The 72,089-nt window shown below is 45.8% G+C and overlaps 2 non-coding genes across 2 annotated transcripts; one reads left to right on the forward strand and one right to left on the reverse strand.

The window, feature by feature from the left end:
• Positions 1-32,813: 32,813 nt before the first annotated feature.
• Positions 32,814-32,887, forward strand: trnat-agu (transfer RNA threonine (anticodon AGU)). The gene has a single exon. It is a non-coding gene; the product is annotated as a tRNA-Thr (tRNA).
• Positions 32,888-45,054: 12,167 nt separating this feature from the next.
• Positions 45,055-45,126, reverse strand: trnam-cau (transfer RNA methionine (anticodon CAU)). Its single transcript has one exon. It is a non-coding gene; the product is annotated as a tRNA-Met (tRNA).
• Positions 45,127-72,089: the final 26,963 nt, after the last annotated feature.

Raw genomic sequence — 72,089 nt, forward strand, 5'->3', positions numbered from 1 at the left:
GGGGAAACTGGGACTGTATTCTCTAGAGTTTCGAAGAATGAGAGGTGATCTCATTGAAACTTACCATATATTTAAAGGGATAGACAGGTAGATGAAGCTATTTCCTCCGGTTGAGGAATCTAGAACCAGGGGACACAATTTCAACATAAGGGGAAAGCCACTTAGGACAGAGACGAGGAGAAATTTCTTTACTCAGAGGGTTGTGAATCTTTGGAATTCTCTACCCCAGAGGGCTGTGGAAGCTCAGTCATTGAGTATGTTTAAAGCAGAGATTGACAGATTTCTAAATACAAATGACATAGGGGATATGGACATAGTGTGGGAAAAAGGCATTGAAGTGGATGATCAGTCATCATCATATTGAATGGCGGGGTTGGCTCGACGGGCTGAATGGCCTACTCCTGCTCCTATGTTCCTATCAGTCTGCTAATTTCATATCCATGCTGTCATTGTCCCTTTTATTACATGGGCTTCAGTTTTACTGGCAGTCTAGTATGTGACATCATCAAGAAGGTTTTCAATAAGTTAAATAAGGATAAATAGTTTCCAGTGGCAAAAGGGTCAGTAACCAGAGGATGTATTTATCAGGTGATTGAGAAAAGAACCAGAGGCGAAATGAGGTCGGGATTTATATGGTGATGTGTTGTGATTTGGAATGCACTGTCTGATCAGGACTTGAAAGCAGATTCAGTAGTAACTTTGAAAAGCAATAGGGATAAATACTGGAAGGAAAATGTACAGATTACAGGAAAAAGCTGAGCATCAGAACTAATTGGATAACACAACCAAAGAGACAGCATTGACACAATGGACCAAATTGTCTCCTTCTTTGTGTATCATTCTATGGTTTTATGAACATAATGTTGGTACAATTGCCGAGTTGGAAGTGAAGTGAACCCAGATTCCGGGTATTCTAAACACCAGACCCAAACCAACTGAAACAAAAACAAGAAATGCTGGATTCACTCAGCAGGTCTGGCAGCATCTGTGGAAAGAGAAGCAGAGTTAACGTTTCGGGTCAGTGACCCTTCTTCGGAACTGACTGAACAAGCCTGTTGTTTAATCTCTGTTTTTCACACCAGCTTCTCCGCGCTCTTTCTGTGTTTCCTGCCTGGTCTGTTCCTCTGACCTTCATTCCTGACACTCTATTGAGAATGGCCAACTCACTGCGCCTCTCACTCCCACCGTCACTCCACCCCTTCACCCACTTCCAAACCTCTCTGTTGAACAGTACCTCCACTTCTGCTCCTCTGCTCCATTAATATAACAGGAAAACATTGTCAAACAGACATTTCCACACAGTGAACGTTTCAGTGAGACAAGGTAAAGAGCAGATTCATTCACTTTCAACACAGAGAGAGCAGCTCTCCCTGTTCAGTCTAAGGAGCAACTGTAGTTTCACTCCCATTAGTCTTAGAGACATGGGCCAGAATTTTAAGGGACCGTTGGAGACGGGAATGGAGGCTGGGGAGGGGGAGGGGGGGTGTATAAAATAGGGATGGAAGACGTTGGACCGGATATTTCTGTCGGCGGCTGACATGGAGGGCAGACTTCGCACATCCACACGGCAAGAAGGCATTTAAAGTATTTATGAGTCCAATTGTCAGCAATTTTATTCACTGGGTCCAATTGAATTAATAGCACACGGGAACCCTGGGGCTTCAGAGCCTCGCCTGGTTAAAGGAGGTGACTGGGAGGTGAGAGCTGAGTGTTGGCTTCACTGGGAAGCTGTCGGGTGAGGCAGCGTAACTTGGCAGCAAGGGTGGAGGGGGAAAGGGCATCGGGAAACACTGTCAGGAGTGGGGGCCAATGTGCCAGCTCTGCAGGGTGAGCCACACCAGGGTGTTATTGGGGCAGTGCCACCTCATTAAGGGTGACAAATGAGGTAAATGTGGCTGGGTGTTGTTTACTGTGAAGGCCTTGCACTCAGGGAGGGGCAACCTGTCATGGGCCTCATTCACCCTGGATTCGAAGCTCCCATTGAAGAGGAGGAGGAGTAGAGAGGGAGGGAGGGAGGCGCAGGCACCAGCAGGGGCACCACAGCTGCTTGGGGGCCCACAGGAGGGCCAGCCTCGAACAGGAGGCTGGAGAAGGAGGCAGAGGAACACGTCAGCCGAGGTTCAACTACCTGCAGATGTCCGAGTGACAGTGTCTCCGCAGACTGCGCCTCTCCACGGAGGTTGTCACTGATCTCTCTGCCATGATGCAGCTGTGCCCCATGGGACTTGGTGGGCACCTGATGCCAGTGTCACTGAAGGTCACCGTGCCACTGAACTTCTCCACCAGCAGATCATTGCGGGGATCCACTGGAGATATGTGTGGAATCTCACAGTCTGTGGTGAATCAGTGCATCAAGGAGGTCACCAATGTCCTGTTCAGGAGGGCCGGTGACTATGTGCACATCGATCCAAACAGTCACGCTGAGAGGGCTATAGGATTCGGGGCCATCGCTGGATTCCCCCAGATGTAGGGTGTCATCGACTGCACCCATGTGACCATCAAGGCTCCTGCAGACCAGCCAGCAGCCTTCAACAGGAAAGGCTTCCACTTGCTCAGTGTGTAACTGGTCTGTGGCCATCACAAATGGATCCTACAGGTGTGTGCACAAATCCCGGGAAGCAGCCACAACGCCTGCATACCAAGGCACTCCCAGGTGCCAGAACCTTTCCGTGGCCCCATGCGCTTTCTGAGATGGATCCTTGGAGACAAGGGCAACCCAGTGAGAACATGAGTACTGACGCCTGTGAGGAACCCACACGATTCAGAGGAGAGGTACAACACCTGCTGCGGGTCAATCCGAGCGACCATCAAAGAGGCCATTGGTCTCCTGAAGATGAGATTCAGGCACTTAGATTGTTCCTGTGGAGCCCTTCAGTATGTCCTGGCGAGGGTCTCGCGTATCATGGTGGCTTGCTGTGCTCTGCACAACTTGTCATGACAGAGGGGTGAGGTGTTGACTCGTGTGGATATCATGGAGTGTGATGTCTCCTCTGATGATGAGGATGTGGAGGAGGATGCTGCCCAAGCAGTGCCAGATGAAGGACCTCAGGCACAGCAGGAAAGCCTCCATGAGATACACACAAGGGAGACACGAGACACCCTTATACATTCACGTTTCCTTTGAGCCTTACCACCTTCTGGAACCACAGCAATAAAGTCTTAGCTTTAAACAGCCCTGTTGTCACCTCCTTCCTTCTACACTACAGCGCCCAGGTACACATCGCACAGTGACAAGGCCAAAGCTTTGTGAACTCAGGGCTTGGTCCCTCACTTCCAGCCCCTTGGGAGGAAGGGTTGAAATGAAGTCCCAAAGGGCATCAACAATAGGAAGGAGACATAGTGAGAGAACATCATTTCTTTATTCTGTGTGACACCAAACACAACCCTATCCATCTGGAATGTACATTCACCCGTGAACCCCTCAGTGAATCTAGGTGCTCTTCTTAAATCTCTTCCGGGTGTTCCTACCTGCTACTCCCCCTGCTCTGTCAGCTGAGGTGGAGACAGGCTGCTGACCTTGCTGCTCCATGGCTTGGGATGATATTGGCGGCCGTCCTCTGCTGCCTGAGGCCTGGAGGGCCCTGGCACACTGAGGGCCTCCTGCACAGGTACAGGGACCCCCTCTGTCATCGAGGATGATGGAGGTGCTGGCATCATTGGTGTCACTGGCAGAGGGACTTTGGAATTACCGTCCACACCAGGAGCACCCTGAGAGGGGCCCCCAGATGTAGCAGCCAGCTGCTCCTCCCCCTTATAAGACACACTTGTACCTCCCTGCTGACCTGAGAGGGACGTGGACCAAGTGGAGAGTTCAGGTGCCTCGTCCCCCCTCTCACCTTGTCACCACTGGATGGAGCTCCTGGACAAAGTGACGGAGTGCAGGTCTGTGCACATCTCCGGCAGCCACCGATTGATCGGCTGGATCTGGTTCTCCATGAGAGTCACCAATCTCTCAATGGAGGAAGCCAGACACACCCCCATCAGAGACAGTGCAGCACACAAGGCCTGGATGGACTCCTCCATCGTCCGTGCTTGGGTACACATAGCCTCTGGCAACTCTGCCAGATGTTGCCTGACCTCTCACTGCAGCTGCAGCATTTCCCGTGTTGCTGGTGACACAAGAGGCACGTCATCAGCCTGGGGCACAGCATGGGCCTGGCCTCCCACAAACCACCAACTCCCAGTGGCCTCGGCTGTCACAGCCTCCGCCAGCTGCCCGGGCCTGTCTGTGATGTGCTCACCAGTTTGTATGCCAGAATCTAACCGCGAACGGATACCCACCAACGTGAGAGTTCCTGTGCTGGTGAAGGGTGCAGGGGAATGAGGTGATGGTGCACCCTCTGAGGCTCCCTCCTCCTCCTCAGACATGTCCGGCTGTCCCCCAGTCTCTCCAGCTCTTTGCTGTTGTCGTTCATCCGGGCCTTCATGAGAAAACAGGGACATTGAAGGGTGAGGGTCTTCCCATCATGACATTCCAACCACCCCTAACGTGCAGCTCCATTGATGCAGTGGTGAACAGATGAGCAGTGTGGCTCCTTTGCAGCAGATGCTCCCTTGTGCCCCAGGAGATGTTCACTCACTCTCTTGGGTAGGTGTCCCTGTCTCTCCATCAGCTATGGAGCAGCTGCTTTGCTGCCCTGCCTGTTCCATGGCCTCCTCCTCCATCGGGATGAGGACATGGAGATAAGGCATCCACCGCTGGTCTTGACACACTCTTTCCAATTGTGGGATGTCTTCTCCTGCAGACACAATGATGAACAAAGTTAGTCTCCCAGCGGGGACAAGCCCAACATCTCTGATGGTGATAGTCCAGCAGTCCATGATGGGGACACACGTATTCCTCCTGCATGTGGCCCCTCTCGAGGGACTGTGTGAGTTTATACAATGACTGACGTGCACCTCTCACCGAGATGCAGCCAAGCCTCAGGCAGCATGTCCTGCTGCCCTTCCCCAATACACATGACTGGGTGGTCACTCCCTTTCCACCAAACACTCCCTCTCACTCTGCCACATGCAATGTCCAAAGGGTCCAAAGTGTTTTGAGTTTTCGCCTGAGCAGCCTGGATCCGGTCATTGACCCACTTCCTGTACTGGATCCATGTTCTGGGGGTGACACCACGTCTGCTGACCTCACCGACTATCTTCAGCCAGCTTTGCTTGGTCAGGTGGGCAGGTCTCCACCTCCCATCCCTGGGGAAGAGGATCTTCCACCTTTCTCTTGCCACCTGGAGGAGAACCTGCAGGGAGGCATCGCTAAACCGTGGGACCATGGTCACTGCAGGCTCGCATTCAGCTCCTTACTCAGCAGGCAGCAGAGGGAGCAGAACGGGTCCTGGGGCATCAGAGGCAGCAGAACGGGTCCTGGGGCATCAGAGGCAGCAGAACGTGTCCTGGGACAGCAGAGGCAGCAGAACGAGTTCTGGGGCAGCAGCGACAGCAGAACGGGTCCTGGGGCAGCAGAGACAGCAGAACGGATCCTGGGGCAGCAGAGGCAGCAGAACGGGTCCTGGGGCAGCAGAGGCAGCAGAACGGGTCCTGGGGCATCAGAGGGCTCTCAGGAAGACACTCCTTTAAACCAGGCAGCAGTGAATACAGGGTTGGCAGCCCTTTAAATATGGTGTCAGCACCTGCCGTTGTGTCAGATGTTGGTGCCATCGGTGCCTTGTTCCCTGCCTCTGGTCCTTGTTTACATGGGCCCCACGCCTCCCCTTCATTAATTGGTCGGCTGCTCCGTGTTCGGAGTCATCGGCCACATTTCACTCGTGTGGTGACGACACAAGCTTCCGGTGCCTCTGCCGAGAGCCGCACCGTTAGTTTAAAATTCAGTCCATGGGGTCAAGAGTGGAAAATCTCCCCTCTGATTCTCTCTACTTAAACTGATGGAGACACCAAATTAAAACTGATGAAACCAGGGATTGTATCCTGGTTCTTCAATCTAGTGTTCTCCCAACTGAGCTATTCAATCCTCACTGTGAACTCATCTTCATTGGAGACAAATATAACTCCAGGTGGAATTTCCCCACCCGTTCATTCCTCACTTCAGGGGAATGGGACCCGACCAGATCGCGGAACTCAGATTATGTTAATGTTCTGCTCTTGATATCTTAATATTATCTTGCGTTTGAGCCACTTTTAATCAGGTTTACAAACAAATTCTTCCATCATCCCTTCTCCCACATTCTCTCTCTCTCATTCATTCCTTATTCCTCACAATCCAGAAAGGGTTAGGAATCAGAGCTCACCTCCAAACCCTCTGCACACAGACCTCTATCTGTCACCCTGTTTGATCCAAGATCCAAGAGACCAGTCATTAAATTGCACTCTTTATAAACACAGAAAGCTGCCTCACAGTGTTGGACACAGAGTTAAATACACTGAAGTCTTTTGAAAAAAGTTCATCTTGTGGGTTGTATAATGATGGAAATATACCTTCTGTAAGTAAATGAAATAGGGAATGGAGCGGTGTGAAACATTTCCAGACCATGTCCAACACGTTTCCACTCAGTGTGAAAACCTACCACGGAAAGAGTGGAACATACAATCATTTGATCACATCATGATTAACATCACTCAGATGCCTGAATCATTAGGTCACTGCAGCTGGCTGCACAGCCAGGAGCTGTGCTGAAGGTGACAGCCGTGATCGTGCATCTGACAAGGTGGCTGCAAGGTTAAGGTGATGGACTGCTGATGCATTGTGTTCTTCATGTATGGATTCAAATCCCATCCTTGTTGTTAGTTTGTGAGCTGTATAGTTCCTTTATTTCTCTTGGGGGACTTTTTGCATAAAGTCAGACTGGAAACCTGTTCTTGTCAATTTCCAGACGGTGTTTCCAGAATTGTTTATATATTATTAAAATTGAGACAGACAATTGGGATTCTTCACCCAAATTGGACTGGAATGAAGATCAAATTGGGATCACAAAACGGAGCAAGATTTTCCCTCCCTCCCTTCCTTCCATCTTTATATTCTCTGGATTTCCACCAAGTGAAAGACGAATGGGAAAAGCAAACGGCGAGGGAGCAGAAGCAGAATATTATCCTTTGGCAAGAAATTTATTTTCAAATCTTCTTGATAGATTAAGTGAGTGAGCAATGCTTTGACAGATGGAGTTTAAAATGTGGTGTCATGTAATACTGAAGAAAGATAGATCAGAGTGTTTTTTTGTAAGAGGTGAGATGTTAGAAACTGTGGAGGAGCCGAGACCCGAATACAGAATTACTAAAAGCTAGTGGACTGGGAGAAAATAATGTGAAAAGCGAACGGAATATGAAGTTTGGAACTCATGTTGCAGTTATATAAAGCTCAGTGCTCCTGAAGCGAATGTCCAAGCCCAGATTGTGGGGAATCTGTGGAGAGTGATTTGTTTTTTATTCATTCTTGGATGTGAGTATCGCTGATAAGGTGAGCATTTATTACCCATCCCTAATTGCCCTTGAGAATGTAGTGGTGAGCTGCCGTCTTGAACTGCTGCAGTCCATGTGGTGCAGGAACACCCACACCGCCGTTGGGGAGGGAGTTCCAGGATTGTGACCCAACAATAGCGACGAAATGGCGATATAGTTCCAAGTCAGGATGGTGAGTGACTTGGAGGGGAACCTGCAGATGGTGAGTTCCCATGCATCTGCTGCCCTTGTCCTTCGAGGTGGTAGAGGTCACGGGTTTGAAAGGTGCTGTTGAAGGATACTTGGCGAGTTACTGCAGTGCATATAGAGATGGTACACACTGCAGACTCTGTGTACTGGTGGTGGAGAGAGTGAATGTTTAAGGTGGTGGGTTTGGTGGCGATTAAGTGGGCTGCTTTGTCCTGGATGGTATTGATCTTCTTGAGTGTTGTTGAGTGGGATGTATTCCATCACACTCCTGACTTGTGCCTTGCAGATGGTGGACAGGTTTTGGTGTATCAGGAGGTGAGATACTTAGTTTAGTTTAGAGATATAGCACTGAAACAGGCCCTTCGGCCCACCGAGTCTGTGCCGACCATCAACCACCCATTTCTATTAATCCCATATTCCTACCACATCCCCACCTGTCCCTATATTTCCCTCCCACCTACCTATACTATAGGACAATTTATAATGGCCAATTTACCTCCCAACCTGCAAGTCTTTTGGCTTGTGGGAGGAAACCGGAGCACCCGGAGAAAACCCACGCAGACACAGGGAGAACTTGCAAACTCCACACAGGCAGTACCCAGAATTGAACCCGGGTCGCTGGAGCTGTGAGGCTGCGGTGCTAACCACTGCGCCACTGACTGGTCCCGTTTAGTTTCTGGTCAATGGTAACCCCCAACATATTGATGGTGGGGGATTCAGCGATGATAATGCTCTGAATATCAAAAGGTAGATTTTTTTCTCTCTCTCATTGGAGATGTTCACTGCTTGGCACTTGTGTGGCCAGAAGGTTGCTTGTCACTTATCAGCTCAAGCCTGAATATTGTTCAGGTCTTGCTGCTTGTCGGCACAGACTGCTTCAACTGAGGAGTTGTGAATCATCACCTCACATTCCCACTTCTGACTTATTTTGAAGGGAAAGTCGTCAATGAAACAGCTGAGGATGTTTGGGTCTACGACACTACCCTGAGAAACTACTGAAGCAATGTCCTGGGCTGAGATGATTGGCCTCCACGAACAACAACCATCTTGTTTTGTGTGAGGTACAACTCCAGCAAGTGGAGAGTTTTCCCCCTGATTCCCATTGACTTCAATTTTGCTAGGGATCCTTGATGCCACACTCACTCAAGGGCAATCACTCTCACCTCTCCTCTGGAATTCCACTCTTCCATCTCTGTTTGGACCAAGCTGCAATGAGATCATAACAACATAAGATCAGAACAACTAGTAGCAGGAGTAGGCCATTTGGCCCCTCGAGCTTGCTCCGCCATTCAATAGGATCATGGCTGACCTGATCATGACCTCAACCCCACTTTCCTGCCTGCCCACATAACCCTTGGCTCTCTTGTAGATAAAAATCGTGAAGACATTCAATGACCCAGCCTCCACTGCTCTCTGCGGTAGAGAATTCCAAAGATTAATGACGCTCTGAGAGAAGAAATGCCTTCTTAAATGAAAAACCCCTAAATCTGAAACTGTGTCCCCTAGTTCTAGATTCCACCACGAAGGGACACTTCCTCTCAACATCTACCCTGTCAAGTCCCCTCAGAATCTTATATGTCTCAATGCGTTCACCTTTCATTTTTCTCAACTCCAATGAGTATCGGTCCAACCTGCTCAACTTTCCTCATACGACAACCCCTTCATCACTGGAATAAATCTAGTGAACCTTCTCTGAACTGCCTCCAATGCAAGTATATCCCTCCTTAAATAAGGAAACCAAAACTGTACACAGTACTCTAGGTGTGGTTTCACCAGCACCCTGTACATTTGCAGCAACACTTCTCTTCTTTTATACTCCATTCCCCTTGCAATAAAGGGTAACATTCCATTTGCCTTCCTAATTATTTGCTGTACCTGCATGGTAACTTTTTGTGATTCATGTACGAAGACAACCAGATCCTTCTACACCGCAGCATTCTGTAATCTCTCACAATTTAAATAATATTTTCCTGTTCTATTCTTCCTACCAAAGTGGATAACCTCACATTTTCCCACATTCTACTCTATCTGCCAAATTATTTCCTGGAGCTGAGAGACCCTGGCAGAACCTAAACTGAGCATCGATGAGCAGATTATTGTTAAGTGTGTGGTGCTTGATCGCACTGTTGGTGACATCTTTCATCACTTTGTTGATGATTGATAGTAGACTGATGGGGCGGCAATTGGTCAGATTGGATTTGTCCTGCTTTTTTACGGACAGGGCACACCTGGGCAATTTTCCACATTGTTGAGCAGACGCCTGTGTTGTCGCTCTACTGGAACAGCTTGGCTGAGGGCGCAGCCAGTTCTGGAACACAAGTCTTCAGTACTAGAGCTGGGATGTTTTTAGGGCCCATAGTCTTTGATGTACTGAGTGCCTTCAGCTGTTTCTTGCTATCATGTGGAGTGAAGCGAATTGGCTGAAAACTGGAAGCTGTGATGCTGGGGACCTCAAGAGGCCGAGATGAATCATCCACTGAGCAATTTCTGACTGAAGATGGTTTCAAATGCTTCAGCTTCATCTTTTGCACTGACGTGCTCGGCTCCACCAACATTGAGGATAGGGAAGTTTTTGGAGCCTCCTCATCTGGTTCGTTATTTAATTGTCCTCCACCTTTCATGACTGGATCCCTAGTTTCTCAGGGCAGTGCCCTAGGCCCAACCATCCTCAGCTGTTTCATTGATGGCTTTCTCTTCAACATAAGTCAGAAGTGGGCATGTTCGCTGATGATTCACAACTCCTCAGATACTGAAGCAGTCTGTGCCTGCAAGCAGCAAGACCTGAACAACATTCAGGCTTGAGCTGATAAGTGACAAGCAACATTCTTTGATCTGATCCTGAGGGAGATAACCGTGCGTGGAGCGGCGGGATGGATGGAGGGTGACTCTGAAGAGGGTGTCTGAGCCTGGAGGGAAGAATCTGTGGAGAGTGGTCCTCAAAGGATGTCCGTGTCTGGAGATTTAGGATCTCTGAAGAGGGTCTCCGAGCCCATAGTGCTGGGATGTATGGAGAGTGATCCTGAAGTGGGTGTCCGAACCTGGAATGGCGGGATCTGTGGAGAGTGATCCTGAAGTGGGTGTCCGAGCCTGGAGTGGCAGGATCTGTGGAGAGTGGTCCTCAAAGGATGTCCGTGTCTGGAGATTTAGGATCTCCGAAGAGGGTCTCCGAGCCTGTAGTGCTGGGATGTATGGGGAGTGATCCTGAAGTGGGTGTCCGAACCTGGAATGGCGGGATCTGTGGAGAGTGATCCTGAAGTTGGTGTCCGAGCCTGGAGTGGCAGGATCTGTGGAGAGTGATCCTGATGAGTGTGTGTAAACCTGGAATGGAAGCTTTCTGTGGAGGTACAGGAAGAGGCCATTCATTCCCAGCATTTTGTAAAGGTTTAGCATAACTTATATGCTTTTACTCTATGCCTATATTAATAAATCCAAGTGTCCTGTTTGCTCTTAGTTACCTTTTCAATCCTTCTAACATTGGTGTACATTGTCTCTCTGCTCCTGCACCCACTTTAGAATTGTCATGTTTCATTTATATGGCCTCTCCTCATACTTCCTTCCAAATTGTATCACTTCACACTTCTCTGTGCAAAATTTCATCTGTTATGTGAAAGCCGATTTTACCAGTTTTTTTTAAGTTCCCCTGAAGTGTGTTACTATCACTGGCATCGGACAAAATTCCTGAGCATTCTTTGATGCTATCTCCATAGACAGAGCAATCTTCCGCGAGCTCAAATGTAGGATTTTGTGTGTTTAGTATCTTATTTCACCCACCAATATAAGCACAAATATGTCACGTAAATCTTGTTCACTGCAGTCCCTGCTGCTGTTTGCTGCCTATATTTACAGACTTTTATCTCAACCTCATCACCATGTTCTCTAATATATTCAGGGGGCATCAGCAGAGAAAATGTACACCAAGCGTGGCAAGTGCAAGGAAGTGTTTATTTACATCATAATGTCATGAATATAATATACAAATACATTACATGTGTGAATCATCAAGATGTGTCTGAATAAATGGAACCCCGTTACTATAAACACTGTCACCTTTCAATGTTTAGCGGACAGGTTTGACGGCTTGATGTGTGTGATTCCCTCATTAATGTGTTTGCACAAAGTTCGGGGAAAGACGGAGATATGAATAATTTATAGGGAAATTTTTTAAGCATATCTCCACATCTCTCACTCACAAAGATCTGCAAACACATGGATTCCAAAAGAACCTGAGTACAAAATCACCTAAAATAAACACAGCCAGAAAGTCTTTCAATAACCTGTAGCTCAGGGAAAGTACATGATGCTATGGAAGTGATTCTGTTTCTTCTGTTAAAATATTTTTTGAAGAACTCATAATCAAACTGAATAAATGTAGGACCAGTTCTTTTTCAAGAGAGCACCAAAAGAGCCAATTTGGCAACTATGTTTATTGTTTTTCACGTAATTCAAGTTAAAAATAGAACAGAAACCATGGTAACAGGGAGATGTGGTTAGTGAAGTCATTTGCGCCCCTTGATTGGACAAGCTCGGCAGCAGCAACATACACCTAAGACAGCAGAAAACTCACAAGCTTTTGGTTGTAGAGTCAGTGTGTTTTACCTGCTGGAGTGAGCAGCTGATAAAGTTAGCCTGAAGCAGTGTCAAGGAAGGAGAGAAGACCACAACCCAGCTTGTTTTCCAGAAAATCTTTAAAAGATCCTGAGAAGTCCAGTGTGTTAATTCATCTTGTCGCATGTCTTTGAAGAAGGCCTGCTAAAATTAATTCTCAGTGCCTTCTGAAAAGAACTGTTCTAAAATACCCTCGTGACCTGTCTACGTATACTCAGAAGTTAGACTGTATTCCAGTTTTGGAGCAACGTATCTCATCTGATGTTTTCTTCAAAAATGAGCAAGTAAACAGCCCAAGAGTTTTTTTTTGTGCTTGTAACAAAATTTTAAAATTTTTTAAAAAAACATCCCTTTTATCTTTTCTGTTAACCGGTGTATGTGTGTGTGCGCATGTGGCTTGAAGATTTTTAAAAAAGACTTTAAAAGTAAAGGTGAAAAGGGAACTTTTAAAATTTCCACCTGTGTGTTTATGTTTTACTTCATGACTAGTTAAAACTTGTTCTACAATAAATGAATCATTTTGTTGTTCGTTAAAGAAATCTGGTCAGTGTCTTCTATTCTGGGAAAAATAGAGTATATGATTGACTGTTTCAGTAAGTGGGAAAAGTTGAAATAGATGTTGTGACCTGTGGAGAAGTGGGATGAGAATAAAGAGTGCCCTCCTCTGCCCTTAGTTGTCACAGCATTTGTGATCTGGCTCAGTAGCTTCGTTGGCTCGAGTGTTTGTCCAATAATCAGAAAATCGTGGATTCATATCCTTGCTTCAAAGGTTTAGCTATCAATCGTTTACATCTGTTTTCTTGTGAACTTTAACTTTTCTTATGAATTTTATTCACACAAGAAAACAGCTCAGTGGTTGCCTTTGTGAAGGATGTCAGTTTGGAATGGCTGTTCCTCCTTGTACAAATGTTCAGTGCTAATATTACAACGGCAACTCAATCCCCTACAATTTCTTAGAGAGCAATGTGTTTGCAGTTGCATTTAACCTGGAAAACAGCTCAGCGTTAATCTCACTGAAGGAAAGTGTGACCGTGTTGTATGTTTCAGACTGTTCGTGCCGTTTTGTGTCTTTTTTAACCAAGACTATAACACGACGCAAAGGGGAAGGTTGATCCGAGGTTTAGAATATATTATTCAGTCAGGAGCAAGAAAAATCAAAAGGAACAAAATAAGAAAACCCAGTCCACAGATTTGAGAATCTGTAGATCCGCTTTGGGAAAGTGAATCAGAGCAGAATGAAGGGTGAACTGTCCGGCTGCCCAGAAGAGATGAAGACACAGCTCAGTCGGCACGTTCCCCTGGTATATGATGCTGGAACATTCCTCACACAGAAATTATTCAATCAATACTCATCTGCCAAGTCTGTCTGAGGCTGTGCCTCTCTGATCATGTGGAATTAAAGCAATTCTTCCAGTCAGTTAGTTCAGTTGTCATTTCATGAGAAATTCGGTCATCATGACTTCGTCAGTGACCTCATGGTTCAGGTGTCTGAGTGATGTTAATCATGATGTGATGAAATGATTGTATGTTCCAGTCTTTCCATGGTGGATTTTCACACTGAGTCGAAACGTGTTGGACATGGTCTGGAAATGTTTCAGACCGCTCCATTCCCAACAGGCCATGACCTGATGTGATGGAAATTGCATTTACTTACAGAAGCTGCATTTCCATCATTGCACATCTGGCTGCACAGCCAGGATCTGGACTGTCCAAACAGCTGACAAGGTGGTCGAGAGGTTAAGACGGTGGCGTGCTAATACATTTTGATTTGCATGTGTGGGTTCGGATCCCAATTTTGTCATTAGTTTATGAAGTGTCTGGTACATTGTTGTGGGGGAGCTTTTGTGGAAAGTTGGCCTGGAAACATGTTCTTGTCAATATCTCACTGGTGATTCCAGAATTGTTCATACTTTATTTAAATTGAGACAGACAATCGGAATTCTTCACCCAAATTGGACTGGAATGAAGATCAAATAGGGATCACGAAAAGGAGGAAGATTTTTCCCTCCCTCCTTCCTTCCATCTTTACTTTCTCTGGATTTACACCAAATGAAAGACGAACGGGAAAAGCAAATGGCGAGAGAGCAGAAGCAGAACATTATCCTTTGGCAAGAAATTTATTTTCAAATCTTCTTGATAGATTAAGTGAGTGAGCAATGCTTTGGCAGATGGAGTTTAAAATGAGGGGTCATCCAGGACCTACGAAAGATAGATCAGAGTGTTTTTTATAAGTGGTGAGATGTTAGAAACTGGAGAAGCAGAGACCCGAGTGCTGAATCACTAAAAGCTAGTGGACTGGTAGAAAATAATGTGAAAGGCTAATGGAATCTGAAGATTGGAACTCATGTTGTAGTTATATAAAGCTCTGTGCTCCTGAAGTAAATGTCCAAGCCCGGATTGTGGGGAATCTGTGGAGAATAATTTGTTTTTTATTCATTCTTGGGTGTGAGTATCGCTGGCAAGGCTGGCATTTATTGCCCATCCCTAATTGCCCTTGAGAATGTGGTGGGGAGCTGCCTTCTTGAACTGCTGCAGTCAATGTGGTGTAGGAACGCCCACAGTGCTATTGCGGAGGGAGTTCCAGGATTTTGACCCAGCAACAGTGAAGAAATGGTGATATAGTTCCAAGTCATGATGGTGAGTGACTTGGAGGTGAACCTGCAGGTGGTGGTGTTCCCATGCATCTGCTGCCCTTGTCCTTCGAGGTGGTAGTGATCACGGGTTTGGATGGTGCTGTCGAACGTTACTTAGCGAGTTACTGCAGTGCATCTTGTAGGTGGTACACACCGCTGCCACTGTGCTCTGGTGGTGGAGGGAGTGAATGTTTAAGGTGGTGTGTGAGGTACCGATGAAGAGGACTGCTTTGTCCTGGGTGGTATTGAGCTTCTTATGTGTTGTTGGAGCTGCAGCTGTCCAGAAAAGTGGAGAGTATTCCATCACACTCCTGACTTGTGCCTTGTAGACAATGGACAGGCTTTGGATGTCAGGAGGTGAGATACTTGCTGCAGAATTCCCAATTTCTGACCTACGCTAAAAGCCGCAGCATAGATGTGACTGGTCCAGTTTAACTTATGGTCAATGGTAACCCCCAAGAGGTTGCTGGTGAGGGATTCAGTGATGATAATGCTGCTGAGTATTAAAAGGTAGATGGTTTGATTCTCTCTCATTGGAGATGTTCACTGCTTGGCACTTTTGTGGCAACCAAGTCGCTTGTCACTTATCAGCTCAAGCCTGAATGTTGTTCAGGTCTCGCTGCTTGTGGACACGGACTGCTTCAGAATCTGAGGAGTTGTGAATCATCACCTAACATTCCCACTTCTGACTTAAGTTGAGGGGAAACTCATTAATGAAAGAGCTGAGGATGGTTGAGCCTAGGACACTACCCTGAGAAACTCCTGAGGCAATGTCCTGGATTGAGATGATCGGCCTCCACCAACCATAATCATCTTGCTTTGTGCTAGGTATGACTCCAACAAGTGGACAATTTTCCCCTGATTCCCATTGATTTCAATTTTGCTAGGGATCCTTGATGCCACACTCACTCAAGGGTAATTACTCTCACCTCTCCTCTGGAATTCCACTCTTTTGTCTCTATTTGGAACAAGCTGCAATGAGATCATAACAACAGGAATAGTAGCAGGAGGAGGCCATTTGGCCCCTCGAGCCTTCTCTGCCATTCAATAGGCTCATGGCTGATCTGATCATGGCATCAACCCCACTTTCTTGCCTGCCCCCCATAACTCTTGACTTCCTTGTAGATAAAAATCCAAAGATGAACGACTGTCTGAGAGAAGAAATTCCTCCTCATTTCCTTCTTAGATGGAAAATCCCTAATTCTGAAACTGTGTCCCCAGTTCTAGATTCCACCACGAGGGGAAACATCCTCTCAGCATCTACCCTGTCAAGACCCTTCAGAATCTTATATGTCTCAATACGATCACCTCTCATGTTTCTAAACTCCAATCAGTATAGGTCCAACCTGCTCAATCCTCCTCATAAGACAACCCTTCATCACAGGAATAAAACCAGTGAACCTTCTCTGAACTTTATTTTTATTTCCAAAATATACTTTATTCGTTAAATAAACTATAAAAAGATACATTACAAAACAGTTCAAAAACAACACCAAGTCAACAATACAAAGATTGCAAAGGAGATCAGTTTCCTTCAGTACAGGAGTGAATTGCCTCACAACCCTTCCATTTCATTTTACCTGCCATGTACTTTTTGCAGCAAACAAATATTTTCTGGAATAAAAACAAGAAATACTGGAACCACTCAGCAGGTCTGGCAGCATCTGTGGAAAGAGAAGCAGAGTTAACGTTTCGGGTCACTGACCCTTCTTCGGAACTGACAAATATTAAAAATGTCACAGGTTAAAGCAAGTGAGGTGTGGGTGGGGCAAGAGATAACAAAGGAGAAGGTGCAGGTTGGACAAGGCCACATAGCTGACAAAAAGGTCATGGAGCAAAGGCAAACAATATGTTAATGGTGTGTTGAAAGACAAAGCATTAGTACAGAATAGGTGTTAACGGACTGAATATTGAACAGCAGCAAGTGCAAACCTGAAAAAAAACAGTGGGAAAGCAAACTGAATAAACTAAGATGAAATGAAATAAATGCAATATAAAAGGTTGTAAAAAATGTAAAAAAGCAAAAAAGAAGAAAAAAGAAAAAACAACTAAAAATGAAAGTAAAATGGTGGGCTGTCATGCTCTGAAATTATTGAACTCAATGTTCACTCCGGCAGGCTGTAGTGTGCCTAATCGGTAGATGAGATGCTGTTCCTCCAGCTTGCGTTGATGTTCACTGGAACACTGCAGCAATCCCAGGACAGAGATGTGAGCATGAGAGCAGGGGGGAGTGTTGAAATGGCAAGAAACCGGAAGCTCAGGGTCCTGCTTGCGGACCGAGTGGAGGTGTTCCGCAAAACGGTCACCCAATCTGCGCTTGGTCTCCCCAATATAGAGGAGACCACATTGTGAGCAGCGAATACAGTATACTACATCGAAAGAAGTACAAGTAAATCGCTGCTTCACCTGAAAGGAGTATTTGGGGCCTGGGATAGTGAGGAGAGAGGAGGTAAATGGGCAAGTATTACTCCTCCTGCGATTGCAGGGGAAAGTGCCATGGGATGGGGACGAGGTGGTGGGGGTAATGGAGGAGTGGACCAGGGTGTTGCGGAGGGAATGATCCCTTCGGAATGCTGACAGGGGAAGGGAGGGGAAGATGCGTTTGGTAGTGGCATCACGCTGGAGGTGACGGAAATGGCAGAGGATGATCCTTTGGATATGGAAGCTGATGGGGTGGAAAGTGAGGACAAGGGGAACCCTGTCACGGTTCTGGAAGGGAGGGGAAGGGTTGAGGGCAGAGGTACGGGAAATGGGCCGGACACGGTTGAGGGCCCTGTCAACAACAGTGGGGGGGATTCCTCGGTTGAGGAAAAAGGAGGTCATACCAGAAGCACCGTCATGGAATGTAGCATCATCAGAGCAGATGCATCGAAGACGGAGAAACTGGGAGAATGGAATGGAATCCTTACAGGAGGTAGGGTGTGAAGAAGTGTAGTCGAGGTAGCTGTGGGAGTCGGTGGGCTTCTAATGGATATTAGTAGACAACCTATCACCAGAGAAGGAGACAGAGAAGTCGAGGAAGGGAAGGGAAGTGTCAGTGATGGACCATGTAAGGGTGAGAGAAGAGTGGAAATTGGAAGCAAAGTTGATAAAGTTTTCCAGTTCGGGGCGGGAGCAGGAAACGGTACCGATACAGTCATCAATGTACCGGAAAAAGAGTTGGGGGAGGGGACCTGAGTAGGACTGGAACAAAGAATGCTCGACATATGCCACAAAAAGACAGGCAAAACTAGGACCCATGCGGGTACCCAAAGCGACACCTTTGACTTGAAGGAAGTGCGTGGAGTTGAAGGAGAAGTTGTTCAATGTGAGAACAAGTTCAGCCAGGCGGAGGAGGGTGGTGGTGGATGGGGACTGGTTGGGCCTCTGTTCCAGGAAGAAGCGGAGAGCCCTCAAACCATCCTGGCGGGGGATGGAGGTGCAGAGCGATTGGACGTCCATAGTAAAGAGGAGGCGGTTGGGACCAGGAAACTGGAAATTGTCAAAATGATGGAAGGCATCAGAAGAGTCACGGATGTAGGTGGGAAGAGGCTGGACCAGCGGAGAAAAGATAGAGTCAAGATAGGAAGAAATAAGTTCAGTGGGGCAGGAGCAGGCTGACACAATGGGTCTGCCGGGACATTCCCGTTTGTGGATTTTGGGAAGGAGGTAGAAGCGGGCTGTCTGGGGTTGCGGGACTATGAGGTTGGAAGCTGTAGAGGGAAGATCTCCAGAGGAGATGAGGTCAGTGCCAGTCCTTTGGATGGTGGCTTGATTTTCGGCGATGGGGTCATGGTCCAGAGGGAGGTAGGAAGAAGTGTCTGTGAATTTGCGCTGAGCCTCTGCAAGGTAGAGGTCAGTACGCCATACAACAACAGCACAACCCTTATCTGCAGGTTTGATGACCATGTCGGGGTTAGACTTGAGAGAACGGAGTGCCTCAAGTTCAGAGGGGGACAGGTTAGAGTGAGTGAGGGGGGCAGAGAAATTGAGATGACAAATGTCTCGCCAACAGTTTTCAATGAAGAGATCAAGAGTGGGTAAGTGGCCAGGGGGAGGGGTCCAGGTAGAGGGAGAATGCTGGAGGTGGGTGAATGGGTCTGCTGGTCGGGAGGAGGACTCCTGGTCAAAGAAGTGAGCCTGGAGGCGGATAAATATTTTCTGGATACAGCCCGAGGGGATTTCCATGGATCCAGTCCCTCACTTCACCTTGGTGGGGGTGCCTTACACAGTGGTCTTCCCCAGTGAGCCTTTGCAGCGGCTGCCCCAAGCTGTAGTGCGTCCCTCAGCACGTAGTCATGGACCTTGGAATGTGCCAGTCTGCAATATTAGGTCGTGGACAACTCTTTGCGCTGGAAGACCAGCAAGTTTCGGGCAGACCAAAGGGCGTCTTTCACCGAATTGATAGTCCTTCAGCAGCAGTTGATGTTTATCTCAGTGTGCATTCCTGAGAACAGCCTGCAGAGCACAGACTCCTGTGTTACACAGCTGCTTGGGATGAACCGCGATAAAAACCACTGCATCTTTTTCTATACCTGCGTTGCAAAGACAGACAGGGCAGTCCTCTCTCCTCTATCTTGTTTGTTTGCTGTATTGAACCCTTTGCCGAGTCTATTAGGAAGGATGCAAGCATAAGGGGGTGTTACAATCCGAGGCAGTGGAGTCACTCAGGTTAAAACTTCCCTGTACCTGGATGACGTCGCCGTCTTTTGATCGGATCCGCTGTCCGTTCGCAGACTGATCAGCATCTGCGACCAGTTCGAACTCGCCTCGGGAGCCAAAGTTAACCACGGCAAGTGCGATTCCATGTTCTTCGGGAACTGGGCTGACCGATCCTTTGTCCCCTTCACTGTCAGATCAGACTACCTGAAGGTGCTGGGGATATGGTTCGGAAGGGCCGGGGCGTGCATCAAAACCTGGAAGTAGCGAGTAGCCAGGATACACCATAAGCTGAGCATGTGGGAGCAGCGATCTCTCTCCATTGTGGGTAAGAACCTGGTCATCAGGTGTGAGGCGCTCACATTGCTGTACGTGGTGCAGGTCTGGCCCATACGCCACTCCTGCGCTGTGGCGATCACCCGAGCCATTTTCCGCTTCATATGGGGTTCCAAAATGGACCAGGTCTGGAGGGACACGATGTTCAAACCCCCGGATAAGGGCGGGAAAATGTACCCAACGTCGCCCTCATCTTGATGACTACCTTCGTGTGCGGCTGCATCAAGCTGTGCGTAGATCCCCAGCACACAATCTCCAAGTGTCACTACGTGCTGAGGTTCTATCTGTCCCCAGCGTTGTGAAGGATGGGCCTGGTCACATTGCCGCGGAATGCTCCATCCAGTTGGACCGTGCCGTACCACCTATCCTTCGTGGGAAAGTTTCTGTGGAAAAACATCTTTGACCACCAATCCTTCAGGTAGTGGTCTGCACGGAATGTCCTCAAGGCCCTTCAGGAAAAGGAGATGGTGGATCCAGTCGGATGGTTCCCCGAGCAAACTGCCAAAGTCATTTGGCGGAATGCCTCATCACCAGAACTTTCACACAAGGACCAAGATGAAACTTGGCTGGTGGTGAGAAGAGCCCTCCCCATCAGATCCTTCCTGCACGCCCGAAGTCTCACCCCCTCCGCACAATGCCCTCAAGGTGGCTGTGGTGGGGAAGAGACAGTTGCCCACCTCTTTCTCTGAATTGCCTCCAATGCAAGTATATCCCTCCTTAAATAAGGAGACCAAAACTGTACACAGTACTCCAGGTGTGGTTTCACCAACACCCTGTACATTTGTAGCAAGACGTCTCCCCTTTTATACTCCATTCCCCTTTGTCATAAAGGGTAACATTCCATTTGCCTTCCTAATTATTTGCTCTACCTGCATGCTAACTTTTTGTGATTCATGTACGAAGACACCCAGATCCTTCTATACCGCAGCATTCGGTAGTCTCTCGCAATTTAAATAATATTTAATTTATCTGTTCTTACTACCAAAGTGAATAACCTCACATTTTCCCACATTATACTCCAGCTTCCAAATGTTTGCCTGGATCTGAGAGGCCCTGGCGGAATCTAAACTGAGCATCGATGAGCAGATTATTGCTAAATGCGTGGTGATTGATAGCACTGTTAATGACATCTTCCATCACTTTGCTGATGATTGATAGTAGACTGATGGGGCGGTAATTGGTCAGATTGGATTTGTCCTGCTTTTTTTTTATGGACAGGACACACCTGGGCAATTTTCCACATTGTCGAGTAGCTGTTTGTGATGTAGCTCAAAAAAAAATTATCTTAATAAATTATCAGCTGTAAGCACGTTTGTCATCGGGTTGAATAATTTCTGTGTGAGGAATGTTCCAGCATCATAAACCAGGGGAACGTGCTGACTGAGCTGTGTCTTCATCTCTTCTGGGCAGTCGGACAGTTCACCCTTCATTCTGCTCTGATTCACTTTCCCAAAGCGGATCTACAGATTCTCACATCTGGAGACTGGGTTTTCTTGGTAGGTTCCTTTTGATTTTTCTTGCTCCTGAATGATAATATATGCCAATCTTGGATCAACCTTGCGTTGTGTCCCAGTCTTGGTTAAGAGCGACACATAACGGCACCAACACTCTGAAACAAACAACACAGTCACACTTTCCTTCAGTGAGATTAATGTTGAGGCGGTTTCCATGTCGAATGCAATTGTGAACAAATTTCTCATGAAGAAATTGTGGGTGATTTAGTATTTGCACTGAATTTCTGTGCAAGAAGGGACAGTTTCAAACAGCCATTCTGAAATCACTTCCTTCACAAAGACAAAGACTGTGCTGTCTTAACGTGTCACTCAACTTCACAAACAAATTTGAACTCGAAATTCAGGAGAAGACAGAGTGGTGAATGATTGATGGTGTAATATTTGGATGAGAAAAGATACTTAACATACAAAATCCAACATTTGAGCTAGCGTGTAAGATTGATCTTTCCATGGAGATGTTCACTGGAACACTGGAACAGGCCCAAGACAGAAATGTTGACATGAGAGCAGGGGGGACTGTTGAAACGGCAAGGAAACAGAAGCTCGGGGTCATGCTTTCGGACTGAGCAGAGGTGTTCGACATAATCTGCGTTTGGTCTCCCCAAAATGGAGGAGACTGCAATGTGAGCAGCGAATACAGTACACTAAATTGAAAGAAGTACAAGTAAATCGCTGCTTCACCTGAAAGGAGTGTTTGGGCTTTAAATAATGAGCAGAGAGGAGGGAAAAGGGCAGGTATTATATCTCCTGCGATTGCATGAGAAGGTGCCTTGGGAAGGGGACGCGGTGTCAGGGATAATGGAGGAGCGGACCAAGGTGTCGTGGAGGGAATGATCCCTTCGGAATGCTGACAGGGGAGGGGAAGATGAGGTAGGTGGTGGCATCACGCTGGAGGTGGTGGAAATGGTGGAAGATGATCCTTTGGATGTGGAGGCAGGTGGGGTGGAAAGTGAGGACAAGGGGAACCCTGTCGCAGTTCTGGGAGGGATGGGAAGGGGGAAGGCAGAGGTTGAGGGTCCTGTCAACTACACTGGGATGGGGGCAAGGGGGGGGGGGTTGAAATCTGGTGATGTTGTTGAATTTAATTTCAAACACTCCTTGAACTCTCTGCCGATGAAGACTGAAAAAGGGAAAAACAACCACACAACAAGGGTCTCAAATCCAAGACCCTGAGATTAAAAGTCTCATACTCTACCAAATGAGCTAACAAGGCCTGAGACAGTACTTCTACTCTGATACAGTAAATCCACTTCCAGAAGCCCCAAAGTGTGAGAAATTCCTCTCACTCATCAATAATAAAACTGAAATCTTTTTACCTTCCAAATGCTGCCTTCTATTTTGTCAGTATTTATTTCTCTCTCCTTTTTATTTAGTTCATGCATTTCTTCAGAATTTTTTTTCCATTTATATCTGAGGGAAGAAATGAACAGATCTGGCAGCTCAAAACTGGGCATCCATGAGGCACTGTGGGCCATCAGCAGCAGCAGAATTGTATTTAAACACAATATGTTACCTCCTGGCCTGGCATATCCCTCACTCTACCATTACCATCAAGCCAAGGGAGCAATAGTGGTTCAATGAAGTGTGCAGGAGGGCATGTCAGGAACAGCACCAAGCAGACCTAAAAATGAGGTGTCAACCTGGTGAAGCGACAACACAGAATTACTTGCATGTCATACAGCGGAAGCAGCATGCAATAGAGAGAGCTAAGCAATCTCACAATTAACAGATCAGATCAAAGCTCTGCAGTCCTGCCACATCCAGTCCTGAATGGTGGTGGATAATTAAACAAGTAACAGGAGTCACAGAGAGTCATAGAGTCACACAGCATAGAACCAGGCCCTTCGGCCCACCGCGTCCATGCCGACCATAATGCCGATCTATACTAATCCGACCTGCCTGCATTAATTCCATATCCCTCCATGCCTTGCTCATTCAAGTACCTGTGCAGATGCCTCTTAAATGTGACTACTGTTCCTACCTCCACCAGGCAGCTCATTCCAGATACCCACTATTCTTTCTGTGAAAAATTTACCCCTTTGACCCCCTTTAAACCTCCTCCCTCTTAGCTTAAATCTATGCCCTCTAGTTTTAGTCACCCCTACCATGGGAAACAGACTCTGGCTATCTACACTATCTATGCCTCTCATAAAGTGTGACGTAGGAGTGAAGAACGAGTGGCCAAGAGGAGGGAAGTGGCACGGCCTAGAGCTAATGGCTGGAGTGGGGGTTGGGGGGCTGGGAGCGAGTGGCAGGAGAGCTGGGTGACGCGAGTGGGGAACAATCATCCAGGGGAGCAGCGAGGTGGAGAGCGAGCAGTTGAGGAGAAGAAGCGTCAAGGCCGAGGGCGGAGAGCTCCAACCTCAAAGTCTTCCATTCAGCCGCTTCCTTCAGCTGAGTGACAGGCTGGATACCCGATGACGCTTTAGCGTGAATGTGCGAAGTTGGACCATGGGCGGATATGCGATGATGTTGGTGCTGAGCCATGACATCATCCTGTGCATGTGCCACTTAACCCTGGCAAGATGTAGCTGTGCCTATGCGCAGCTTGGCGCTCTCCGATGATGTCAGAGGGCCGCTCCGTTGACAGGAATCACATTGTGTCAGCAGTGCCCACAACCCATGAAAGAATAAAAAAGAGATTTACCACAATGGTAGCAGGGTGAGGGATTTCAGTTATGTGGAGAGATTGGAGAAGCTGGGGTTGTTCTCCTTGCAGCAGAGAAAATTCAGAAAAGATTTGACACATTTGTTCAAAATCATGAAGGTTTTCAATACTTTAAATAAGGAGAAACTGTTTCCAGTGGTAAAAGGGTCAGTAAGCAGAGGACACAGATATCAGGTGATTGGCAAAAGAACCAGAGGTGACACGAAGAACCATTTTTTACACAGTAATGTGTTGTGATAAAGAAAGAAAAGACTTGCATTTATATAGCACCTTTCCTGACCACTGGACATATCAAAGGACTTTGGAGACAATGAAATACTTTTGAAGTGTAATCACTGTTGTTATGTCAGAAATGCAGCAGCTCATACCCACAAACAGCAATGTGATAATGACCAACTGATCTGATTGAGGGGCAAATATTGATCACAACACCAGGGAGAATTGCTCTTCACTTGTTTGAAATTGCAGCATGGGATCTTTTACATTCACCCAAACATGCAGACCAGGTCTTGGTTTAACATCACACCTGAAAGGCAGCACCTTCAACACCCTCAGTGCTGTACTGGAGTGTCAGCTGTGAAATCTGAACCCAGAAGCTTGTGATTTCGAGGTGAGTGTGACCAACTGAGCCACAGCTTTTACCTGAGTCTCAATCCTTCGACCAACAGTTTCTCTCGATCAGGTCTGTCACAGCCCCTCATGATTGTGAACACCTCTATCAAATCTCCTCTCTAAGGAGAACAACCCCAGCTTCTCCAATCTATCCACATAACTGAAATGCTAACCACACGTTGCAGAAAGGAATATTTCCTCATGTTCCTTCTGGTTTTGTGAGTCACTTTAAATCTGTAACCTTCGGTTATTGACCGTTCAGCAGTTAGAAAAAGTTCCTCAGTATTTACTCCACCTCAAACCTTCAAGGAAGCTCTGTAAAGTAACTGAAAATCAAGTTGTCAGAAGTGGGATTTAAACACATGCCTCCAGTGAAAGCTGCAACCTGAACAGAGAAGCTGAAACCGCTCAGTCACCTCAACTGTTCAGACCTTTTTGACCTCGTCATCACTTCTGTACTTTGAAAGCTTCACTCAGTTCAGGAACTTGTTCAATGTGACTGTAATGCTCAGTGATTGGGATATTAACTCCCCCTGGTTTTCCTGAGCTTGTTCTCGGTGTATGGGGATGTTTGTCCTGGACCGTGGAATCTTGCATCCCTGTAATGGACATTAACCCACTGATTGAATCTGTATTCACTGCTTTCCGCTGGTGCTGGGTAATTGCAGAGTGTGGGGCTGGAATGTTGCTGCTTGTCCGGGCCTCACTCACTCTGGGAAAGAGTGAATAATTGATGCGTCTGTTTCTGTATCTGAAATGTGACTTCGATCTGCTGTTATTAACCGAGGCAGCGCTGCAGAAGGATACGTTAATAATCTCTCACTAATCAACTGCAAACAGTCAGAATGTGTAACTTTGAGCAGTGCTTTCTGCACCGTCAGGGCTGGAAAATGGAGGGAGGGAAAGACAGTGTCAGTATCTGAGTGGAGACAGCACTGTACAGAGAAAGAGCCAATATACCGGGGCTGAGACACAGTGCATCGTTTCACATTTAATCACAATAATATCCACAGTCAGGAACTGAAAATGATGAAAAACCGAATAGCAAGAGCAAAAATAAGAAAACTAAGCAATTATAGATTAGCTGATGAGCTTTCACTGTGTTACCTGGCAGTCTACTGTTTTATATTCAATGCTCTCTCCACTGTGGCCAGGGAATGATTTCTTCTCAAGGGCTGAATATTAACAAAACTTCTTGGAATTTAAAATCTTTCAAAATTAATTCCATGGAGCTAATGGGGAAAAGTCAAATAACTGCATCAATTAATGGGGAGCTGGTTGGTGATGACGTGGATGTGTCTGCAGTGTGCAGGACCAGACTGTTTCTATAGATTCACAATGAATGTTCCACCCTTTATTTGTAACAGTCAAACTGATCGTGGACAATGGCTATTCTGGTTGCAGCAACCTGAAGATTTAACTCATTAACACCCTACTTTAGGGGAATCGAGAAAGCACAACACCCAGCTCTGTCAGTTAGCGTGCTTGTTTGTTAACCCACAATTTGTTGGTTCAAGCACTTAAAAGAATGAGGCTTTATTAACTTAAACTCTTCCACATCTGCTGTATTACTCTTGCTGTTGATTCTTCAAAGATAAGTTTAATCAAGACTTTCTTTGTGAAATCCATGCTGACTGTCCTTTATTATATTTTCATTTTCATATGGATTTTCTACTTTTGGGGATTACAGGATATTCTCTTTTTTTATTGATTTTATTTTTATTTATTGCATTTATTGCCCATCCTTAATTCCCTCGAGAAGGTGGTGGTGAGCTGCCTTCTTGAACCACTGCAGTCGATGTGGTGCTGTTAGGAAGGGAGTTCCAGGATTTTGACCCAGCCACAGTGAAGGAACGGTGATATAGTTCCAATTCCAGGATGGTGTGTGGCAAAGAGGGGAACTTGCAGGTGGTGGTGTTCCCATGCATCTGCTGCCCTTGTCCTTCTAGGTGATAGAAGTCACAGGTTTGGAAGGTGCTGTGGAAGGAGGCTTGCTGCGTTGCTGCAGTGCATCTTGTGGATGGTACGCACTGCTACCACTATGCGTTGGTGATGGAGAGAGTGAATATAGTGAATGAGGCGCCAATCAAGTGGGCTGCTTTGTCCTGGATGACGTTGAGCTTCTTAAGTGTTGTTGGAGCTGCACCTATCCAGGCAATGGAGAGTATTGCATCACACTCCTGACTTGTGCCTTGTAGATAGGGGACAGGATTTGTGGAGTCAGGAGGTGAGTTACCTGCCGCAGGATTCCTAGTGTCTGACCTGCTCTTGAAGCCATGATATTTATTTGGCTACTGCAGTTCAGTTTCTGGTCAATGGTAACCCCCAGGATGTTGATAGTGGGGGATTCAGCAATCGTAATGCTGTTGAATGTCAAGGGGAGAGGGTTAGATTCTCTCTTGTTTCAGAAGGTCATTGCCTTGGACTTGCGTGACTCGAATGTGAAATATCCTTATTGTAGGGTATTGTATTGTACTGTACAGTGACTACACTTGGAAAGTCCTTCATTGGGTGTAAAAGGCTTTACAAAGTCCTGTGGTCATGAAATGCATGTGTTGCATTTTCCATTGTTATCAGTGTCATTTTGATCAAAAGATAGGTTTCATGAGCACAAGGTTTAAATCAATGTTGATTCAAATAATGTAAAAGCATCTATATTCTTACACTATACTTAATAATCACCATCTTCCTTTCCTTACAGAATACAATGTTTTTGACCCTGAAATTGATTCCACAATCTCAGTCCCTCAGACAATTTCAGCCCAGTTCTGATGAAAGATCACAGATCTGAAACGTTAACTCTGTTTCTCTCTCCACAGATGCTGTCAGACCTGCTGAGTATTTCCAGCATTTTCAAGAGTCTCGATTTAATGAATAGGAAACTTGTTTCAGATCAGATTGGGAGACAGTGTGAAACCACTCCATTGTACTCATGTCTGAGATTCTGAGGACAGTTGGCTGTTAGTGGAAGACATCATTAATTAAATGTACCTAGCAACAGCTCAGACCAATTATTATTTTACAAGGTGGTGTGATGGCCATCCAGGGGTTAAAGGTAGGGATCTTGTAAGGTTTCAGTGTGCAGGAACATGAGAAGATCTCAGGGGTAAAGGCTCAGATCATCGACCAAGTTCTCTACCTGATGAGGGATCTAGGCTCGACAAAGAGGAGAGTGACACTCTGAGACCAAGCTCGACCAGTCCACACACCTGCAAGAGCTGTAAAGTTATATTCCCCAAGTTTGTTAAAGATAATTTTACTTCCAATTATTAAGTACTATTTTACTCTCAATAAAAGTTCTGGACTTATTAATCAAGTATCCTGTTGCTTTAATTGGTTAAAGTCATTCCCAAAGAGATTGTCCACAATAGACTTTCCAGAACTGAAAGATAAGTCTGCAAGGATTACTAATTTTACAGCCCTGCTTAAAAAGAGAGATAAACCCAGGAACTACAGACCAGTTAGTATAATGTCAGTGGTGGGGAAACTTTTAGAGGCAATTATCCAGGAGAAAATTAACTGGCACTTGGTAGAACATGGGCGAATAAATGACAGCCATTACAGATTGGTTAACAGAAGATTGTGTATGAATTAATTAATGAATTAATTTCTTTGATGAAGTTTCACAGAGAGTTGACCAGGGTGGTGAGGTTGATGGTGTGTGTCTGCACTTCAAAATTGTGTTTGAAAAAGTACCATAAAATAGACTTGTTAACAAAATTTGAGCAGATGGGATTCAAGAGGCAGTGGCAGCATGGATATAAAATTGGCTGAGAGACGGAAAGCATAAAGTAGGGTGAATGCTTGTTTTTCAGAATGGAGGGACTAATACAGTAATGTCACTGTTGTTGCAGTGTGTGCACTGTCTGACCCTGAGCTGTCCTCGGGAGGGGGCTGTTTGTGATGTTCCTGTGGGGTGTATTATCATCAGGGTATCTCTCTGAGCTGTCACAGGGATGGGACAGTGTGTGATATCCTTGTGCATGTCATGCAGGCCCACTGGCGTGTGGTTCCATCCTGATGCCAATAAACAGAGCCCCATCTATGGGCAAAAAGTCTCACTTCCCTGTGGGTGTCTTGAGAGAGAAGAAGGCTGAGGGAGTAAACCTGGACAGTAAATCCGGAGTGGAGTCCCGTCGGCGGTTACCTGTTACTTATCAGGTAGTTTTCCAGCAACTCCTCCAGCAGAGCTGGTCCCAAATAGTACTGTTTTTTTCATTTCCTTTGGACAATATTAGCAATGCTGAGAGGGGTTCCTGATGCTCAGTGTCTCCATACTATTTGCCCAGGCCTGTGCCCTGGAGAGGACACTCCAGCTTCATGGTTAAACATTAGCAAAACATGGGAAGAAACAGTTACCGATTACAAGCTCTCACTCAATTGGTGTAGAGTATGAGCACCAGGGGTTACTTTTGACAGTGGGAGAGATCATCGCGTCTCAATGGATAACTACCACCTACTCCAAGCTGTGCAGCCCCCAGTCAGTTAGGTGCTGTCCTGCCACGACCTACTTGCTTCAATGGGTGCTTGCAGCTTCGAGAGATATCTCTCAACTGGCAGATTGATAATCTATGCACCAGGCAAGACAAACGCAACAAAGAAGACACCAGTGCTTTGCATCACAAGCTGGAATGTAAGGACCATGTGTCCTGGCCTTACTGACAAACTTCTGCAGGTTGATAGCACACACAAGACAGCTGTGATTGACAAGGAACTCACAAGGCTCAATGTGGACATTGCTGTGCTGCAAGAAACTAGACTCATTCAAAGTGGATCCCTCAAAGAGAAACACTACTGAAATGGAGTCAGTTACTGCAACTAAGAAGAGAGCCCTCATGAACTACAAACAAGTCCCCAGCAAACAAACTCTAGATGCTCTCAGAGCTGCCAGAAACAAGTCTCTGCAGACTGCTCGGCACTGCACCAATCAATACTGGTTAAAACTCTGCAACAGCATACAATCTGCCACTGAATCTGGGGGATGCTAGAGGGACATATGAAGGAATTCAACACACCAAGGTTCCTTAGACAGCACCGTCCATACCCGCAACCTCTACCAACCAGAAGGACAGGGCAGCAAATTCATGGGAACACCACCACCTGCAAGTTCCCCTCCAAGCCACACACTACGTGACTTGGAACTATATCGCCTTTCCTTCACTGTTGCTGGGTCAAAATCCTGGAACTCCCTCCCTAACAGCACTGTGGGTGTACCTACCTCACACAGACTGCAGCGGTTCAAGAAGGCAGCTCACCACCACCTTCTCATGGGAAATGAGGGATGGGCAATAAATGCTGGCTTAGCCAGTGATGACCACATCACATGAATGAATAAAAAAAAATTATGAAAGCAACGGGCCCAGCAGTAACTAAATCAGCACCTTTGAAGACAAAGACAGGGACAATCATCACTAAACCTAACAAGCAGATGGAAAGGTGAGTGGAGCATTACCTTGAACTCTACATAACGGAGAACATTGTCATTGAAGTAGCTCTCAGCGCCATTCCAGACTTCCCTGTCATGGAGGAGCTGGACAGCGACACCACCATAGAGCTCAACAACGCCATTGACCATCTTGCCAGTGGTAAAACCCCGGGAAATGATGTTATTCCACCTGGAATCATCAAAAGTGGAAAAGCAGCTCTGCTGCAGCATCTCCATGAACTTCTGTGTCTCTGTTGGAAGGGGAGATCTGCGCCTCTAAACATGCGTGATGCAAACATTGTCACCTTGTGCAACAATAAAGGCGATCGCAGTGACTGCAGCAATTACCGAGGCATCTCCTTGCTAAGTATTGTGGGGAAGGTCTTTGCTCACATTGCTCTGACCAGATTGCAGACCCTGACATCACATCTATCCTGAGTCTCAGTGCAGCTTCAGAGCTGGTAGATCGACAGTCGACATGATTTTCGCACTTCGGCAGTTACAGGAGAAGTACTGTGAACAGTACAGACCACTCTACATTGTCTTTATAGACATCACCAAGGCCTTCGATCTTGTTAGCAGAGACAGACTCTTCAAACTGCTGTGGAAACTAGGCTGCCCTCCTGAGCTCTTGGGCGTCATCTCTTCTTTCCACGAGAACATGCACAGTTCCGTCAGTTACAATGGAGCAACATCAGACACTTTCACGATCAGCAGTGGGGTAAAACAGGGCTGTGTCCTGGTGCAAACTCTCTTCGGAACGTTGGAGGAGGCAGTTTCACCTGTCGAGCCTGCTCTGTCATTCAATTACATCCTTGCTGATCATCTCCCTCAACACCACTTTCCCGCGCTCTCCCCACATCCCTTGATGTCATGAGTATCAAGATTTCTATCAATTTCTGTCTTGAACATGCTCAATGATTGAACTTTCACAAACCCCTGAGGTAGAGAATTCCAAAGATTCACCACCCTCTGAGTGAAGAAATTCCACCCTATCTCAGTTTTAAATGGCCTTTTAAAAGAAACTTTAAGGAATACAATCCCAGTTTCCTCATAAGACAATCCCACCATCCCAGGGATTAGTCTGGTGACCCTCCGTTGCACTCCCTCTGTGGCATGTATATCCTTCCTTAGATAAGGAAACCAAAACTGTACACAATACTCCAGCACGATCTCACCAAGGCTCTATCCAATTGCCGCAAGACATCTTTATTCCTGTACTCATGCCCCCTCGTGTTAAGGCCAACATACCATTTGCCTTCCTAATTGATTGCTGCACCTGCATGCGAGATTTTAGTGTCTCATGAACAAGGACACCCAGGTCCCTTTGGACATCAACACTTCCCAACCTCTCACCATTTAAGAAATATTCTGTCTTTCTGTTTATTCTACAAAGTGGATAACTTCACACTTATTCACATTATATTCCATCTGTCATTTCATTCACTTATCCTGTCCAAGTCCCCTGGAAGCCTCCTTGTACCCTCCTCACAGCTCACATCCTTTACAATTGTCATATCCTTCTCCATGCTGCTATTTTAAACTTTCTGTGACTCAGATGGGGGTGTTCACCTGCATACCAGAGCTGATGACAAGCTGTTCATCTTGGCAAGACTGCGCACCAAGACCAAAATGAGTCAGTGAGTTGCTGTTTGCTGATGACGCTGTGCTGACATCCCATAATGAAGTTCATTAACAGCAACTTGTATATCGGTTCTCCCTGGCCTGCAAGGAGTTTGGACTGACGATCAGCATCAGGAAGATCAAAGTTATGTGCCAGGACGTAGAGACTCCACCTTCCATCAACATCGACAGCCTCACTTTGGAGGCTGTCAACAGCTTCACATACCTTGTATCAACAATCACCAGCAATCTGTCCCTTGAAACTGAAATCAGCACCAGGATTGTCAATGCTGCAGCTGTCATGTCAAAGTTGAGAAGACGAGTGTGAACCGACAGCAAACTGATCGAAAATACAAAGCTCCACATGTACCAGGCTTGTGTTCTCAGCACCCTCCTTTATAGTAGAGAAGCATCAACAACTTATGCAAGCCAAGAAAAGCAGCTGAACAGCTTCCACCTCCGCTGTCTCAGATGGATATTGGGCATCTCCTGGCAGGACAGAGTGCCGAATGCAGAAGTGCACCAGCGTGCAGGGATCTGCAGCATGTTTGCCCTCTTGAGTCAGAGGTGACTCTGTTGACTGGGTCATGTGTGCTGAATGGATGACGGTTGCTTTGCCAAAGACATGCTCTTTGGTGAGCTTGCTATCAGCACGAGACCAACAGGTCACCCACGTCTGTGATACAAGGACATCTGTAAAGCGAGATCTCAAGCCGACTGGGATTGGAGTCGATGCATGGGAAGTCCTTCCTGCTGACTGGAATTCCTGGAGAAAGGCATTCAGGAAGACCATGGGAAAAGCAGAGGACAAAAGAAATGACCAGATGGTGGGAAAGAGAGCTCAGAGGAAGGAAAAATTATCAGTCGACCTCGGGCCAATGATATTCATCTGTACCAGCTGCGGAAGGGATTGTCACTCACGAGTCGTCCTCTACAGCCACAACAAACGATGTTTAATACAGAAGTAACGTACACCCCGGGTGTAGCCCATCGTCTTCCGAGACGGACGGTTGCCTATTACAATTACAACCACAGCTACAACTACAAGAGCGAGTCAGAGGCTGGGAACTCTGCCGTGACGAACTCAGCTCTTGACTCGCCAAAGTCTGCCCACTATCTGCATGGTCTTCCTCTGATTTCAATTGCTCACGCATTCGCAATCTGGCTCTGTAGCTTAGTTGGTTAAAGCATCTGTCTAGTAAACAGGAGATCCTGGGTTCAACTCCCAGCAGAGCCTTATTTTACAGTAGCAACATGCTTGAAAAGTTTCATTATGAACCTTGACACCTGTGTCTTGTGAACTTTAATTCAAAATACATGATGAATTTCAATTGCATACAAAAATAGCCTTTGTGAAGGATATGAGTTTGGAATGGCTAATCCTCCTTGGACAGAATTACAGTGCTAATACATCAAAGGTAACTTCTTTGCCATAAATTTGTTCACAGTCACATTCAACCTGGAAAACAGCTTGATATTAATCTCACTGAAGGAGAGTGTTTGTGTCATTATGTGTTGCTTTTAACCGAGACTGGGACATGACGCAAGTGGGAGGGTTTATCTGAGGTTTGGAATATTTGTCAGTCAGGAACAAGAAAAATCAAAGGAACCAAATAAGAAAGCCTATGTCTCATGTGGTTACCGAGAAACGGTGAGAAGATATTAAACTTTGTTGTATTTAATACAACTGTGTGAACTTTGATCTTTGCGGCCTTTTATAAGCAATATTTGAAGGGTCTCAGTAAAAATGTTCAGTGTTGATGAGAGTGGGGTCTGGGTGAGCAGCTGCTTCATGTGACAGGGTCAGGACTGGATGCAGGAAGTTCTCTGACAGTCTCTCTCTGATGGGTTGAGTTGATTTTCAACTGGCAGCTGTTGCTGTTTTGATAATTCAAGTTCCCTCCACCGATTTTTTTTGGACAGACAGTGCAGTATGAGGATGTAAAGGGCTAATGCTGAAGACAGTGGGATTAACCCCTCCCACAATCAGAGTGATGATGTAACAGTCACATGAGATGAGGTTTGGGAGAAGAGAGCAGCACCAAGGATGCTAGTTTCGGAGGCTTGATGAGTGTGTATATAGTATTGTGTAAATTAGAAAAGAGTTCTTAGTTCTTTCAGCAGGAAATGCGTCCAGAAAATATCGTGAAACTCACAATTTTATTATTCAGGAGTTGGAACACAGGGATATTAACTCCAAGTGAAAGTAGTGGTTTCATTTAACAAAAGAAAAGTAGAGAATTATATTGCTCATTGATTGAAATCCCCCAGTGAGGAGACAGTTAAACAGGTGATCTGTTGGGGCATCCTTCGATCCAAGGTTTCGGCAGCATTTAATCTCCCTTTTTGGTGAAATTCTCTGTTTTTTGCATCTTTTTTTAATCCAGCTTTGATGGACCAGTGAAAAAACTGAAAAAAGTGAACAGATCCATCCTTTCTTTTCTTCCTTCTTCCCATCAGTTTCTCTTTTCTGTCCCAATTTAATCTGCTGTTTCTGCTGTTTTATCTATTCCAATCAAAATTTAACATTCCAATCAAATCTATTTGTTATTCCACAGTGTCTCTCCACGTGTTTTATTCTGTTGTATTCTCTCACAGTCTGTTTGATGATCAATGTTACATCTCACTCTCTGTTCTGGTGAAGATCAGAAGCAGTGATATCTGTTTGTAACACCCGACAAGTCGGCCTGAGGCTGTGTCTCATCGACAATGTGGAGTTAGGAACATAGGAGCAGGAGTCGGCCATTCAGCCCATCGAGCCTGCCCCACCATTCAATATGATCATGGCTGATCATCCACTTCAATGCCCTTTTCCCCACACTTTCCTCATATTCCCTTATATCATTTGTATTTAGAAATCTATCAATCTCTGCTTTAAACATTCTCAATGACTGAGCTTCCACAGCCCTCTGGGTTACAGAATTCCAAAGATTCACAACCCTCTGAGTAACAACATTTCTCCTCATCTCTGTCCTAAGTGGCTTGCCCCTTATTTTGAAATTGCGTCCCCTGGTTCTCGACTCCCCAACCAGGGGAAACATCTTAGCTGCATCTACCCTGACTGTCCTTTAAATATTTTGTAGGTTTCAATGAGATCACCTCTCATTCTTCAAAACTCTAGAGAATACAGTCCCAGTTTCCCCAATCTCTCTTCATAGGACAGTCCCACCATCCCAGGAACAAGTCTGATGAACGTTCTTTGCACTCCATCTGTGGCAATAATATCCTTCCTTAGGGGAGGGAACCAAAGCTGCACACAGTACTCCAAGTGCAGTCCAACCAGGGTTCTATACAATTGAAGCAAGAATTCACTACTCCTGTACTCAAATCCTCTTGCGAAAAAGGCTAACATACTATTAGCCTTCCTAATTGCTTGCTGCACCTGCATGTTAGCTGTCAATGACTTATTGACATGGATACCAGGTCACCCTTATACTCGATACCTCAGTTATAAAGGAAAGGATTCCATATACCACCTTATTGACCTGTACTGCTACTTCAGGGATCTGTGGACATTCACTCCAACGTCCCTCACTTCCTCTACACCATTCAGTGTTCTCCCATTAATTGTGTATTCCTTTGCCTTTTTTGACGTCTGCTCTTGCTGTTCCCTGCTCTCCGAGTGAACTCTTGCTCCCTCTCCTGGGCTCTTTATGCTCCACTCTGCTCTCACTGTTTCCCGCTCTCTTAATGTATCAATATTTATTTATTTTTTTTTTTATTTAGAGATACAGCACTGAAACAGGCCCTTCGGCCCACCGAGTCTGTGCCGACCATCAACCACCCATTTATATTAATCCTATATTAATTCCATATTCTTACCACATCCCCACCAGTCCCCATATTTCCCTACCAGCTCCCTGCACTCGGGGCAATTTACAATGGCCAATTTACCTATCACCTGCAAGTCTTTGGCAGTGGGAGGAAACTGGAGCACCCGGCCAAAACCCATGCGGTCACAGGGAGAACTTGCAAACTCCACCCAGAATCGAACCCGGGTCCCTGGAGCTGTGAGGTTGCAGTGCTGACCGCTGCACCACTGTGCCACCCATTCATTCTGTACCTTTCAATTCTGTAAATTTTGTCTGTTCTATTTCAGATTTTATATTTAAAATGTGACCATGGTAACAGAGTTTATTTAGATCGGATAGTGAGTTTGTTTTTGGACTGTGATTGTTGTATCAACCTGTCAGCTGTACTGAATTGGAGTGAAATAGAAACAACTTCTGTCTCTCCTGCCGTTGTTTGACTGTTGGATTGAAAATGTGTCTCTTGACTTTGGGATCAGTGTCTGTCTGACTACTTCTTTTGTTTGTTCCAGTGGAACTGATGAGCTGGCAGTATCTCTGTGCTTTGGGAGTGATCCTGTACCGACTGTGTGTTGGAACGAGATCACTGCACTTTTCCTTGTGTCCAAGAATCACCACATCCATTCAGGTTCTTTCATGTATTTTCCTGCAGGAATGAAAGAACTGGTGAGGTAGAAGATACAAAAGCGATCAATGTAATCGTCCCAATAATAATCATTATGAACAATCACAAAATGAAAACCAAGAACACAAACAGTGTCAGTGTCTGACTCCACTGCAGTACTGCAGTATTCAGCTTCTGTTTACCAGGTGTTTGCAGTGGTTTTAAAACAAGTTTGTGACATTCAGAAACAACACAAGTCCTGCACTGCTCAATGACTGGGACTGTCCGATGGAGCAGTGACCTTTACACAGTCACATTTCTATTTCAACAGAAAACAAGCAGCCACTGTTTAAAATGTGCCTTTCACACGTCTCACCTGGTGTCTGCAATAAATGCTCTTTGTCTAACTGTCCACATCGTTATTTTGCAGCTATTTTCCCCCCACTGTTCACGATCCAACAAACAGTGAGAGACTGGAACTAAAGCAGGAAAATTCCCTCTCCATTGGGTGGTGAAATTGTCAGTGATTTTCAATAGTGATTTCTTCCCATTGTGTCTCCCTGAGCCTGTACAGACACTGTCCGAGAATGAACTCTCCCTTCCCCGTGTCCCCGGCTCACTCCATGTTCTGGGAGCAGCTCCTGCTCCACAGTGTCTGTTACAAACACTCCCCGACTCCCCCTCAACTTCCAACCACTCAATGCTAATCTCTGAGCACATCTGCGGACACGCTCCCAAAGCAGTGGCTGCTGGAAGCAGATGCTGTTTATTCCCTTCCCCCGGGCCCGGGAAGTCTCCATTAGCAGCTGATTTAAAGCATCTTCCCCTGATTGAGTGAATGGCCTCACAGTCTGGGTTGGGGAAAGGCTGCGCATGCGCACCACTCCTCATTGTGACGTCTCACAGGGGGCGGGGCTATGTCGCGCGTGCGCAGATCTTTGCAGCAATTCAGCATTCAAACATCAATGGGAACTTTCCCCATTTCACCCTCATCAAAGTCCCAAAGAAAGTGAAGAGGGGCTTGGACTGGAGGGAGGGAGGGGCGGGGTAGGGGGAACCTAGAACCCAGGAAGCTGCCCACTTGCCCCAGTTAGATGCTCAATTTGCGGTCATTCCCTGCAGGGGGTTTGTTATTATTGAGCCCCTCCTGATAAAACAATCAGATAGAAAGAGGGGAGAAAGGAGGGAGCCGGTGTGTTTGCTGGGACCTTGCAGAATTCATTTCAGCAGCAAAAGTCCCGGGTTATATTAACCCGAGTGAAACACGCTGTCAGTGAGAGGAAAACCGAACGGCCTTTTTCATCTTTTCATTGGAAACAAAGTAGAGCCGGAAGTGCGGCGAGCAGAGCAGACACACAAGCTCAATGACAGGAGAGCTCGGCCGTCCCTGAGTTTCAGCTCCCGGCTCTTACATTTCCTCATCCACACTGTCTTTACTGTGGATGTTCAGGGGTTCCTTGTCGGATCTGAGGACTGTATCCATTAAACATTCTGAGTCAGGAGATCCACACACTCTCTGTTATCAAGATTTATGGGCAGGAATGTTTCAAAACTTTGTCTATTAAATCATTGTATTATTCACAGAACTAATGAGGCAATCGGTTCATTATTCAGGCCTTGAACTTGGTTTGGGAAGATCGAAAACTGAGAGGTTCAGCACCTTTCCACTTCTGCACTAATATAACTGATTTTTTTGATGAAGAAACAGAAAAGGTTGATGAAGGGAAAGCAATGGATGTTGTCTATATGGATTTTAAGAAAGCGTTTGACAGACTACCACATAAAAGACTGGGTAACAAAACTGAGGTTACTGGAATAGGAGGGTCAGTATCTGCTTCGATTAAAAAATGGATGAAATATCAAGAAAAGCGAGTTGTGATATTTGGTTGTTTTTCAGAATGGAAGATGGTGAACAGTGATGTCCACAAGGGTCAGTGTCAGGACCACCATATATATAAATGACTTGAATATTGGAATCACAGAATCACAGAATTGTTACTGCACAGAAGGAGGCCATTTGGCCCATCGTGTCTGCACTGACTCTCCAAATGAGCAATTCACCTCATGTCACTTCCCCGTCTTCTTCCCATAATCCTGCACATTCTTCCTTTTCAGATAACAGTCCAATTCCCCTTTGAATGCTTCAATTGAACCTGCCTCCATCACATTCTCAGGCAGTTCATACTTTAACCACTCGCTGTGTGAAAAAGTTTTTCCTCATGTCGCTTTTGCTTCTTTTACCAATTACTTTAAATCTGTGCCCTTTCGTTCTCAATCCTTTCACAAGTGGGAACAGTTTCTCCCTATCCACTCTGTCCACACCCCTCATCATTTTGAATACCACTATGAAATCTCCTCTTAGCCTTCTTTTCTCCAAGGAAAACAATCCTAACTTCTCCAATCCATCTTCATAACTGAAATTCCTCATCCCTGGAACCATTCTCATGAATCTTTTCCATAATCTCTCCAATGCCTTCACATCTTTCCCAAAGTGTGGCACCCAGAACTGGACGCAATACTTCAGCTGAGGCTAGTGTCTTATACAAGTTCAACATGACCTCCTTGTTCTTGTACTCTATGCCTCTCTCACTAAAGCCGAGGATACTGTATGCTTTATTAACCACTCTCTCAACCAATGACATATAACCCCAGTCCCACTGCTCCTGCACCCCCTTTAGAATTGTACCCTTTATTCTATATTGTCACTCCATGTTCTTCCTACCAAAATGAATCAATTCACATTTCTCTGCATTGAACTTCACCTGTCATCTGTCCTCCCATTCCACCAACTTGTCTATGTCCTTTTGAAGTTCCACACTATCATCCTTCCAGTTCACAATGCTTCCAATTTTCGTATCATCCATAAATTTTGAAATTCTGCCCTGTACACCAATGTCTAGGTCATTAATATATATCAGGAAAGGCAAGGGTCCCAACACTGACTCCTGGGGAACTCCACTACAAACATTCCTCGAGCCCGAAGAACATCCATTGATCACTACTCTTTGTTTCCTGTCACTCAGCCAATTCCATGTCCATGTCACTACTGTCCCTTTTATTCCATGAGTTATAACTTTGCTCACAAGTCTGTTGTGTTGCATTGTATCAAACTCCTTTTGAAAGTCAATAAAAGCAAAATACTGCAGATGCTAGAAATCTGAAAGATAAACAGAAAGTGCTGGAAATACTCAGCAGGGCTGGCTGCATCTGGAGAGAGAGAAACAGAGTTAACATTTCAGGTCAGTGACCATTCAGATGCTGTCAGACCTTTTGAAAGTCCATGTCCACCACATCAACAGCATTGCCCTCATCATCCCTCTCTGTTACCTCATCAAAAATCTCCAGCAGGACAGTTAAACATGATTTTCCCTGAAGACATCCATGCTGTCTTTCCTGAATTAACCCACATTTGTCCATGGGACTATTAATTTTGTCCCGAATTATTCTTTCGAGAAGTTTTCCCACCACCGAAATTGAACTGACTGGGGAGTGAGACGAGGTGAGTTGCTTTAGCAGAGAGCCAGCATGGGTTCGTCAGGCCGAATGGCCTCATTCTGTGCTTTAGCCATTCTCTGATTGCATGATTCTAGCAACAACTGTTGGTGGAGAGGCAGTGATGCAGGAATGGGTTGACAGAAAGGGGAAAGTCTGGGCTGGTGTGTGTTTGCAGCATTTGCAGCTTGTGTTCGGGTTTGTGAATAAAGGTGATTTGGAAGCTGTGTTCCAAATTGAAGTGTTTATTGGAAGCAAGAAGTTGATGTCAATGAATAATAAAATATGTTAAGATGAAGCGTGGTGTGATTGTGGGCAGCAGTAAATATAGTGCTGGTGAATTATTTGTGTTAATAAACTTCCACTGCACCCTCTGCTGCAGGCTGCTGTTTATATCCAGCTGTGCATTAGTGCTGTGTGTTAACTAGATAAACGTTTGTTTCAACGCTGTTTATAAAGCAATAGAATTGCACTCAAACAGTCCCAGACATAGCAACACACGTACAAAAGCAAAATACTGCGGATGCTGGAAATCTGAAACATAAACAGAAAATGCTTGAAATAGTCAGCAGGTCTGGCAGCATCTGTGGAGAAAGAAACAAAGTTAATGTGAGCTAAGGAAACAGACCTGAACTGTGAACTGTTTCTCTCTGCACAGATGCTGCCAGACCGACTGAGCATTTCCAGCATTTTCTGTTTTTATGACAGCAACACCTTTGATCAGCAGTAGCGGTGATCGTGCGAGCCAGGGGGCAGCCGGGAAGGTAAGTTTCACTATAAAGTACTTACCTGGCGATTCGGCGGACGTGGACACGAGGACTGCTGGGTAAGTGAACTTATATATTTGGGCAGTGGCGAAACCCGAAACACTACACGTGTCGTGTCTCCCACCCATCCTCCTCCTCCATGCCATCCTCCTCCTCCAACCAAAAAAAAGGACTCTTGTGTGGAGGGTTTGGTAAGGTAAGGTTTTCCTTTATATTTTTTTATTCTCTGTTGTCAATTTAGAGCAGAGGGGATGGAAACTAGGGCAGTTGCATGCTCCTCTTGCAGGATGTGGGAGGTAAGGGTCACCACTTGTGTCCCTGCTGACTTCACCTGTGAGAAGTGCACCCAACTCCAGCTCCTCAGAGACCGCGTTAGGGAACTGGAGCTGGAGCTGGATGAACATCGGATCATGCGGGAGGCAGAGGGGATGATAAAGAGCAGTTATAGGGAAGTACTGACACCGAAGTCACAGGATAAAGGTAGCTGGGTGACAGTCAGGGGAGGGAAAGGGAATAGGCGCACAGTGCAGGGATCCCCTTTGGTTGGCGGGGTGGGGGGACCTGCCAGGGGAAAGCCACAGTGGCCAGGTCTCTGGCACTGAGCCTGGCTCTGCGGCTCAGAAGGGAAGGGTGGAGAATAGGAGAACGATAGTGATAGGAGATTCAATGGTTAGAGGAACAGACAGGAGATTCTGTGGTCGCGAACGAGACTCCTGGATGGGATGTTGCCTCCCGGGTGCCAGGGTTAGGGATATCTCGGATCGAGTCTACAGGATTCTTAAGGGGGAGGGGGAGCAGCCAGAAGTCGTGGGACATATCGGTACCAATGACATAGCTCAGAAAAGGGATGAGGACCTGAAAAGCAAATATAGGAGTTCGGTTGGAAGGTAAAAGGCAAGACGAGCAGAGTAGTAATCTCAGGATTGATACCGGTGCCACGTGCTTATGAGGCTAGAAACAGAGAGCGAGTGCAGCTGAACACGTGGCTACAGAGCTGGTGTAGGAGGGAGGGCTTCAGTTATGTGGATCATTGGGATACCTTCTGGGGAAGGTGGGACCTGTACAAGAAGAACGGGTTGCATCTGAACTGGAAAGGCAGCAATATCCTGGGCGGGAGGTTTGCGAGAGCTCTTCGGGAGGGTTTAAACTAGTTTGGCAGGGGGATGGGAACCGGAGCTATGGATACGTGGATGGGGTAGCTGTTGAACAGGCAGATACAGAGTGCAGAGAGTCTGTCAGAAAGGTTAGACAGTTGACAGGGCAAAGTTTCAGCCACTATGATGGGTTGAAGTGTGTCTATTTTAATGCAAGAAGTGTCAGGAATAAGGTTGATGAACTTAGAGCATGGATCAGTACTTCGAGCTAGGATGTTGTGGCCATTACGGACACTTGGATATCACAGGGGCAGGAATGGATGTTGGATGTTCCGGGGTTTAGATGTTTCAAAAGGAATAGGGAGGGAGGTAAAAGAAGTGGGGGAGTGGCATTGTTAATCAGGGATAGTATCACAGCTGCAGAAAGGGAGGTCATCGAGGAGGGTTTGTCTACTGAGTCATTATGGGTGGAAGTCAGAAACAGGAAAGGAGCAGTCACTTTATTGGGAGTTTTCTATAGACCCCTCAATAGCAACAGAGACACGAGGAACAGATTGGGAGGCAGATTTTGGAAAGGTGCAGAAGTAACAGGGTTATTGTCATGGGTGACTTCAACTTCCCTAATATTGATTGGAACCTCCTTAGTGCAAATAGTTTGGATGGAACAGTTTTTGTCAGGTGTGTCCAGGAAGGTTTCCTGACTCAATATGTAGATAAGCCGACTAGAGGGGAGGCTATGTTGGATTTGGTGCTTGGCAACGAACCAGGCCAGGTGGCAGATCTCTCGGTGGGAGAGCATTTCGGTGATAGTGATCACAACTCCCTGACCTTTACTATCGTCATGGAGAGGGACAGGAGCAGACGGGATGGGAAAATATTTAATTGGGGGAGGGGGAATTACAATGCTATTAGGCAGGAACTGGGGTGCATAAATTGGGAACAGATGTTCTCAGGGAAATGCACGACAGAAATGTGGAGGTTGTTTAGGGAGCACTTGCTGCGACTGCTGGATAGGTTTGTCCCGATGAGGCAAGGAAGGGATGGTAGGGTGAAGGAAACTTGGATGACAAGAAATGTGGAACAGCTAGTCAAGAGGAAGAAGGAAGCTTACTTAAGGTTGAGGAAGCAAGGATCAGACAGGGCTCTAGAGGGTTACAAGGTAGCCAGGAAGGAACTGAAGAATGGACTAAGGAGAGCTAGAAGGGGACATGAAGAAGTATTGGCGGGTAGGATTAAGGAAAATCCCAATGCGTTCTACACATCTGTAAGGAACAAGAGGATGGCCAGAGTGAGGGTAGGGCCGATCAGGGATAGTGGAGGGAACTTGTGCCTGGAGTCGGAGGAGGTAGGGGAGGTCCTAAATGAATACTTTGCTTCAGTATTCACTAGTGAGAGGGACCTGGTCGTTTGTGAGGACAGCGTGAAACAGGCTAATATGCTCAAACAGGTTGAAGTTAAGAGGGAGGATGTGCTGGAAATTTTGAAAGACATGAGGACAGATAAGTCCCTGGGGACAGACGGGATATACCCAAGGATATTAAGGGAAGCGAGGGAAGAGATTGCCGCGCCTTTGGCGATGATCTTTGCGTCCTCACTGTCCACTGGAGTAGTACCAGATGATTGGAGGGTGGCAAATGTTATTCCCTTGTTCAAGAAAGGGAATAGGGATAACCCTGGGAATTACAGACCAGTCAGTCTTACGTAGGTAGTGGGCAAATTATTGGAGAGGATTCTGAGTGACAGGATTTATGATTAGTTGGAAAAGCAGAGTTTGATTAGAGACAGTCAGCATGGCTTTGTGAGGGGCAGGTCATGCCTCACAAGCCTTATTGAATTCTTTGAAGATGTGACAAAACACATTGATGAAGGAAGAGCAGAGGATGTGGTGTATATGGAGTTCAGCAAGGCGTTTGATAAGGTTCCCCATGGTAGGCTCATTCAGAAAGTAAGGAGGCAATGGATACAGGGAAAGTTGGCTGTCTGGATACAGAATTGGCTGGCCCATAGAAGACAGAGGGTGGTAGTAGATGGAAAGTATTCAGCCTGGAGCTCGGTGACCAGTGGTGTTCCACAGGGATCTGTTTTGGGACCTCTGCTCTTTGTGATTTTTATAAATGACTTGGATGAGGAAGTGGAAGTCTGGGTTAGCAGGTTTGCCGATGACACGAAGGTTGCTGGAGTTGTGGATAGTGTGGAAGGCTGTTGTAGGTTGCAACGGGACATTGACAGGATGCAGAGCTGGGCTGAGAAGTGGCAGATGGAGTTCAACCTGGAAAAGTGTGAAGTGATTCATTTTGGAAGGTCGAATTTGAATGCAGAATGCAGGCTGAAAGACAGGATTCTTGGTAGTGTGGAGGAACAGAGGGATTTTGGGGCCCATGTCCATAGATCGCTCAAAGTTGCCACCCAAGTTGATAGGGTTGTTAAGAAGGCATATGGTGTGTTGGCTTTCATTAACAGGGGGGTTGAGTTTAAGAGCCGCGAGGTTATGCTGCAGCTCTATAAAGCCCTGGTTCAACCACACTTAGAATATTGTGTTCAGTTCTGGTCGTCTCATTATAGGAAGGATGTGGAAGCTTTAGAGAGGGTGCAGAGGAGATTTATCAGGATGCTGCCTGGACTGGAGGGTATGTCTTACGAAGAAAGATTGAGGGTGCTAGGCCTTTTCCCATTGGAACGAAGAAGGATGAGAGGTGACTTGATAGAGGGGTACAAGATGATGAGAGGCATAGATAGAATGGATAGTCATAGACTTTTTCCCAGGGTGGAAAGGGCTATCACCAGGGGGCATAATTTTAAGGTGATGGAGGAAGGTTTCGGGGAGATGTCAGAGGTAGGTTCTTTACACAGAGAGTGGTGGGTGCGTGGAATGCACTGCCAGTGATGGTAGTAGAAGCAGATACATTAGGGACATTTAAGCATCTCTTGGATAGGTACATGGATGATAGTAGAATGAAGGGTATGTAGGTAGTTTTGATCTGAGAGTAGGTTAAAGGTTCGGCACAACATCGTGGGCCGAAGGGCCTGTACTGTGCTGTCCTGTTCTATGTTCTATAACACAGGTGTTGGGAGGCTCAGCCTGGCTACGCAATGTTACAAGGACGCTGAGTAACACCATCGACAACGGGACAGAGAGAAAAACACACAGAAAACTAATAGACTGTGAGGAAATAAAAGTGAGGGACGGAGAGAGAGAGACAGACAAAGAAACTGAGATGGAGAAACAAGGCATTTGTATGATTGTATTCTCCCTGTTGTCTAAAGGTATTTCCTGTTGTGTAAATATGTTTTCTGTTGTGTAAAGATGTACCCTGTTGTTGTGTAAAGGTTTTCCCTGTTATTGTTTTATTTTCTGTCACTGACCGTCTCCTCACTGTGACCATTTGTCCTGGTTTTATTGTGGCCAACATCACCATCTGGTGGTGGAGAGGAGGCTCTGCAGGAAGGGGTTGACAAAGTGGGAGAGACTCGGCTGTTCCGTGTTTGCAGCTTGTGTTCGTGTGAGCAAAAGTGATCTGTTACTGATTGATGTGTTCACCAGAAGGAAAAAGCTGATTGCAATCGAGCACATCTTGTTATTATGGGTAAAATACTTGATATTTTGAAAGTGAACTGTTTGTGTTATTACCGAACATAAATAGCAGAGAATGGTTTCGATCCATCGACCTCTGGGTTATGGGCCCAGCACGCTTCCGCTGCGCCACTCTGCTAACTGGTGGTTTAAATTTTAGCTGCCCGTTAGTGAAATATGTTCATTTCCCCAATGCTTTTATAAAAATAGGATTGCAGTCGGATTTCTCAAGAATCCCGGACTCAGCAACACACGTGCTGACGGACTCACCCTCACTGCACAATGACACAAGGACACAGAGTAACAGCACCGACAATGAGGCAGGCAGAGAAAGACACACAGAAAACCGGGCAGAGATCATTCGGACCCAGAAAGGAACAGACAGAGAAAGACACACAGAAAACCAGGAAGAGATCATTCGGACCCAGAAAGGAACAGACAGAGAAAGACACACAGAAAAGCAGGAAGAGATCATTCGGACCCAGAAAGGAACAGACAGAGAAAGACACACAGAAAAGCAGGAAGAGATCATTCGGACCCAGAAAGGAACAGACAGAGAAAGACACACAGAAAAGCAGGAAGAGATCATTCGGACCCAGAAAGGAACAGACAGAGAAAGACACACAGAAAAGCAGGAAGAGATCATTCGGACCCAGAAAGGAACAGACAGAGAAAGACACACAGAAAAGCAGGAAGAGATCATTCGGACCCAGAAAGGAACAGACAGAGAAAGACACACAGAAAACCAGGAAGAGATCATTCGGACCCAGAAAGGAACAGACAGAGAAAGACACACAGAAAACCAGGAAGAGATCATTCGGACCCAGAAAGGAACAGACAGAGAAAGACACACAGAAAACCAGGAAGAGATCATTCGGACCCAGAAAGGAACAGACAGAGAAAGACACACAGAAAAGCAGGAAGAGATCATTCGGACCCAGAAAGGAACAGACAGAGAAAGACACACAGAAAAGCAGGAAGAGATCATTCGGACCCAGAAAGGAACAGACAGAGAAAGACACACAGCAAAGCAGGAAGAGATCATTCGGACCCAGAAAGGAACAGACAGAGAAAGACACACAGAAAACCAGGAAGAGATCATTCGGACCCAGAAAGGAACAGACAGAGAAAGACACACAGAAAAGCAGGAAGAGATCATTCGGACCCAGAAAGGAACAGACAGAGAAAGACACACAGAAAAGCAGGAAGAGATCATTCGGACCCAGAAAGGAACAGACAGAGAAAGACACACAGAAAAGCAGGAAGAGATCATTCGGACCCAGAAAGGACAGACAGAGAAAGACACACAGAAAACCAGGAAGAGATTATCAGGTACAGAAAGGAACAGACAGAGAAAGACACACAGAAAACCAGGAAGAGATTATCAGGACCCAGAAAGGAACAGACAGAGAAAGGTACTGAGCAAACCAGCAAGAGACAGCGAAAGACTGATGGTTTATGTAATTGTGTTCTCTGTTGTATAAAGATGTTCCCTGTGTTCTTTTAAAGATATTTCCTGCTGTGTAATATGTTCTCTGTTATTGTGTAAAATGGTTCCCTGTTGGGTGAAGATCTTCTCAGTTGTGTAAATATGATCCGTCTTGTGTAAAAGTGTTCCCGGTTGTTTAAATATGTTCCCTGCTCTGTAATGTAGAGCTGAGTCTGCACTAATGGAATTGCTACAGTACCTTCCAGTCTGATACTGTATGAGGGCTGGAATGTGATCCAATGCACAGTCTATACAAATTAAATTGCTATTGTATCTTTTATTTTCACAATCCGGGTGAGTTTTAAACTGAAATCTCAGTTTGTATCTCAGGTTATACTATCTTTCAGATTCTCTCAATCTGATATCGCACTTGAGATTTAGACTTAAGAAAGGATGTACTGGCATTGGAGGAGTTCAAAAGAGATTCACTCAGCTGATTCCTGAGATGAAGGGGTTGACTTATCAAGAACGGCTAAACAGGTTATTCATTCGTGTTTATAAGAATGAGGGGTGATCTTTTTGAAACGTACAAGATTCTGAGGGGGCTTAACAGGGTGAAGAAGGGTCTCTGACCTGAAACATTAACTCTGCTTCTCTCTTCACAGATGCTGCCAGACCTGCTGAGTGTTTCCAGCATTTCTTTTTTTTATTAACAGGGTAGATGTTGAGAAAATGTTTCCACTAGTGGGGGAATCTCAAACTAGGCGACATAGTTACAGAATAAGGGGACACTCATTTAAAACTGAGATGCAAAGGAATTTCTTCTCTCAGAGGGTAGTGAATGTCTGGAATTCTCTACCCCAGACAGTATTGGAGGCTAAATCACTGAAAGTATTTAAAGAGGATGTAAATAGATTTTTGAAATATTGGAGAGTTGAGGTCCATGAAGAGCTGGCATGAAAGAGGAGTTGAGGTCTGGGGCAGATCAGCCATGATCTTACTAAATGGCAGGGCAGGCTTGAAGGGCTGAATGGCCTACTCCTGCTCCTATTTCTTCTGTTCTTATGTTATGTTATATCTAATGTATATGTCAGGATGCACTATGGGAATTAATACTGAAACTTATAAACTCATAATGTGTGTAAATATTGGGCTGATATTTAACTTGAATCTCAGAGTACATTATTGTGGTTAATTCTGTAAGTTTGAAAAGGGAACTCTGTTCCATAATGAAAACAAGAAATGCTGGAAATACTCAGCAGGTCAGGCAGCATCTGTACAGGGAGAAGCAAAGTTAACGTTTCAGGTCAGTGACCATTCAGATGCTGCCAGACATTTTGAAAGTCCATGAAGACCACATCAACAGCATTGCCCTCATCAACCCTCTCTGTTACCTCATCAAAAAACTCCAGCAGGACAGTTAAACATGATTTTCCCTTAAGAAATCCATGATGGCTTTCTTGAATTAACCCACATTTGTCCATGGGACTATTAATTTTGTCCCGAATTATTCTTTCGAGAAGTTTTCCCACCTCCAAAATTGAACTGACTGGGGAGTGAAATGAGGTGAGTTGCTCTAACAGAGAGCCAGCACGGGTTCGACAGGCCGAATGGCCTCATTCTGTGCTGTAGCCATTCTATGATTGTATGATTCTAGCAACAACTGTTGGTGGAGAGGCAGTGATGCAGGAATGGGTTAACAGAAAGGGGAAAGTCTGGGCTGGTGTGTGTTCGGGTTTGTGAATAAAGGTGATTTGGAAGCTGTGTTCCAAATTGAAGTGTTTACTGGAAGGAAGAAGTTGATGTAAATAAAGAGTAAAACGTGTTAAGATGAAGTGTGGTGTCATTGTGGATAGCAGTAAATATAGTGCTGGTGAATTATTTGTGTTAATAAACTTCCACTGCACCCTCTGCTGCAGGCTGCTGTTTATATCCAGCTGTGTATTAGCGATGTGTGTTAACGAGATAAATGTTTGCTTTGACGCTGTTTATAAAGCAATAGCATTGCACTCAAACAGTCCCAGACATAGCAACACACGTACAAAAGCAAAATACTGCGGATGCTGGAAATCTGAAATATAAACAGAAAATGCTTGAAATAATCAGCAGGTCTGGCAGTATCTGTGGAGAAAGAAACAAAGTTAATGTGAGCTAAGGAAACAGACCTGAACTGTTAAATGTTTCTCTCTGCACAGACGCTGCCAGACCTACTGAGCATTTCCAGCATTTTCTGTTTTTATGACAGCAACACAGGTGTTGGGAGGCTCAGCCTGGCTACACAATGTTACAAGGACGCTGAGTAACACCATCGACAACGGGACAGAGAGAAAAACACACAGAAAACCAAGAATAGACTGTGAGGAAGCAAAAGTGAGGGACAGAGAGAGAGAGACAACGAGACTGAGATGGAGAAACAAGGCATTTGTATGATTGTATTCTCCCTGTTGTCTAAAGGTATTTCGTAGTGTGTAAATATGTTTTCTGTTGTGTAAAGATGTAGCCTGTTGTTGTGTAAAGGTTTTCCCTGTTATTGTTTTATTTTCTGTTACTGACCGTCTCCTCACTGTGAACATTTGTCCTGGTTTTATTGTGGCCAACATCACCATCGGGTGGTGGAGAGGAGGCTCTGCAGGAAGGGGTTGACAAAGTGGGAGAGACTCGGCTGGTCCGTGTTTGCAGTTTGTGTTCGTGTGAGCAAAAGTGATTTTGTTGATGATTGATGTGTTCACTAGAAGGAAGAAGCTGATTGCAATATTGTGCCTTTGGAAGCATCTTGTTCTGATGGGTAAATACATGATGTTTTGAAAGTGAACTGTTTGTGTTATTACCAAACATAAATAACAGAGAAAGGTTTCGATTCATTGACTTTTGGGTTAGGGGCCCAGCACGCTTCCGCTGCGCCACTCTGCTAACTGCTGTTTTAAATTTTAGCTGCCCATTAGTGAAATATGTTCATTTCCCCAATGTTTTTATGAAAACAGGATTGTAGGCAGGCAGAGAAAGACACACAGAAAACCAGGAAGATATTATCAGGATCCAGAAATGAACAGGCAGAGAAAGACACATAGAAAACCAGCAATTGAGTTTATCAGGACTCAGAAAGGAACAGACAGAGAAAGGTACTGAACAAACCAGCAAGAGACAGCGAGAGACTGATGAACACCACTTGGAGGGAGCACTGAGGGTGGCAAGGGCACAGAATGTAGTCTGGCTGGGGGATTTCAATGTCCATCACCATGGGTGGCTCGGTAGCACCACTACCGACCATGCTGGCCGAGTCCCAATGGACATAGCTGCTCGATTGGGTCTGCAGTAGGTGGTGAGGGAACTAACAAGAGGGAAAAACATACTTGACCTCATCCTCACCAAACTGCCTGCCGCAGATGCATCAGTCCATGACAGTTTTGGTCGGAGTGACCACTGCACGGTCCTTGTGGAGATGATGTCCCGTCTTCACAGTGAGGATACCCTGCATTGTGTTGTGTGCCACGACCACTGTGCTAAATGGGTTAGATTTTGAACAGATCGAGCAATGCGTAGCTGGGCATCCATGAGGTGCTGTGGACCATTAGCAGCGGCAGAATTGTACTCAACCCCAATCTGTCACCTCATGGCCCGGCATATTCCCCCACTCTAACATTCCCAACAAGCTGGGGGATCAACCCTAATTCAATGAAGAGTGCAGGAGGGCATGCCAGGAGCAGCACCCGGCATACCTTGAAATGAGGCGTCAGCCTGATGAAGCTACAGCCCAGGACTACTTTCATGCCAAACAGCAGAAGCAGCATGTAATAGACAGGGCTAAGCGATCCCACAACCAACGGATCAGATCTACACCCTGCCACATCCAATGATGAATGGTGGTGGACAATTAAACAACCAACAGGAGGAGGTTGCTCCACAAATATCCCCAACCTCAATGATGGGGGAGCCCAGCACATCAGTGCAAAAGATAAGGATGAAGAATTTGAAACAATCTGCAGCCAGAAGTGCTGGGTTGATGATCCATCTCGGCCTCCTTCTCAAGTCCCCAGCATCACAGATGCCAGTCTTCAGCCAATTCGATTCACTCAACGTGATATCAAGAAACGACTGAAGGCACTGGATACAGCAAAGGCTACGGGCCCTGACAATATTCCGGCAATTGTACTGAAGACATATGCTCCAGAACTTGCCGCGCCCCTAGCCAAGCTGTTCCAGTACAGGTACAATACTGGCATCTACCCGGCAATGTGGAAAATTGCCCAGGTATGTCCTGTACACAAATAGCAGGACAAATCCAATCCAGCCAATTACTGCCTCATCATTCTACTCTCAATCATCAGTATAGTGATGGAAGATGTCATCGACGGGGCACTTTCTTTGCAATAACCTGTTCAGTGACGCTCAGTTGGGTTCCGCCAGGGCCATTCAGCTCCTGACGTCATTACAGCCTTGGTTCAAACAAGGACAAAAGAGCTGAACTCAAGAGGTGCGGTGAGAGTGTCTGCCCTTGACATCAAGGTAGCATTTGACTGAGTATGGCATCAAGGAACCAGAGCAAAACTGGAGTCAATGGGAATCAAGAGGAAAACTCTCCACTGGTTGGAATCGTACCTCGCACAAAGGAAAATGGTTGTGATTGTTGGAGGTCAATCATCTCAGCTCCAGGACATTACTGCTGGAGTTCCTCAGGGTAGTATCCTCGGCCCAACCTTCTTCACTACTTCATCAGTGACCTTCCTTTAATCATCAGGTCAGAAGTGGGGATGTTCACTGATGATTGCAAAATTTAGCACCATTCGCGACTCCTCAGATACTGAAGAGGTCCATGTAGAAATGCAGCAAGACCTGGACAATATCCAGGCTTGGGCTGATAAGTGGCAAGTAACATTCGCGCCACACAAGTGCCAGGCAATGACCATCTCGAACAAGAGAGAATCTAACGATCTCCCATTGACATTCAACGGCATTACGATCGCTGAATCCCCCACTATCAACCTCCCGGGAGTTCCCATTGACCAGAAACTGAACTGGAGTAGCCTTATAAATAGTGTGACTACATGAGCTGGTCAGAGGGTAGGAAGCATGCGGTGAGTAACTCACCTCCTGACTCCCCAAGCCTGTCCACCATTTACAAGGCACAAGTCTGGAGTGTGATGGAATACTATCCACTTGCCTGGATGGGTGCAGCTCCAACAACATTCAAGAAGCTCGACACCATCCAGGACAAAGCAACACGCTTGATTGGCACCACGTCCACAACATTCACTCCCTTCACCACTGACGAACAGTGGCAGCAGTGTGTACCATCTACAAGATGCACTGCAACAATGCACCAAGGCTACTCAGGCAGCACCTTCCAAACCTACATCCTCTACTGCCTAGAAGGAGAAGGACAGCAGATGCATCGGAACACCACCACCTGAAAGTTCTCCTCCAAGCTGCACATCATCCTGACTTGGAACTAAATCGCCATTCCTTCACTGTCGCTGGGTCAAAATCCTGGAACTCCCTTCCTAATAGCACTGTGGGTGTACCTACCCCACATGGACTGCAGTGGTTCAAGAAGGAAGCTCACCACCACCTTCTCATGGGCAATTAGGGATGGACAATAAATGCTGGCCTGGCTGGCGCCGTCCACATCCCATGAAACAAATAATTAAATACAATAACAGCTCATCTCAATTCCTGGCATTTCTAAATCCCACCAGTCCAACATAAGCTGAACAATTATTGTATGTTGTGATTGATGGTCTGGTCTGTAAACTGCACTGTATCACAGATTGCTGACATTTGCTAACTGGAAGTGAGAACTGCAAAATCGGGACAGTTGTTCACATAGTCTGTCAGTGTGAAAGAATCAGGCAATGTGAGGTAATAGAATTTGTCTGTAAATGTTACACTCATATTGCTTTATATTTTTATATTGAAAATAAAAGTAATCATTTCGTGAAAATAGTGACATGTTGTCCAAACTTTGGTAGCCAGTTGTTTTCGTCTTGCACTCAGCAGGGCAATCCACAAGAATACCAATTTAAAGGAAAACAACAACTTTCTTCTGTATGAGAAGAGAGTGCTGATTGGTTGGCAAGTGAACTCTGATTGGTCGAGGCATTGCCATTCAGAATGCACCAGTTTATGGTAACTGACAGATAACTGCCCAGCTTTGTTTGAAATTTAAACCAGGCAGCTTGACTCTGATTGGTCAAGGCATTGCCCTGTGGAATGAGCCAGTGAATGGCTGTCACTTATTTTGTTTAGCTGAAACTGGCACAATATGTGTGCATGTTCTTTCTGCCTGCAAAGAACAGGGCCCTGTGTATTAATATATGTAGCTTACAGTACACACCAATGCACCACACTGCGAGCCCTACTGACAGTCTTAAATCAGTTGTCAGTGTAATTCTTAGCACACTGAGAATTATTTAGCAAATGTTGTCCTATTGTGGAATCACATCTCATGTTGGATACTGTGTTTTGAGTTTTGCAAGCACGGGTTGGTTGGGTAGGGCCCATTGCGAACAGCGGAAGGGACATGTTATTTGATACAATCCGCCAGTTTTGGGATGTACGGTCTAGAAACCTAGCATCACACTGGTATTGAAATTCATATATCACGTTACTTATTTGTGTGATAGGCAGGACGTCTCTTTTGCTTGACAGCAGCATCCTATTAGTGGCGAACACCACACTTGTTGCTCCTGCATAGTAACAGCAGGAAACAGCGAGCTTCACCTGTTACTCAAATACTGGGGATATATTACCTTTCCAGGGTAATTCGAGGAGACTGGGCACTTTTCAGGGCTCAAAATGACGTCCTTCAGCCCGTTTATAAGTTTGTGTGATATGCAGATAGAAATGATCGGATCAGTGTAGCCATTGTAATGCAGGATGTCTTTGATTTGCCCTATTTCAGCATCAAGCTTGCATGGTGAGCAAATGGCTCAGCCCTATTTATGAGGTTTTCGATAAGACTCCGTGGTTACGGGGGGAGGGAGGGAGGTGGTTACGGAGGGAGGAAGGAGGTTGGGACAGGTGAGAACACATAAGGATTTAGAAACAAGGATGAGTATTTTGAAATAAAAACAAGAAATGCTGGAACCACTCAGCAGGTCTGAGGATTTTGAGGTTGAGTTGTTGCTGGACCAGGAGCCAATGTCGGTCAGTGATTGGTTGCCGATAAGGCCAATCTTATAGCTCATGGAACTGTAAGAATCCCAACGCGTGCATTGACCTGGGAAGGTAGGTTTGCGATAGACCGTGGTAGAAAACCCCTTAGCAGATTTCTCAAGTAGTACATCAAGGAAAGGGAACTCATTTGACTGCTCCATTCCAAAGGTGAATTTGAGTGTAGGATGGAGCCCATGAAGACGTGCAAGGAAATTATTTCATGCAGCTGTGGATTCAAATATAGCAAACGTATCATCTCCATATTGGAAATATGCAAGAGGTCGGAGCTTAGGTGTCATTCCCTTAAAAACAGGTTTGTCATGGAATCCAACAAAGATGTTTGTGAGAGCTGGGCCTCGAGGGGATCCCATGGCACCACCAGCGATACATGGTGTCAATAAAACTGAACTCAACAGTGCAAGTTGCCGAGTTCATAAGTTCAATGAATACGGATTCACACAATGGTGACGGGTCTAGATCGCCATGATATCGCACTGCAGTGCAAATATCTATGGCTTCCTGAAGTGGTATATTGGTGAATCGGCTAGCAATGTCAGATGAACACATGGACACGGCATTGCTATCGATATGCAAGTCCTGTATGGTCTTCACAAATGTGAAGGAATCCTTCACTGTGTATGTGGAGAACTTGCTCAAAAACTGGTTGTAACAATTTGCCCAATCATTTGGCAAATTCATTTCAGGATACTATTTACATTGCTTCAAAGAAAGAAAACACAACGACACAAATAATTGAGCACAACGCTGAAAGTTTCACAGCAAATAGTCAAATGGGAAAAAGATGAAATACAGAAAGAAAAAGCCTAAAATACTGAAAACACTCAGCCAGTCCGGAAACAACTGTGGAGAAGAGAAGCTCGGGATAGTGGTCCAGTTCTGTGACCCTTCTATGGACCTGAAACATTGCTCCTACCTTCCTCTCTCCACAGATACTGCTGGAACTGCTGAGTGTTTCCAGAATCTTCTGTTATTATTCAGATTTCCAGTGTGCAGTATTTCTCTTTTTGAAAATAAAATATTCCCTGAGAGGAATGGAACTTTACATCAAAAATAGGAGTAAGCCATTCGGCCCATCGAAATAGCTCTGCCATTCAATAAGATCACAGCTGATCTCCTACATCAACTCCATCTTACCACAATAGCACAGATCCCTTGATTCCCTTAGTATCCAAAAACCTATCAATCTCTCTCTTGGATATACCCAATGATTGAGCATCCACAGCTCCAGAGTCACAGAGAGATACAGCACTGAAACAGGCCCTTCAGCCCACCGAGTCTGTGCCGACCAACAATCACCCATTTATACTAATACTACATTCATCCCATATTCCCTACCACATTCCCACCATTCTCGTACCACCTATCTACACTCGGGGCAATTTACAATGGCCAATTTACCCATCAACCTGCAAGTCTTTGGCTGTGGGAGGAAACTGGAGCACCCGGCGGAAACCCACGCGGTCACAGAGAGAACTTGCAAACTCTGCACAGGCAATACCCTGAACGGAACCGAGGTCACTGGAACTGTGAGGCCGCGGTGCTAACCACTGCGCGTAGAGAATTCCAAAGATTCACAATGCTTTGAGTGAAAAAAAATTCTCCTCTTCTCAGTCCTAAATGATTGAGCCATTTATACTGAGACTGTGATCCCTAGTTCAAGATTCCCCAGCCAGAGGAAACATCCTCCCAGCATTTACCCTGTTAAATCCCTTAAGATTTTTAGGTGCCAGTAAGATTACCTGTCACTCTTCGAAATTCTGAGGAATATTTTTTTTATATTTCCAAAATATACTTTATTCATAAAAATCTGTAAAAATTACATTGCAAACAGTTTCCAAACAGCACCAAAAAATACAAACATTGCAAGGGAGATCAGTTTCCTTCAATACTGTCATGTGTTTCTTCACAACCCTTCCGTTTCACAATTGTCATGCCAATTACAGTTTTACATTTGCAGCAAATTAAAATATTAACGATAAAGTTCGAGGGGTTTCCCATGGATCCAGCGCCTCAGTTCAGCTTGGTGGGGGGGACCTTACATTGTGGTCTTTGCCCATTGAGCCTTTGCTGCGGCTGCCCCAAGCTTTAGTGCGTCCCTCAGTACGTAGTCCTGGACCTTGGAATGTGCCAGTCCGCAACATTCGGTGGTGGACAACTCTTTGCGCTGGAAGACCAGCAAGTTTCGGGCAGACCAAAGGGCGTCTTTCACCGAATTGATAGTCCTCCAGCAGCAGTTGATGCTTGTCTCGGTGTGCGTCCCTGGGAACAGCCCGTTGAGCACAGACTCCTGTGTTACAGAGCTGCTTGGGATGAACCTCGACAAAAACCACTGCATCTCTTTCCACATCTGCTTTGCGAAAACACATTCCAGGAGGAGGTGGGCGACCGTCTCTTCCTCAACACAGCCACCGCGGCGGCACTGTGCGGAGGGGGCGAGACGTCGGGTGTGCATGAAGGATCTGATGGGGAGGGCGGAGGGCCCTTCTCACCACCAGCCAAGCTACGTCTTGGTGCTTGTTTGAAAGTTCTGGTGATGAGGCATTCCGCCAAATGACTTTGACAGTCTGCTCAGGGAACCATCCGACAGTATCCACCGTCTCCTTTTCCCGTAGGGCCTTGAGGACATTCCGTGCAGACCACTGCCTGATGGACCGGTGGTCAAAGGTGTTTTCCCGCAGAAAATGCTCCACGAAGGATAGGTGGTACGGCACGGTCCAACTGCATGGAGCGTTCCGCGGCAATGTGGCCAAGCCCATCCTTCACAACACCAGCGACAGATAGAACCTCAGCACGTAGTGACACTTGGAGTTTGCGTCCTGGGGATCTACACACAGCTTGATGCAGCCGCACACAAAGGTGGTCATCAGGATGAGAGCCACGTTGGGTACATTTTTCCCGCCCTTGTCCAGAGATTTGAACATCGTGTCCCTCCGGACCCGGTCCATTTTAGATCCCCAGATGAAGCAGAAAATGGCTCGGGTGACTGCCACAGCGCAGGAGTGGGGTATGGGCCAGACCTGCGCCATGTAGAGCAACAACGTGAGCGCCTCGCACCTGATGACCAGGTTCTTACCCACAATGGAGAGAGATCGCTGCCCCCACATACCCAACTTTTGTCGTACCTTGGCTACTCGCTCCTCCCATGTTTTGGTGCACGCCCCGGCCCTTCCGAACCATATCCCCAGCACCTTCAGGTAGTCTGACCTGACGGTGAAGGGGACAAAGGATTGGTCAGCCCAGTTCCCAAAGAACATGGCCTCGCTCTTGCCGTGGTTAACTTTGGCTCCCGAGGCCAGTTCGAACTGGTCGCAGATGCTCATCAGTCTGCGCACGGACAGCGGATCCGAGCCAAAGACGGCAACATCATCCATGTACAGGGAGGTTTTCACCTGAGTGCCTCCGCTGCCTGGGATTGTCAACCCTCTTATGCTCGCATCCTTCCTAATAGACTCAGCAAAGTGTTCAATAAAGCAAACAAACAAGACCGGGGAGAGAGGACAGCCCTGTCTGACTCCAGATTTGATCGGGAAACTTTCCGATTCCCACCCGTTGATTGAGACTGCGCTACTGATGTTTGTGTAGAGCAGTTTGATCCAATTGCAGATTCCCTCCCCAAACCCCATTTTGGAAAGCACGTCCATCATGTCGGTGTGCGATATCCTGTCAAAAGCCTTCTCCTGGTCGGGCTGATGAGGCAGGTGTCCACCCTTCTGTCCCGTACGTAGGCGATCGTATCCCTGAGTAGTGCGAGACTATCAGAGATCTTCCTGCCGGGTACAGTACAGGTCTGATCGGGGTGAATCATCAACTCCAGAGCAGACTTGACTCGACTGGCTATGACTTTGGACAGAATCTTGTAGTCAACATTAAGCAGTGAGATGGGCCGCCAATTTCTGATTTCTGCCCTCTCCCCCTTCCGCTTGTAAATGAGGGTGATGATGCCTTTCCTCATGGATTCTGACATGCTGCCGGCCAGGAGCATACTCTCGTATACTTCCAGCAGGTCCGGGCCGACCCAGTCCCACAGGGCCGAGTACGAGGAATATCGGCCTTGTCGACTCAATCTCTTCTCAAAGGACAATTCCCTCATCCCAGGAAGCAATCGAGTGACACTTTGTTAAACTTCCTTTAAGGCAAGTATGTCCTTCGTTAGGTAAGGGGAACCAAAACTGTGCACAGTGCTCCAGGTGTGATCTCACCAAGGCTCTGTCTAATTGTAGTCAAACTTCTTTATTCTTATAAAAACTCTTCACAATGTTGAACACAACTATTAACTACCTCATTAACATCTCTGCTCGAAGAAGAAGGACCCCAGCTTCACACACCCCAGACCCCTATTCTTTCCACATTAGCTGAATTCATGTATCTCTGATACCATTCTAGTAAATCTCCTCTGTGCCCTCTCTGAGGCCTTGACATTCCTGCTAAAGTGTGGAACATGGAATTAGACACAATGCTCGAGCTGAGGCCGATAACCAGTGAGATTTATAAAGGTTCAGCCTCAATTCCTTGTCTGTGTCCCGTACTCCCATTTCTGGTTTCTGACTCAAAGTCGGCTCAAAGCTGTTGAAACTGCCTGAAGAAACATTTCCACCCAACAAAGCGCTCGGAATGTGAGAAGGGACAAATTGAGTGACCAAGTACATCAACTCCAAGTAAAACTCCACCATGTAGTGAAAACACTCGGAACACAACGGCTCTTTTAAGAGCCACCCACAATCTCTCTGAAAAAGCTGCACCAACATCTCTCCAGAATTGGTTTATTTAATTGGTTTTAATGCTAAGTAACTCTCTTGATCTTTGTCTATGTTTTCTGTTTCAATCTGGTATGGAGATTCTGGGAAGATGAGTTTCACTGCCTGGGAGGATCTTTGTGGTTTTCCTGCAGAATGCAGCATCAGTGAAGCGGTCACTTGCACTGAGCAGGTCAAGCGCAAGATGTAACCATGTGGTGTCCGCTCTGAAACTGGAGGGCTGCATTCCCTGTGGATTCGGCAGTCGAAAAACTCGACCGTTTCTCTCAAACACAAAACAAAGTCTCTTTTCAGAGTCACCCACCGCCTCATAGGGACAGCAGTGACCTGGGAACGGGAGCTGGGGTGTGTTCTATGCCGGAAATAACAGTTCCGAAGAAGGGTCACTGACCCGAAACGTTAACTCTGCTTCTCTTTCCACAGATGCTGCCAGACCTGCTGAGTGAATCCAGCATTTCTTGTTTTTGTTTCAGATTTCCAGCATCCGCAGTATTTTGCTTTTAAGTTAATGATTTGTGTTGTGCTCTCGTTATATTCCAATCTCTGAATTGAGCCTTTCCACCGCACCAGGGTTATGGGGAGAGTTTTCATCGTTTCTTTTCCAAACGTACAGACGATGTTATAAAGTTGCTGATTTACCCAGATGGCGGATTCTCCCCTCACAGTGAAAAGTAACATCACACCTTCACATCTGCCCATTGTTTTACAATTGAATAATTAGTCAAATGGAATTATTTGTGATGTTATGTCCCCCGAGACGGTGTTTCCTGCAGTGAAACTGATCAGTTTCAGCTCAGTCATTCAGGGACCTGGAATTCCTGCAGTTTGAACCTGCTGTAACCCCAGCCCACTTCTGATTGGTCACCCTCTTCTCATAAAGTCAGTGACAGCACTTTTTCTTTATTTCCAAAATATACTTTATTCATAAAAATCTGCAAAAATTACATTGCCAAACAGTTTCAAACAGCACCAAAAAATAGAAACATTGCAAGGGAGATCAGTTTCCTTCTATACTATCATGAGTTTCTTCACAACCCTTCCATTTCACTATTGTCATGCCAATTACAGTTTCACATTTACAGCAAATGAAAATATCAACGATACAGTTCGAGGGGTTTCCCATGGATCCAGCCCCTCAGTTCAGCTTGGTGGGGGTCCTTACACTGTGGTCTTTCCCCATTGAGCCTTTGCTGCGGCTGCCCCAAGCTTTAGTGTGTCCCTCAGCACGTAGTCCTGGACCTTGGAATGTGCCAGTCTGCAACATTCGGTGGTGGACAACTCTTTGCGCTGGAAGACCAGCAAGTTTCGGGCAGACCAAAGGGCGTCTTTCACCGAATTGATAGTCCTCCAGCAGCAGTTGATGTTTGTCTCGGTGTGCGTCCCTGGGAACAGCCTGTGGAGCACAGACTCCTGTGTTACAGAGCTGCTTGGGATGAACCTCGACAAAAACCACTGCATCTCTTTCCACATGAGGCGGCCATTCGCCCCATCAAGTCCATGTCGGGTTTCCAATCTGTTCAGTCCCTGACTCGATCCCCAAAGCCCTGCATAACCCCTTTGGGTCGAAATGACCGTGGCAGAACTCGAACCTACAATCTTCCGATAACCTCATAAAATACACTGAAGTCAAACGCCTTATTCATTAGGCCACACGGCCATTAGGTAAAATGAATGATCCAATCAGAGAACCTCGAAGCACAAAATACAAAAATTCATTGGCTTAACCTGTCAACCTGGCAGAATATTTGAATTCGTGAAAGCTGCCAATTTCACTGTGGAAAAGAAGTGATCGACTGGAAAAGTACATAAAAATCTATTTTCCCGTCACGCTTTAAAAAAACGCTTTTAAAACACAATTTTGCTTTTACCGACTCAAATTGCTGGTGCTATTTTATGAACAGCTTTATTTTGCCAATTTTTGTCAACTTCTTATCAGTAACTGACAGGAAAAGACTCCGTTCAGCAATCTTTCACGTGAAAAATAACTCAAACTCGGTGTGGAAGTAATAAATTACAGACTATTGGTAATTCCCCTTCACACAGGCTTCAGGGGGACAGTGAGAAGCCACTGAAATAGTTGGTTAATTCTTTTAAAGGTTCCCAATCTGTCCTGTTACTGACATGTTGGAATCAGATTTGTATTTAACAAGATATTTCTGTGAAAACAAAATCCTCAACGGACCAGCTGGGAATCTGGGAATCACTGTAGTAAAATAAAAGGCTTTTGATTGAGAAGACGGGACCTTCTCACCAGCAGCCGGGTTACATTCCACTCACATCCTTATTCAGTGAGCAGCTCTTTCCCTCTAGAAATAGACAGCAGCAGTTGGAAGTTCAGTGAAAGGATCAGTTCATTGAGACAAGTTTCTGACTGACAGGTGGTGCTGAATATAAATACAAGTAGGTCCTGGAATGGGAAACAAGTGTCCAGAGTGGGGTCTGAAATCAGGATAGGGAAATGGCCAGCACTGACACAGATCATTTCATTATTACATTGATATCTGACTGTCTATAAGGAGAAGCGAGTTAAACACATGATGGTGAAAGGAATGGAAGATGACGCTGGTTGTTCTAGATGAAGAGGGATAGACAGAGGTGTGGGTACAGCAGACTTCAGACAGTAATCAGCCCTTTCAGATACTGTGGGTGGATCTGAAAAGAGCCTTTGGGTATTTGATAAAATCCTGGCAGATTGACTTGGTTTTGGTGCCCGGAGCGCTGGTTTTCTTGGGCAGCAACACGGCCTGGATATTCGGCAGCACCCTGTCCTCAGTGTCCTGGAATCAAAAGCAAGTGTCCAGAGTGGGGCCTGAAATCAGGATGGGGGAAAAAGCTCTTTGTTTAAAAACCCTCAAATAGCTACCTTGTAATTGGTCAGGTTACTAATGTTTTAGTTAGTGTAATTTATAATAATTACTAATTAGAAAGTGCTGTTTGGACAGAGTGTAAAGCTGTGAGTTGATGTGTGAGGGACTTCACTGACTAGGGGAAGGAGGTGCTGTTTGGTCTCTTTTCTTTTCTGCTTTTTCAGCCTCCATGGTACAGGGGAAGAAGCTGATTGGTGAGTAACTGGTAAATTAATCTACTTATTACATTTATTACACGAGCAATAATGAGTTTGTAAAGCTAAGTTATGGCAGGGCAGCTCGGCCAAGTGGAATGTGCCTCCTGTGGTATGTGGGAAGTCATGGATGCACCATGTGTCCTTGACAAACACATCTGCAGGAAGTGTCACCAGCTGCAGAAGCTTCAGCTCCAGGTTTCAGAACTCGAGCAGCAACTGGAGTCAGTGTTGTGCATCCACAAGGCAGAGAGCTACGTGGATAGGACTTTTCAGCAGGTTGTCACCTCGGAGTTGAAGAGAGCACACGCTGAGAGGGATTGGGAGTTTGCCAGACAGACAAGAAGGTCAAGGCAGGTAGTGCAGGAGTCCCTGGAGGGCATCCCACTTTCTAACTGGTATTCAGTTCTGAGTACTGATGGGAGAGAGGGTTCCTCTGGAGAGTGCAGTGAGAGTCATGACCAGAACTCCATGGGTGGCTCAGCTGTGCGGGGAGGGAGGAGAAAATACAAGCGAGCAATACTGGTAGGGGATTGTATAGTTCGGGGAACAGATAGGTATTTCAGTGCTCGCAAACCAGGTTTCCTCCTTGGTGCAAGGATCATGGATATCACTGAGTGGCTACAGAGCATTCTGGAGGGCAAGGATGCACAGCCAGAGGTCGTGGTCCACATTGGTACCAACGATATAGGAAGAAAGAGGGATGAGATCCTTCAGGCTGAGTTTAGGGAGTTAGGAAAGAGATTAACAAACAGGACCTCAAAGGTAGTAATCTCCAAATTACTCCCAAGGCCACATGCTAGTGAGTAGAGAAATAGGAGAATGCACCAGATGAATGCATGGCTGGAGAGATGGTGCAGGAAGGAGGGCTTCCGATTTCTGGGGCATTGGGACCAGTTCTGGGGAAGGTAGGACCTAGATAAGTCGAACGGTCTACACCTGAACAGGACCGGGATGAATGTCCTTGCAGGTGCTGTTGGGGACTGTTTAAGCTAATTTGGCAGCTTGATGGGAACCTGAGGGCAGTTTCAGACAGGGCAATTTCAGGGCAGGGAACGGGAGGCAGAAAATTAGCGAATGACTCTGAAAGACAGAAGAAGCAAAGTTTCAAAAGTGTGCAGCAGAGGAATTTGGCAGTGTTAAAGGATATTTATTTATTTAAAGAGGCAACTTGATTGAAACATATCAGATCCTGAGGAGTCTTGAGAGGGTGGATGTGGAAAGGATGTTTCCCCTTGTGGGAGAATCTGGAATTAGGGGTCACTGTTAAAAAATAAGGGGTCACCCATTTAAGACAGAGATGAGGAGAATTTTTTTCCCTCAGAGGGTCGTGAGTTTTTGGAACTCTCTTCCTCAATAGGCGGTGGAAGCAGAGACTTTGAATATTTTTAAGGCAGAGGGACATCGATTCTTGATAAGCAAAGGGGTGAAAGGTTATCGGGGGTAGGCGGGAATGTGGAGTAATCAGTTCAGCCGTGAACTTATTGAATGGGGAAGCAGGGTCTAGGGGTCGAATGGCCTACTCCTGCTCCTAATTTTTATACTTGTATGTATATTCATATAGTAAATAAAGCTGATGAGCTGAGGGCACAGATAGACACATAGAACAATACAGCACAGGAACAGGCCATTCGGCCCTCCAAGCCTGCGCTGATAAAGTAACATCACACTTTTTATTTTTATTTAGAGATACAGCACTGAAACAGGCCCTTTGGCCCACTGAGTATGTGCTGACCAACAACCACCCATTTATACTAACCCTACAGTAATCCCATATTCCCGACCACCTACTTACACTAGGTGCAATTTACAATGGCCAATTTACCTATCAACCTGCAAGTCTTTGGCTGTGGGAGGAAACCGGAGCACCCGACGAAAACCCACAGGGAGAACTTGCAAACTCCACACAGGCAGTACCCAGAATCGAACCCGGGTTCCTGGAGCTGTGGTGCTAACCACTGCGCCATTGTGCCCACACATGGTAACACAATATCATTGCAATAAGGGAAACTTGGCTTCAAGAGGGCAAGAATGGCAGCTCAACATCTCTGGGTATAGAGTTTTCATGTGGCATAGGGATAAAAAAGGTGGGAGTGTAGCATTATTAGTTAAGGAAGGCATACAGCTTTGAGGAGGGATTATATGTTAAATGAATCATCAAATGAGGCCATATGGGTGGAGCTCAGAAATAAAAAAGGGGCAGCCACACTACTAGGAGTGCACTGTAGACCCCCAAATAGTGAGAGAGAGATAGAAGAAGAAATATGTAGGCAAATTTCTGAGTGCAAAACTATAGGGAAATAATAGTTGGGGATTTCAACTATCCCAATATCAACTGGGGTACAAACAGTGTGAAGGGCACAGAGGGCACAAAATTCCTGAACTGCATTCAAGAGAACTTTAATAGCCAGCACATCACAAGCCCAATGAGAGGAGGCACAATTCTAGATGTAGTCTTCAGTAATGAAGCTGGGCAAGTAGCAGTGGGTGACCATTTTGGAGATAGCTTTTTTATTCATTCATGGGATTTTGGGCATCGCTGGCCAGGTCAGCATTTATTACCCATCCCTAATTGCCCTTGGGAAGGTGGTGGTGAGCTGCCTTCTTGAACCGCTGCAGTCCATTTAGGATAGGTGCACCCACACTGCTATTCAGAATGGAGTTCCAGGATTTTGACCCAGTGACAGTGAAGGATCAGCGATATAGTTCCAAGTCAGGATGGTGTGTGTCATGGTGGGGAACTTGCAGGTGGTGGTGTTCCCATGCATTTTCTGCCCTTGTACTTCTAGTTGGCAGAGGTCACAGGTTTGGAAGGTGCTGTTCAAGGAGCCTTGGTGCATTGCTGCAGTGCATCTTGCAGATGGTACACACTGCTGCCACAGTGCGTCGGTGGTGGAGGGAGTGAATGTTTGTAGATGGGGTGCCAATCAAGTGGGCTGCCTTGTCCTGGATGGTGTTGAGCTTCTTGAGTGTTGTTGGAGCTGCACCTATCCAGGCAAGTGGAGACTATTCCAACACACTCCTGACTTGTGCCTTGTAGATGGTGGACAGGTTTTGGGGAGTCAGGAGGTGAGTTACTCGCCTCAGGATTCCTAGCCTCAGACCTGCTCTTGTAGCCACGGTATTTATATGGCTACTCCAGTTCAGCTTCTGGCCAATGGTGCCCCTAGGATGTTGATAGTGGGGGATTCAGCAATGGTAATGCCATTGAATGTCAAGGGGAGTTAGTTCGATTCTCTCTTGTTGGTGATGGTCAATGCCTGGCACTTGTGCGGCCCGAATGTTACTTGCTGCTTTCCAGCCCAATCCTGGATATTGTCCATGTCTTGCTGCATTTCCACACAGAAATGCTTCAGTATCTGAGGAGTCATGAATGGTACTGAACATTGTGCAATCATCAGCGAACATCCCCACTTCTGACCTTATGATTGAAGGAAGGTCATTGATGAAGCAGCTGAAGATGGTTGGGCTGAGGACATTACCCTGAGGAGCGCCTGCAGTGATGTCCTGGAGCTCAGATGATTGACCTCCAACAACCACAACCATCTTCCTTTGCGCTAGGTATGACTCCAGCCAGTGGAGGGTTTTCCCATTGACCTCAGTTTTGCTCGGGCTCCTTGATGCCATACTCGGTCAAATACTGCCTTGATGTCAAAGGCAATCACTCACACCTCACCTCTTTTGTCCATGTTTGAACCAAGGCTGTCATGAGGTCAGGAGCTGAGTGGCCCTGGCAGAACCCAAACTGAGTGTCACTGAGGCAGGTTATTGCTAAGCAAGTGCCGCTTGATGGCACCTTCCATCATTTTACTGATGATTGAGAGTAGACTTATGGGGCCTAAAGTGATGGAAGGTGTCATCAACATTGCCATCAAGCAGCACTAGCAGATATGTCCTTTAGGATTCGGCCAGTAGAGATGCTCCCGAGCCGCTCTTGGTGATGGACATTGAAGTCCCCCACCCAGAGTACATTCTGTGCTCTTGCCACCCTCAGTGCTTCCTCCAAGTGCTGTTCAACATGGAGGAGTACTGACTCATCAGCTGAGGGAGGGCAGTCGGTGATAATCAGCAGGAGGTTTCCTTGTCCATTGTTTGATCTGATGCCATGAGACCTCATGGGGTCCAGAGTCGATATTGAGGACTTCCAGGGCAATTCCCTCTCTACTGTACCGACACCTCTGGTGAGTCTGTCCTGCCCGTGGGACAGGACGTACCCAGGGATGGTGATGGCAGTGTCTGCGACATTGCCTGTCAGGTATGATTCTGTGAGTATGACTATGTCAGGCTGTTGCTCTCCCAACTTAACACAAGCCACCAGATGTTACTAAGGAGGACTTTGCAGGGTCGACAGCGCTGGGTTTGCCATTGTCATTTCTGGTGCCCAGGTCGACGCCGGGTGGTCCGTCTGCTTTCATTCATTTTTATTGACTTCGGAGTGTTTAGTTTCAACTGAGTGGCTCGCTCGGCCATTTCAGAGGGCATGTAAGAGTCAAACACATTGCTGTGGGTCTGCAGTCACAAGCAGGCCAGACAAGAACAGCAGATTTCCTTCCCTAAAGGGCATTAGTAAACCAGATGGGTTTTTACAACCATCAACAATGGTTTCATGGCCATCATTAGACTTGCTTTTTAATTGCAGATTTATTATTTGGATTTAAATTTCAATGGTGGGATTTGAACCCACGTTCCCTGAGCAATACCCTAGGTGTCTGGGTTACTAATCCACTGACAAGTCCACTGACAAGACCACTACGCCACCACCACCCCTAGTGACCATACTGCAATTAGTTTTGGCATAATCATGTAAAAGGACAAAGATACAACAGAAGTAAAAGTTCTAAATTGGGGGAAGGCAAATTTTACAAAACTGAGAGGTGACTTGGTGGATGTGGACTGGATACAACTACTTGAAGGAAGCCCCAAAGATGTTCTGTCAGTACATTAAGAGCAAGAGGATAACTAAGGAAAGGGTACGGCCTATCATTGATGTATAAGGGAACGTATGAGTGGATGCAGAAGATGTGTGTGGGGTTCTTAATGAGTTTTTGTCTCTGCCTTCACAAAGGAGAGGGATGATGCAGACAAAGAAGAGGAGTGTGACATATTAGATATGATAAGCATAATGAGAGTGGAAGTACTAGAGGGTCTGACATCCTTCAAAATGAATAAGTCACCAGGGCCGGATGATTTGCATCTAAGGTTGTTAAAGGAAGCCAGGGAGGAAATAGTGGATGCGCTGAGGGTCATCTTCAAATCCTCACTGGATATGGGGGAGGTGCCGGAGGATTGGAGGTCTGCGAACGTTGTACTATTATTTAAAAAGGATGTGAGGGATAGGCCAAATAATTATAGGCCGGTCAGTCTGACCTCGATGGTGGGTAAATTATTAGAATCAATTCTGAGGGACAGGATAAACTGCCACTTAGAAAGGCACGGATTAATCAGGGATAGTCAGCATGGATTTGTTAAGGGAAGGTCATGTCTCACTAACTTGATTGAGTTTTTTGAGGAAGTAACAAGGAACATTGATGAGGATAGTGTGGTGGATGTGGTCTACATGGATTTTAATAAGGACCCACATGGCAGACTGGTCAGTAAAATGAAAGCCCATGGAATACAGGGGAATGTGGCAGGTTGGATCCAAAATTGACTCAGTGACAGGAAACAAAGGATAGTTATCGACGGATGTTTTTGCGAATGGAAAGCAGTTTTCAGTGGCATTCCACAGGGCTCAGTGTTGGGTCCCTTGCTGTTTGTGGTATATATTAATGATTTGGAATTAAATGTGGGAGGTATGATTGGGAAATTTGCTGATGACACAAAAATTGGCCGTGTAATTGATAGTGAGGAGGATAGCTGTAGACTTCAGAATGATATGAATGGATTGGTTGAGTGGGCGGAAAAGTGGCAAATGGAATTCACTCTGTAGAAGTGTGAGGTAATGCATTTGGGGAGGGCAAACAAAGCAAGGGAATATACAATAAACGGGAAGATATTGAGAGGGTTAGAAGAAGTGAGAGACTTTGGAGTGCATGTCCACAGGTCCCTGAAAGTGGCAGGACAGGTAGATAGAGTGGTGAAGAAGGCATATGGAATGCTTTCCTTTATTGGCCAAGGTATAGAATAGAAAAGCAGGGATGTAATGCTAGAACTGTATAAAACGGCGGTTCGGCCACAGCTGGAGTATTGCGTACAGTTCTGGTCACCACATTACAGAAAGGACATAATTGCTCTGGAGAGAGTACAGAGGGGATTTACAAGAACGTTGCCAGGGCTTGAAAGTTGCAGCTATGAGCAAATATTGGAGCAACTCGGGTTGTTTTCCTGAGAACAGAGGAGTCTGAGGGGTGACTTGAATGAGGTGTACAAAATTATGAGGCGCCTAGACAGAGTGGACAGTAAGGACCTGTTTCCCCTGGTGGGGAGGTCAGTTACCAGGGGGCACAGATTTAAGGTGATTGGTAGAAGGATTAGAGGGGACATGAGGGGAAACGTTTTTACCACAGACGGTGGTGGGTGTCTGGAATTCGCTGCCAGGAATGGTGGTGGAGGCAGAAGCCCTCAACTCATTTAAAAATACCTGGACATGCACCTGAAGTGCTGTAACCTGCAAGTCTACGGATCAGGTGCTGGAAGGTGGGAATAGATTGGGTGGCTAGTTTTTTCACCCAGAGCAAACGCGATGGGCTGAATGGGCTCCTTCTGTGCCCTAATTTTTCTATGATTCTATGGAAATTGCCAGCACTGACACAGATCATTTCATTAGTACATTGATATTGAACTGACTATAAAGAGAAGCTAGTTAAACACAAAATGGTGAAAGGAATGGAAGATGGCATTGGTTGTTCCAAATGAAGAGGGATAGACAGAGGTGTGAGTACAGCAGACTTCAGACAGTAATCAGCCCTTTCTGATACTGTGGGTGGCTCTGAAAAGAGCCTTTGAGTATTTGAAAAAATCCTGGCAGATTGACTTGGTTTTGGTGCCCGGAGTGCTGGTTTTCTTGGGCAGCAACACGGCCTGGATATTAGGCAGCACCCTACCCTGAACGATGGTCACCCCTCCCAGCAGCTTGTTGAGCTCCTCATCATTGAGGACGGCCAGCTGTAGGTGTCTGGGGATGATGCGGGTCTTCTTGTTGTCCCGGGCGGCGTTACCGCCCAGCTCGAGGATTTCAGCAGTCAGATACTCGAGCACAGCAGCCAGATAGACCTGGGCTCTGGCACCCACACGCTCAGCATAGTTACCCTTTCTCAGGAGCCTGTGAACGCGGCCCACCGGGAACTGCAGTCCAGCCCGAGAGGAGCGAGACTTGGCCTTGGACCGAGCTTTCCCGTTGGTCTTTCCTCTTCCAGACATTTCCACAATCTCACAAATACTTTCACAATGAATGGATAATTTCGTCAGCATTAAACATACACATGGGGTAGTCAGGATGGTCGAGCAGTCTGAGACGGTTCAATCAGATCACAATTCTCTCTGCAGGGGTGGGTTCAAATTCCCCTTCTGACAAGTTGTGTTTTGACATGACGAGAGGTATTTGGGAGTAGCGATGAAGAACAAACAGAGATCATGAAAGAATATAATCAAGCAAAATCAAAACAAATCCAAAGATGTTTCATCAATACATTGCAGTCAGAGGCAACTGAGGAAAGAGTAGGGCACATCAAAGACCTAAAAATGTAACCTATGTGTCAGTGTGGAAGATGTTGGTATGTTTATTAATGAATATTTTACTGTCTTCACAAATGAGGGGGGTGATGCAGATATTGTAATTAAGGAGAAGGAGTGTGAAGTATTGGACATGATAAACTGAGGGAGAGAAGAAGTATAAATGGGATTAGCATCCTTGAAAGTGGATAAATCATCAGGGCCGGATGAAATGTACCCCAGGCTGTTAAAAGAAGTCAGGGAGGAAATAGTGGAAGGTCTGACCATCAGTTTCCAATCCCTCACTGGATACGGGTGTGATGTCAGAGGATTGGAGGTCTCGTAACACTGCAATAAAAGCAAAATTCTGCAGATGCTGCAAATCTGAAATAAAAACTAGTTGCATTGGAAATACACAGCAGATCTGGCAGCAACTGTGGAGAGAGAAGCAAAGTTAACGTTTCTGTTCTGATGAAAGGTCACTGACCTGAAATGTTAACTTTGCTTCTCTCTCCACAGATGCTGCCAGACCTGCTGTGTATGTCCAGCACTTTTTGTTTTTATTGCTAACATTGCACCATTCTTGAAAAAGGAAGCGAGTGATCGACCGAATAATTAAAGACCAGTCAGCCTAACCTCAATAGTGGGCGAAATATTGGAATTAATTCTGAGAGACAGGATAAACTGTCACTTAGAAAGGCACAGATTAATCAATTATCATCAGCATGGATTTGTTCAGGGAAGCTCCTGTCTGACTATCTTGATTGAATGTTTTTGAAGAAGTAACAAGGAGGATTGATGAGGATAGTGCAGTTGATCTGATCTACATGGATTTTAGCAAGACTTTTGACAAGGTCCCACATGGCAAACTGGTTAAAAAAAATAAAAGCACATGGGATCCAGGGGAATGTAGCAAGCTGGACACAAAATTGGTTCAGTGGCAGGAAACAAGAAGGAATTGGTTACAGGTGTTTTTGCAACTGGAGGACTGTTTCCAGTGGTGTTCCACAGGGCTCAGAACTAGGTCCCCTGCTTTTTGTGGTATATATTAATGATACGGACATAAATGTAGAGGGCACAATCAAGATGTTTGCAGATGAAACAAAAATTGTCCGTGTTGTTGATAGGGAGGAGGATAGCTGTACACTGCAGGAAGATATCAATAGACTGGTCAGGTGGGCAGAGAAGTGGTAAATGGAATTCAAATTGGACAAGGGTGAGGTGATGCATTTGGGAGGTCAAAAAAGGCAAAGGAATACACAATTAATGGGAGAACACTGAACGGTGCAGAGGAAGTGAGAGACATTTGAGTGAATGTCCACAGATCCCTGAAGGTACAGGACAGGTCAATAAGGTGGTTCAGCAGGTATATGGAATCCTTTCCTTTATTAACTGAGGTATAGAATATAAGGGTGATCTGGGTGTCCATGTCAATAAGTCACTGACAGCTAACATGCAGGTGCAGCAAGCAATTAGGAAGGCTAACAGTATGTTAGCCTTTATCACAAGAGGATTTGAGTACAGGAGTAGCGAATTCTTGCTTCAATTGTATAGAACCTTGGTTAGACCGCACTTGGAGTACTGTGTATAGTTTTGGTCTCCTTACCTTAGGAAGGATATTATTGCCATGGAGGGAGTTCAACGAAGGTTCATCAGACTTGTTCCTGGGATGGTGGGACTGTTCTGTGAAGAGAGATTGGGAAACTGGGGCTGTATTCCCTAGAGTTTCAAAGAATGAGAGGTGATCTCATTGAAACCTACAAAATATTTATAGGACAGTCAGGGTACATGCAGCTAAGATGTTTCATCTGGATGGGGAGTCGAGAACCAGGGGCTCAATTTCAAAATAAGGGGGAAGCTCCTTAGGACAGAGATGAGGAGAAATTTCTTTACTCGGAGGGTTGTGAATCTTTGGAATTCTGTACCCCAGAGGGCTGTGGAAGCTCAGTCGTTGAGTATGTTTAAAGCAGAGATTGACAGATTTCTAAATACAAATGACATAAGGGAATATGAGGAAAGTGTGGGGAAAAGGGCATTGAAGTGGATGATCAGCCATGATCATATTGAATGGCGGGGCAGGCTCGATGGGCTGAATAGCCGACTCCTGCTCCTATGTTCCTATGTTCCTATGTTCCTAACTCCACATGATCGGCGAGACACAGCCTCAGTCCGACTTGGTGGGTGGTGCAAACGGATATCACTGCTTCTGATCTTCACCAGAACAGAGAGTGAGATGTAACATTGATTATCAAACAGACTGTGAGAGAATACAACAGAATAAAACACATGGAGAGACACTGTGGAATAACAAATTGATTAGATTGGAATGTTGAATTTGATTGGAATGAATAAAACACCAGAAACAGCAGATTAAATTGGGATTCTCATCATTATATTGATCTGAGACAGAAAAGAGAAATTGTTGGAAAGAAGGGAAGAAGGAAGAAAAGAAAGGATGGAACTGTTCAGTTTTTTCACTTGTCCATCAAAGCTGGATAAAAAAAAAGTTGCATATAACAGAGAATTTCACCAAAAAGGGAGATTAAATGCTGCCGAAACCTTGGATCGAAGGATGCCCCAACAGATCACCTGTTTAACTGTCTCCTCACTGGGGGATTTCAATCAGTGAGCAATATTATTGTCTACCTTTTTTTGTTAATGAACCCAGAACGGTCACTTGGAATTAATATCTGTGTTCCGATTCCTGAATAATAAAATTGTGAGTTTCTCGATATTTTTGGGACACATTTCCTGCTGAAAGAACTAAGAACTCTTTTCTAATTTACACAATACTATATACACATTCATCAAGCCTCCTAAGCTAGCATCCTTGGTGCTGCTCTCTCTTCTCCCAAACCTCATCTCCTGTGACTGTTACATCATCACTTTGACAGTGGGAGTGATTGATCCCAATGTCCTCAGCATTAACCCTTTACATCCTTATACTACACTTTCTGTCCAAAAAAATGGGTGGAGGGAACTTGATTTATCGAAACACCAACAGCTGCCAGTTGAAAATCAACTCAAACCCATCA

The sequence above is a fragment of the Heterodontus francisci genome, unplaced genomic scaffold (assembly GCF_036365525.1).
Source record: "Heterodontus francisci isolate sHetFra1 unplaced genomic scaffold, sHetFra1.hap1 HAP1_SCAFFOLD_221, whole genome shotgun sequence".
Lineage (NCBI taxonomy): Eukaryota > Metazoa > Chordata > Chondrichthyes > Heterodontiformes > Heterodontidae > Heterodontus > Heterodontus francisci.